Here is a 72,089-nt window from a genome sequence, read left to right on the forward strand (position 1 = left end):
CCACGCGAGTACTACAAAGAGACCATTAAATTTCGGTTACACGATAAATCACACAATTCTAACGGCTGTCAATTCAACCAAATACCTAAGGATAACAGTTACAACATAACATAACATAACATCTACAACGATGATGTAGATGATGATGTAGGGAAGGCGAACCAAAGACTACCTTTTATTGGCAGAACACCTAGACGATGCAACAGACCTAGAATATTGACGTGCGTTATGTGATCCTCTACCATATAGGACTGACGGAGGACATCAAAGAAGTGCAAAGAAGTGCAGTGCGTTTTGTGTTATCGCGATGTAGGGAAGAAAAGATTTGAAAACAAATAAGTCACCAGGTCCCAGTTCGATTTTACAAAGAGTATTCTACAGCACTGACCCCTTACCTAGCTTGCATTTATTGTGAATCTCTCCCCCAACATAAAGTCCCAAGCCATGGGAAAAGAAGCGCAGGTGACTCCAGTACACAACAAAGGTAAAAGAACGGACCCGCAACATTACAGACCAATATCCCTAACTTCTGTTTGCTGCAGAATCTTTGAACATATTCTCATTTTGAATATAATAAACTCTTTCGAGACTAAGAAGTTTATGTCCACGAATCAGCATGGTTTTAAAAAACATCGCTCGTGCACAACTCAGCTTGTCCTTTTCTCACGTGATACACTAAAACTGTGGATGAATGGCAACAGGTAGATTTCATATTTCTAGATTTCGGAAAACATTTGACACGATGCCCCATTACAGGCTGTTAACGAAGGTACGAGCATATGGAATAATTAGCGGACAGGGTTGGCAGCAACCTGCGGTCATTTGCTGATGATGCTGTGGTGTAGGGTAAGGTGTCAAAGTTGAGTGACTGTACGAAGATACAGGACGACCCGGCTGGTCCCGGTGGAGGTTCAACTCCTCCCTCGGGCATGGGTTTGTGTGTTTGTCGTTAGGATATTTTAGGTTAAGTAGTGTGTAAGCTTAGGGGCTGATGACTTTAGCACTTAAGTCCCATAAGATTTCACACACATTATAACGACTTAGAAAAAATATCCGGTTGGTGTGGTGAATGGCAGCTAGCTCTAAATGCGGAAAAATATAAGTTAATGCGGATGAGTAGGAAGAAAAAACCTGTAACGTTGGGATAAGGTATTACCAGTATCCTGCTTGACACAGTCAAGTCGCTTAAATATCTGGCCGTAACGTTGCAAAGCGATAAGAAGTGGAACGAGCATGTGAAAACTTTGACAGGGAAAAAAACGGTCAACTTCGGTTTATTGGCAGAATTTAAAGAAAGTGTAGTCCACCTGTAAAGGAGACTGCAAATAGGACGCTGGTGCGACCTATTCGTGAGTTCTAGTTGAGTGTTCGGGATCCGTACCAGGTGGGATTGAAGGGAGACCTCGAAGCAATTCAGAGGTGGGCTGCTAGAGTTGTTACCAGTGGGTTCGAACTACACACAAATGTTACGGAGATGCTTCGGGAACTAAAATGGGAATCCCAGGAGGGAAGGCGATGTTCTTTTCGGGAAACGCTATTGAGAAAATTTGCAGAACCGGCTTATGAAACTGACTGCCGCCAACACACGAAGATAAGATATGAGAAATTAGGATTCATACGGAGGCGTACAGACAGTTGTTTTTCCCCCGCTCTATTTTCGAGTGAAACAGGAAGGGAAATGACAAGTAGTGGTAAAATGTATCCTCCGCCACGCAAGGGACGGTGGCTTCCGGAATATCTATATACATGTGGATGTAGATGTAGATGTAGAAAATGTCACTGATATGGACGGCCAATAGTTAAAACAAAGGCGTTTTTCGTTGCAATGAAATTTTTTCACGAAATTTCAATCTCGAATTTTCTCCTTCGGATGCCAAAATATTTTGTTGATGCCCACATAAACGGGGAGAAATCATCGTCGTAGTAAGAGTAATCAGAGCTCGCACACAAATACTGAAGTGTTCGATTTCTCCGCATGATGTTTATGAGTGGAGCGGCAGAGAAATAGAATGAGACATGTTTCGGTGAAATTAGAATTATGTTAATACCTGCAGCTGTTGACGGGCGTTGATATATATCAACGGAGACAGGTGACAATGTGTGCCCCGACCAGGACTCGAACCCTGGGTCTCGTACTTGCATGGCAGACGCTCTATCCATCTGAGCCACCGATGGCACAGAGGATAGTGCTACTGCAGGGACTATCTTGCGCACGCCTCCAGTGAGACCCACATTCTCACCTTGTATGTCCACACACTACATTCGTAGTGTCCCACCCCAACACACGCATTACTCGTGGAAGACATTCTTCCAAGTCCTGTAAGAATTCGGGGAATATGTGTGCATCCGCACAGAAGAAGAAGGTCATGGCCGGTATTGCCAGAACTATATACTTACATGGATATGGTGTCTGTTCCTTCAGAAGTATATGTTTCGGTGAATCCTGTGCCAGGCACTAAAGTGGGAAATGCAAAGTAGTCATATAGATACAAACGTAGAAACGGACCGTGATCTTTCAAAGGAACCACTCTAGAGTTCGCCTGAAGCGATTTAGGAAAATCACAAAGAAATTAAGTCTGGGAGGTTGAACGGGTATTTTTCTTTTTCTTTGGCGTTTGGTTTTGAGTCTGAAGGCCATTTTGGGAACTGACTACAATTTTACAGCGTAAGGCTGCAAGAACCAAGAGAGAGTAATAAAAAAAGGAAGACCAAGAGCGAAGTGGTCACATTAAAAAGGATGTAAGACAGGAGTAGTGTCTTTCACTCCTATTGTTCGATACATCGAAGAACCAATGACACAAACAAAATTAGCTTCCAGTGTGGGACTTAAATTCAAGCTGAAAGGATATCAATGATAACATTCGTTAATGACATAGCTACCATCAGTGAAAGTGAAGAATAATTACAGGGCGTGATGACTGGAACGAACAGTCTTACGAGTACAGAATAAAGATTGAGAGTAAATCGAAGAAAGGCGAAAGCTGTGGCGAGTACCGAAAATGAGATTAGCGACCAACCTAACATCAAAACTGGGGACCACAAACCAGACAAAGTTAAGGATTTCCACCACCTTGGAAGCCAGATGATGCACAACGGACGAAACATGCAGGACATAACAAGCGGACTGGTTTTACGCCGCTCTGGGCGGAGAGAAATCGCAATCTTTAAAGAGCATTTTCTGAAAGAAATTTGTCGCCATTTGATTGTAAATTACAATTCATGTGTTTCACACAACCATGACATCGGCTTTACGGCAAGTTGAAATGTTACACAATATCCGACCTGTCCAAATGACATGTCGTCGTCAAATTTAACGAGTCAAAATTTACTTGATGCGATCAATTTACGCGCCTCACTCTATCTAAAGGAGAGCGTTAATCGGACGGTATGAGTTTTTCTTTGTAGTAGTGTAAGATGTAAAGACAAAATTTTTTCATTAAGTCGTTCTTGGAAGGAACTATCTTGAGAAATATATTGTTCGGCTATACTTTCTTGGAGCTTCGATTGCAGTGCATATCCGCGTAACATCAGTAGTTTGATGGCCGCATGAGGAAAGTTTCCACACACGTGATACCGAGTAGCGGTCGTAACGTGCACCTGGGTCAACTGTTTAGCAACGAAGCAGGTCTTGTAGTATCGTTGTGGTCCGCACGACCGATACATTTACAGTCTTGGGACGGAGGCGAGATGCTAGCCTCTAGCGCCGTGGTGGCGTCGCTGCAAATGGTACGGGCTTCCCCACTGCGGCGGCTGACGTCAGAGCTCCGGAGAGGCTGCGGGCAGAGTGTGTGGGACGGCGGGGTCGGCGCCGGCGCCGGTGCGGTACATGTCGCAGATGATGCGGTGGATGGGGATGTTGCCGATGGTGGAGCGGAAGAAAAGCTCCTCGATGGTGTCGGGCGCCACCTGGCGGACGGCGGGTAGCAGCAGCAGTAGCTTCCCCAGCCGGAAGGGCTGCTGAGGCCTGGCGAGGGCGGTGTAGCGGCCCAGCGCGCGCTGCTGCGCCTCCTGCTGCGCGCACACCGCCTCTGGAGCCTCCAGCCGCCGGCCCGGGGTCTCCAGCACTGCAACACACACGCGGACCACTGGTTACACTCTCTCGCAATCGACTACTGGTGGCTTATGTCTAAACTGACAAGGGCATAGCGGTGTCGTAGATCGGCATCGCAGAACGAATTGAAAGATGCAAGGTCTCTGACCCTAAAGTCTCTGAACCTAAGGCTGGTCACCGCGGTGGACTTTTATTGAGGAAGTATTGTGACGCTACAACTCAGTCCTTGCTATGAATTTTTTCGCTTACTTAACACATGAAACTGTTTGTATACGATGTATTGTCTAGTGTAAAAATGTATTGTAAATACTATGTTTAAATTATGTAATATTTAACACTGGCAAGTCAGGGCATATTTAGTTAACGTTGAAATCAGAGAGATTGTTATATCATGCCTCTGGGCGCGGGAGCGCGCCAGCGGGTAGTAGTAGCAGTGACGCCGTGCTCGCGGAGTAAGACGTACAGTCGAGTGCTGCTAGTCCTAACTGTGTTACATCTGACGGCTAGTGTGTGGATCTAAGTACGACGGGAAAGTAATGGTCGGCATATCTGGAAGCATGGCCGGGCAAGTTACTACGAATTAATGGGCATAGTGCTGAAGAAACGAGGACTTAAATGTGAAGCTCACTGTGGGCCCAAGTCGCAACAGTAAAAGCTCGATGCCACATTGTGTCACTGCCGTGGACTTCCGTCGATCCACCGACAACGAGGGAAGTAAGATCTACGTAATTTTCGTAGGATAAAATTGTCGAAGGCTTGCCAGTGACTGTGCTTTTCTCTGAAGTTGAACAATGAATAACAAGCACTATAATCGAAGTGTCGCAGTTACATTCCACCCGACAATAACACCAAGTAGGTTCCTTCCAATCCTTACCCTATTGAACCGAGTGTGTCACGCCATTATCAAGAGAAAATATGTTAATTATCAAATTATTTGCATAGACGGTGAAGAGTAAATTTCAGACTGGTTATCGTAGTTAATTGTTGCACTTAATAAGCTTACGCCAACCGTAGTAACTTTATAATAGACTGAAGTAATAAATTTGATTATTAAGATTTATTTCAATGCATATTCAGCTGAAGTTAATTGAAGGATATTTCATGAAACTATAAAGCTTATTCCACCTGAAAATCCCCCAATTAATGACTTATTATCATTCAAAACATAGTTAATCAATTATTGGCAATGTATTTCATTATCAGTAGATTAAACTGTGCAACGTACCTAATTTTAAAGACAGAATGACAGTCCATTATTCAAAATCTCTATAGATAATTATCTGTGTTGTCAGCATTGCACTTAGCTGACAAATTATGAACAAAATAAGTGTAGTTAGATTGTTATGACATTGATTTATATGACTACTGAGCCTGACACAGCACTTACGTAAAAGTTCCCGCTCCACCTGCTACGCTACAAACAGGTAAACTTTATTTTTGACACAATCATTCACGTATTTAACAGTGCTGTCGCTCATCTGTTGAGCTGGCGACCGATTTTTTAATTGCTTTTACAACTTAATCATTTCTTTCGGCAAAATTTCCACTAGCAAAATTTATTTCCAAATTATTCCCATTATTTCATTTACCGATCGTTATTGAATGAAATTACTCATTCAATAACGATCAAGTTATAACGTCTCCTGTTTCCCACGGAATAATCATTATTTACTTCGGATTCGAGTGCCTTATCCCGACGCGGGTCAAAATTCATCATTCACGGTCATTGTCAACTTGTAATTTCGCAAATACCGGGAAGCATGGGGGTGTTATATTATCATCCTTGGAAAGCACTGGAATCGGAGAAAGGACTGGGTGGTGACGTAGCTTTAAGTGGCAGGTATCTCTCTCGGATGGGACTTCTTTCGGGAATTGACTGAATGATGATTTAGTGTAATGTGCCAGGGATAACACCCTAAAGCGGTACACACTTCGTTCAGGAGATATCGTCCTTTGTGTTGTGTAGTGAATAGACGTAGCACTGGCGAGTACTGTCGACACCGTGAAGATGGTCCTTGCTCTCGGAGAATCGCTGCCCACACCAATGCGACGGAAATAGTAACACACGCCCACAGAAGTTGTCCGCGTCTCCGTTGGCGGCCTGTCGAGAATTTGTCCGACACACAGACACGAGATGTCGGTTCTGCCCCAGGCTACGTAACTTCTAGTCACGGCCTAGTCCACATCCAACAGCGAGAAGAGTACCGTGTGCGGCGACAACAGAGTTACAGACAACCAGTTAGACTCTTCAGGTTGATCTGCAAGTCCTTGCATATGTCAGTGAACTTTTATCTTTGAACAGTGCTACGAGATAGAGTGTCTATTGAACAGTGTTTCGACGTGTATTCCCTAGGACAGTCTTCTTCGCCAGAAGTGCTTTGACCCACTGTCACAACAAAGAAGTTGTATAAGAAAAGATAACTGTTGACTGTAAATACATTGCAATTCTTACATTTTGCGTGTGCAGTAATCATATCATTTATCACCTGCTGAGAAGTCAGTTCATTTGTGACAACCTGTCACAACACTTGGGCACTGAGAGCGAAGAATGACTGAGGTGATATGCAGTTCCACCCGTGTCACTCTCTCTGTTCACCCTAGTGGTTCATTCAGGAGATGTCGTCCTCGGGAAGCACGGGGCTCAACCAACTGATTGCCTGCTAACACAATTTAAGGTGGCAGATATCTCTGCTCGCAGCCGTTTACACTGGTGGGCGTTCATCAAGAGCATACTGTTGTAAATACTGGAAGAAGAGAACGGAGTGAATGGTGATGAAGTTTACCGTGCATGGTTTCTCATCCTTGATCAGTTCGCGCTGATGTGTCTTTCTTTGGCAGATATTGTCCTTGGACAGTACTTAACGGACCTAAATACGACATAGTTCAAGGTGCCAGCTATCTCAGTGGGCTTTCTGCAGCAGATATCCTCCACGGTAAGTGGACGGAATGAATTAATCGTCCATCGAAAGTTTATCGATTTTCATAGTAGTGACACGTCCTTCCTATATGGTGCTAGACTGGAAAACTTATAGTCTTCGGTTCCATATATTTCGTGTGCTACTTCTGTTTATTTTTGTTGGAGTGAAAATGCGTTTGCGTATACGACCAAAAATAATGGAGAATTTCAGCTAGAGGCTACAAAATTAACAGATGAAAAACCAATGTTAATCAAATATTTTTTATTGTATAGGAAACTAGATGCCAATGTGTTGAAACAACCATCGTAAAACATGGTGGAACAACAATTTATGGTGGGGGTGACAATGGTAGTTCGTATAAAGCACTGATGAAAGCTGCTCTTTTAGCTGAAATCTAGATCTGTAATGAAACACAGCTGATACTACGACCAATGCTGACCACCTTCCTGTCCTCGATTACATCACGGTCGGAGCATAATTATTCGGATGGAATTATTTGCACGGAATCAATCCTCATGAATTCTGGAGTCGTTAAGGTGATTGCTGATAACTGGAATGACATACCGCGCTCGGGGCTGTAGCGGGATGGAGGTGGGAAGGTTCTGACATAAAAATTCCAAAACGACGAATATTAATGTCGTGTCTATAATATCCGGTATTCCAGGGCCAACTGATGAAAGTTGTGATGCCAGCTGATCCAAACGTTTGAGTACAGGACCCCAACGGTTACAGTCTTACGCCCTTTATACTGTCATTCCATCCCCTACGAGTTAAACGTCTGCGTGATTGTCACCGAAAAATGATGAAAATTGTGAATTTTACAGTAATGTAGTGAGTTTTCGACTATTTTTATATTCAGCTTCCTTCACATTCCCGCCCCACTCCCACAGAATGCTAGGGAGTGTCCATTACCAATTGTATAATTTTCCAGACATTACATTTACATGCACATAGGAACTCCGCAAACAATCTTAGTGTGTGGGGTGGGATGTACTTTGTGTAGCACTCCCAGTTTCCGCTTTCTTGTTTCAGTCGCGAACTGTCCACTGAAAGAAAGATTGTTAGTGCCCTCTGTGCCAGCTCAAATATCTCTGATTTTACCTGTACGTGAGACGTATGTAGGAAGAGGCAATATATTGCTTGACTCTTCTAGGAGCGCTTACTCCCGGGATTTGAGTAGTAATCCACACTGTTATTGTTGATGTCTCTTGTAGCGTCAACAACTGGAACTGTATGACCATCTCCATGACACTTTCGTGCTTACTAAACGATTCTGTAAGAAAACACGCTGCTGTTTATTTCCGCTGCCATTCCCTTCTGGTATGGAATCCATTCAGGTATCTCTGGAAAGATGGTTTCGTAAGCTATTTCATGGGCGGATTAAAACGCCTGAGGGTTCATGCAAACATTATCAGTCTGGCATCTCCCTTACCTGGATCGATTTTGTGATCGTGTCATTTCAAATTGCTCCACAAGCATGCTCCCATAAACTGAATGGTTGTGTCTGCTTGCAGCTGTTGTTGCGCAGTACATTATATTTGCTTATGCTGAAGGATAACTGCCAGTCCCTGCACCAAGTGTCGATCTTTGGGTGTATCTCCTTCACTTCGCTGCGGTTTTCTACCGTTGCGATTTCTGTTTGCGTAGAACCATCATCTTCAGATGGCATCACGGAACATCCGACGTTGTCCTTTAGATCCTTTACATGTGTATGTATCTTGTGAAAAGTAACGGTTCTGCACTACTTCCTTCGGATACACTCGAAGTCTGAATATTTCTCTCTGCTAACAAGGGAATCTCCCCATCGCACCCCCCTCAGATTTAGTTATAAGTTGGCACAGTGGACAGGCCTTGAAAAACTAAATACAGATCAATCGAGAAAACAGGAAGAAGTTGTGTGGAACTATGAAAAAAAAGCAAAATATAGAAACTGAGTAGTCCATGCACTGGACAGGCAATACCAAGGCCAACCTGCGCTTAAGAGCGCGGTGGTCCCGTGTTTAGCGTGAGCAGCTGCCGAACGAGAAGTCCTTGGTTCAAGTCTTCCCTCGAGTGAAAAATTTAATTTTTTATTTTCAGACAATCATTATCTGTCCGTACGATGCGATCACTTTTTTTGGGATTGATTATCACGTCCGCAAGAAAACCTAAATCGGGAAAGGTAGAAGAATCTTTTTACCCATTTGCCAAGTGTACAAGTAAGGTGGGTCGACAACATATTCCTGTCACGTGACGCACATGCCGTCACCAGTGTCGAATAGAATACATCAGACGTGTTTTCCTGCGGAGGAATCGGTTGACCTATGACCTTGCGATGAAATGTTTTCGGTTCCCATTGGAGAGGCACGTCCTTTCGTCTACTAATCGCACGGTTTGTCGGTGCGGTCGCAAAAACCAGACACTAAACTAATTACAGTGAACAGAGACGTCAATGAACGAACGGACAGATCATAACTTTGCGAAAATAAAAAAGTAAACTTTAACTCGAGGGAAGGTTTGAACCCAGTACCTCTCGTGCCGCAGCTGCTCACGCTAACCACGAGACCACGGCACTCCTGAGCTCACATTAGCCTTGATGTTGCCTATCTTGTCCATGGACTACTCAGTTTGTATATTTTGCTTATTTTTTTCATAGTTCCACACAACTTCTTCCTGCTTTCTCGATTGATCTGTGTTCAGTTTTTTAAGGTCTATCCACTGTGCCAACTTATAACTAAATCTGAGGGGGGTGCGATGGGGAGGTTCCCTTGTAAGAATGACAGCAAATCAATATGTACTGTGCCAAGTTGAATCTGTAATTTATGTTACTTTATAATCTGCTTACTATATTTATTCTTTACAAAAATATGCAAATAAAGTAGCTATGTTTTTGCACAGTAGATAGATTTAATTCTCTTTCCTACCTGATTTAAAATCGTAGTGAATGAATAACCGGGCAACGCCAGCTATCCAGCTAGTTAGTAGCCAACAAAACTGACTGAGGTTGGAAACTTCCAGTACAAGGCGGAGGAATCAGCAATGATCAACGGCATGCGAATGCAAAAGACAGTAGAAATCACTGTAGCACAGACACCCGATGTGCGTCTACAGGACATGTGTCCTGCAACTGGAAAACTTTCGTGATCATGTCTCAATTGGCAAAAGATTCCGATTAGTCCAACATTCCGATCTCCATCAGCAGACATGGAAGAAAGATTGAAAAACCGAGCCGGCCGGTGTGGCCGTGCGGTTAAAGGCGCTTCAGTCTGGAACCGCGCGACCGCTACGGTCGCAGGTTCGAATCCTGCCTCGGGCATGGATGTGTGTGATGTCCTTAGGTTAGTTAGGTTTAATTAGTTCTGAGTTCTAGGCGACTGATGACCTCAGAAATTGAGTCGCATAGTGCTCAGAGCCATTTGAACTATTTGAAAAACCGATGAAAGGGTGACATTCAGTGAATCGAAGGGCAGAGTGTGGTAGCGAATCTAGGAAAGCAAGAAAGGGAAATGCAAAGGGTCAATCTGGACATAGTGTGGGTCACTGAAATGTAATGGAAGGAAGTTAAGGGCTTTTTGTTAGATCTACGCAGGGTAATATCAGCAGCAGGACAAAGTGATAAAACGGAAGTAGGGTTCGTTATGAATAGGACGGCAGGGTTGAGGACGACTTAATGTGAACAGTTTAGTGACTGGGTTGTTCTCGTCCGATTCGACAGCAAATGAACGCCAACAACGGTAGTTCAGGTATATATGCCGACGTCGGAAGCAGAACAAACAGGATGGAAAATATGACGACATTAAACGAGTAATTCAAGAGGTATAAAAGGAGATGGTAATCTAGTAATTGTTGAGGATTGGAACGCGGTCGCTAGTAGGGAAAGGAAAAGAAGAAAAAGATATGGGAGAATATGGGCTTGGTACTAGGGATGAGAAAGGAGGAAGAGTAACACTGAGTTCTGCAATAAATTTGAGCTGTTCAATACTTGCAGGCGAATGAGGAGGGGGAGGAAGAGGAGATATACTTGTACGAGTCCTGGAGACATAGGAAGGTTGCAGCTGATTACATCTTGGTCAGATACAGATTTCGAAATAAAATAGTGCGTACTCGATTGTAAGGCGTAACTATCATCTGATAAACGCTCAGATCACAGTTTAGTAATAATGAGTAAGCCATGGCCACGATGATGAAAGTTACTCGTGTATTTTAAAGAGAACAGGAGTTGACGCGACTGTGATCTGGCACTGTTCAAAAAACTTATTGCCGAGGAATGCTGAAGACCAAAGAATGAAAGGTGCTTAGTTAAAAAGAGGGTTATTGTGGAGTTCCGGATGACGCTCGCTTAAAAGAATGTCGGACTGACTCAGCCATAGAAGAGGACGATAAAGTAAGAGACGTCGAATTTCTAAGAGCTCAATGGCAGATCGAAAAGTTCCCGTTTGAGGGTGTTGCTGCACCGTACACGCAATATAGCGCAACTCCGATGGGAGTATATAAGCACCTACATGGAGGTAAGGGATCAGTGCGGCATTCGTTGGCTCTGAGCGCTATGCGACTTAACTTCTGAGGTCATCAAAAAAAATGGCTCTGAGCACTATGGGACTCAACTGCTGTGGTCATAAGTCCCCTAGAACTTAGAACTACTTAAACCTAACTAACCTAAGGACAGCACACAACACCCAGCCATCACGAGGCAGAGAAAATCCCTGACCCCGCCGGGAATCGAACCCGGGAACCCGGGCGTGGGAAGCGACAACGCTACCGCACGACCACGAGATGCGGGCTGAGGTCATCAGTTGCCTATAACTTAGAACTAATTAAACCTAACTTACCTAAGGACATCACACACATCCATGCCCGAGGCAGGTTTCGAACCTGCGACCGGAGCGGTCGCTCGGCTCCAGACTGTAGCGCCTAGAACCGCACGGCCACTCCGGCCGGCGCGGCATTCGTGCGGAAACGTGAACTAAGGGGAAGTTATCACCAAATGCGTCGAAGGAGGACGAACGTGCTCTGCTACAGGACAGACTCCAGTAAACCTTCAGCGGAGAATGAAGACTAGCATCTGCTGGTCAAGATTCGACAGAAGACGCCGGCAATGTGGGAGCGTAGCCTCATCCATTCAAGAAACCTGCTGTCTCCATCACTGGCGAACATTAATGCGCAACTCTGCCCACAATTGAGGCGAAACGTTCGAGAAAACTGCATAAGGGATGCTGCTGCTGTAGGATAGCGCACTTCCCATATCGCGAACGTCGTAACACAGAAGTTACGCAAACTTGAGTCCTGACCTCTCTCAATACGATTATCAAGCCTTCGGTCCTTAAAAAGGCTCTTGAAGGGTGGGCGATTCCTGTTAGACGAGGGTGTCTAGCAGGCAGTTACGGTCTTCTTCATGCAGAAGGGCATGCCAAGTATACCAAGCAGGTATCTCCAGCGTGAGGTGTTGGCGGGATGATTGCCTCAACGCTCACGGCTATTTTTGCCTGATTGGTTTACTGATTGTGGACTGCATGGCCTTTGGATTAAAACTTTTTGATCGTCCGTTACACAGTGTTGGCCGGAAATAATCTGCAAAGCTTGTATGGGTGCCTTAAGCCGTCGGCACACGGACCGTGCTGTCGAACGTTAACGTTGAGCGTGGGAGGTTCAATGTGCTGCTGAACGCTTGGGAACGATGCGACTCGTGCATACGGTACGTGGGCCCCAACGTGGTATACGCGATCGCAACGCACTCCAGCGACAGTTGAGGGATGTTTCTAGTTCGTAAATCACACTGTTTACTCAACGGGAGCGCGTAAAATTCCCACGTTAGCTCTATTAAAACGCACATTTCCTCCATCGTCTACGAAAAGGAAAGTACCATGTCCAATCAATAAGGACACAGGCTTATAGAAGTTCCATTACAAACAGTGCGGTACAAATTTGGAATACTTCTCCGCATGAGAATAATAAATAATGTTTATTATTTCATCATTCCCACATTTTAGTAAAACCCCAAGGTGAGTCTTACTTGATCACTGTTCCTACCCAGTAGCAGAATCTTTGCAATATGTGAATTACGAAGCGTAAAAGAAAAAGGATCAAAATATCTTTATACAAGTAGCACAAGCTGCCTAGTAGATTAAGCCAATCGAACAAAGTCACCCCTCAAAAAAAGGTGAACTTATATTTACATAACATCAAATATTATAGTATATAGTTATATTAAACTAATAATAAAGTATCAGAACCTAATATAAACGCGAATGTTAGGGGAAAAAAATTTGGAAGTGTCTAGACGCGAACCACCGCCCCGACAAACAACTCACTACAAGACGGTGATTCTACTCAGTTGTTGATCGTTGTGTTTGGTCGTTGCGGACGTCACATGACATCCGGTCAAGTTCGTTTGTTGATCCTTCCACTCAGTTTTTTTATTACAAAGCCCAACCGGCTCTCTGATCGAGCACGCTGAGCTACAGTGCCGGCTAAAATCTGTGTGAAATCTTGTGGGACTTAACTGCTAAGGTCAACAGTCCCTAAGCTTACACACTACTTAACCTAAATTATCCTAAGGACAAACACACACACCCATAAACGAGGGAGGACTCGAACCTCCTCCGGGACCAGCCGCACGGTCCATGACTGCAGCGCTCAGACCGCTCGGGCAATCCCGCGCGGCGTAAGCCAACAACGCATCCCTTGTTTCTAATCATAGTATGTTACCCCTTGCTGAAAACCTTAATCGTAGGTATGTTACTAATTTAAATTTAATTATAACAAATTGTACCAAGAACAATGCGTTTCAGGTGGATCTTCAGTGTATCTCTGCCTTCAAATAGCCTACTCCCATAATACGCAAGTTACAATAATTCTTTTGCCACGAATATTACGTTTCTCATTATTTTAGTGGAACGAATCACACAGTTAACAACGGGTTTTCCAGTGATTCTCAATTTTCTGGTCTTCATAAACGGCATATATACATATAGGCTTGAAATGAATGCCAATATGGCGCCTCACAATTCTGTACTGAAGAGAGACGGCGTGCGTGTGACGTAGGTGGCGTTGTGTCATCTCATTGGTCAACGCTCAGAAGCACGCTCAGAATATCTGACATGCCAGATATTGCTCTACACGTTCGGAAAGACTCCGAACGTGCTATTCCACGCTATGACGTCAGAAACTCGCCACGCTCAACGATCAACGTTCGGATGCACGGTCCGTGTGACGACGGCTTTAGGGTACGTTGTGCGTAGAAATAACTGTTAAAAAAATAATCGATACTTTGAGCCGTTTCCGAGTTAATTAGCATCGAAGTTAGACAATCAGGTCGTTGCGCGCGCAAATTCAATCGGCTCTCCAGATACAATAATCAGTGTCAGTTATTCTCTTAGCGTTGATCATAGCACACAAGACTGCTCAGCGTTTGGCTCGAGTTCGATGCTTAGTGCCATCCCATGACCAATTTTTGCACCGCTCTCTTGTTCGGTTTTAGGAAACCAAACGAAGAACAAGTTTGGCGACACCGTCTCTGGAGGCCAGACGAATTTTCGCGCGCAACGGCTCGGCGGGCTAACTTCAATCCTGATTAACTCAGAAATGGCGCAACGCATCAGATTTCTTTCTTAAGAATTACTATTAGCAAAATCAAGGCTGTTGTCATACTGTTTCTGACCACCCTGTGTATCCCTAGTCTAGAGTATCTGGGGGGGGGGGGGGGGAAGTTGTGGAGCTAGAACGGGAAGAATTAATGCAGCTTTCCTCGACATTTTCTAGGCGCAAATTTCACAGGGCGTAGTTTGCAGGACGCCGTTTTGGGCACATGGCTGTGTTAGTGTGTTGAGCAGGCAAAAATCGCGGAGGTGGTGTGAGGCGGGAGCTCGTAAGATGGTCGCCCGCATCGCGTCACGTCCCACTTGCGCCCTCCTGGAGTAGCTCCGGGCGTGGTGCTTGTCGGGCGGCGGTAAGGACCCTCGCTGGCGCAGAGGAGGCAGCTGGTGAGCTGGTGGGCTCTCAGAGCGAGGAAACAAGCCGCCTCGGGCTGTAGCGAGTAACGGTCCCCTGAGACAAGTGCCCGCCGCCAGCAAACACAATGGGCCCCACTCACGCTCTGCTACAGTGTGCACTGCCCGCCTAACGATATCTGCTTCGAACGACGCGCCACAGGTCTGCCTGCCGTGCAAGTGATTTAATCGATCGATACCCGTGAGTATGAGTGAGTCGAAACTGCATATCACATTAGAGTTGCTATAGCCCGACGACTTACCTTAGACAACAGACTGAAGAAGGTCAGACCTACATTTACTGCACTTGTAAATTTAGACAAAGCATTTGACAGTGCCGACTGGAATACAGTCTTTCAAAGTGGTTCAAATGGCTCTGAGGACTATGGGACTTAACTTTTGAGGTCATCAGTCCCCTAGAACGTAGTACTTAAACCTAACTAACCTAAGGACATCACGCGCATCTATGCCCGAGGCAGTATTCGAACCTGCGAACGTAGCGGTCCCGCGGTTCCAGACTGTAGGGCCTAGAACCGCTTGGCCACTCCGGCTGACTTACAGTCTTTGAAATTCTGAAGGTAGAAGAGATAAAACAAATAGCAAAAAGCTTCTAGTAGAAATAGTAAACAACCAATCACTTGCAAATTCGAAGGTTTTAATAAACCTTCTCCCCGTCTATTAATAATACAAATCACCGAAACATACACTACTGGCCATTAAAATTGCTACACCACGAAGATGACGTGCTACAGACGCGAAATTTAACCGACAGGGAGAAGATGCTGTGATATGCAAATGATTAGCTTTTCAGAGCATTCACACAAGGTTTGCGCCATTGGCGACACCTACAACGTGCTGACATGAGGAAAGTCTCCAACCGATTTCTCATACATAAACCTCAGTTGACAGGCGTTGCCTGGTGAAACGTTGTTGCGATGCCTCATGTAAGGAGGTGAAATGCGTACCATCACGTTTCCGACTTTGATAAAGGTCGGATTGTAGCCTATCGCGATTGCGGTTTCGCGACATTGCTGCTCGCATTGGTCGATATCCAATGACTGTCAGCAGAATATGGAATCGGTGGGTTCAGGAGGGTAATACGGAACGCCGTGTTGGATCTCAACGGCCTCGTATTACTAGCAGTCGAGATGACAGGCATCTTATCGACATGGCTGTAACGGATTGTGCAGCCACGTCTCGATCCCTGAGTCAACAGATGGGGACGTTTGCAAGACAACAACAATCTGCACGAACAGTTCGACGACGTTTGTAGCAGCATGCACTATCAGCTCGGAGACCATGGCTGCGGTTACCCTTGACGCTGCATCACAGACAGGAGCGCCTGCGATGGTGTACTCAACGACGAACCTGGGTGCACGAATGGCAAAACGTCATTTTTTCGGATCAATCCAGGTTCTTTATAGAGCATCATGATTGTCGCATCCGTGTTTGGCGACATCGCGGTGAACGCACATTGGAAGCGTGTATTCGTCATCGCCATACTGGCGTATCACCCGGCGTGATGGTATGGAGTGCCATTGGTTACGCGTCTCGGTGACCTCTTGTACGCATTGACGGCACTTTGAACAGTGGACGTTACATTTCAGATGTGCTACGACCCGTGGCTCTACCGTTCATTCGATCCCTGAAAAACCCTACATTTCAGCAGGATGATGCACGACCGCATGCTGCAGGTCCTGTGCTGGCCTTTCTGGATACAGAAAATGTTCGACTGCTGCTCTGGCCAGCACATTCTCCAGATGTCTCACCAATTGAAAACGTCTGGTCAGTGGTGGCCGAGCAACTGGCTCGTCACAATACGCCAGTCACTACTCTTGATGAACTGTGGTATCGTGTTGAAGGTACATGGGCAGTTGTACCTTTACACACCATCCAGGCTCTGTTTGACTCAATGCCCAGGCGTATCAAGGCCGTTATTACGGCCAGAGGTGGTTGTTCTGGGTACTGATTTCTCAGGATCTATGCACGGAAATTGCGTGAAAATGTAATCACATGTCAGTTCTAGTATAATATATTTGTCCAACGGATACCCGTTTATCATCTGCATTTCTTCTTGGTGTAGCAATTTTAATGACCAGTAGTGTAGCATCCTCACCCATGTGAACTTCATGAAACTATAGGGGCTGAAGCAGGAATATTCCGCGACATCTTACAACCAATTCTGCCTTTTTTTTAAACCGAAACTCGCCAAAAAAAGGTGTTTCATTATTTATCGAACGCTGCTGATGTATACCCATATATCGCCAACAGCGGCGGACCGATCAAAGTACCCTGAAGTGACGAGTCGTCGGTTGTAGGAATATTTTTGTATTCGTCTGTGTGTGTGTGTGTGTGTGTGTGTGTGTGTGTGTGTAAGCGTGTGCAGACCCCCTGTGACGTGGAGGCACGGAGCTGCTCCAGAGCAGACGGCCGGAGTTGGCGGCGAGGCGGCAGGTAGGGGCCTGGCTGGCCATTAGCGAGAGCGGCGATCGGGCAGATCTGTCGGCGGCGGCCTTGGGCGGGGCTTTGACCAGCGACGCGTCTGCTAATCCGACCCGCGGCACAAGGCGCGCCGACGCTGCTTTTCGCAAACAAGCAGCGCCGGCAGCGGGCCCTGGAATTCCCTCGACGGACCCACGTCTGGCTGGCTGGCTCTCAGCTCCTACTTGCGCCGACACTCGGCTAGCTTTGTGAACGCGTGTGTCAGGGTCCGCAGGAGGCAGGCCGGCCTCCTCGCGGTCAGGACAATGCCGAGTGTCAAAATAAACTGGCGCGCGATGACGGCTCCGCGCGGTCGCACAGCGGGTGTCCACTGAACCAACGCTAGAACCCAATCTGGCAAAGTATGATAATCTAATATACACTCATCATCATCATCATCATCATGTAAGACTGATTGTGCCTTTCAGCGTTCAGTCTCGAGCATAGTCCCTCTTATAAAATTCCTTCATGATCCCCTATTCAGTGCTAACATTGGTGCCTCTTCTGATGTTAAACCTATTACTTCAAAATCATTCTTAACCGAATCCAGGTACCTTCTCTTGGGTAACCTTGCTTCTCCCATGCGTGTAACATGACCCTACCATCTAGGCCTGTTCGCTCTGACTGCTACATCTATAGAGTTCATTCCCAGTTTTTCTTTGATTCCCTCATTGTGAATACCCTCCTGCTATTGTTCCCATCTACTAGTACCTGCAATCATCCTAGAACCCAATCATCCTAGAACCCAATCTGGCAAAGTATGATAATCTAATATACACTCATCATCATCATCATCATCATCACGTAAGACTGATTGTGCCTTTCAGCGTTCAGTCTCGAGCATAGTCCCTCTTATAAAATTCCTTCATGATCCCCTATTCAGTGCTAACATTGGTGCCTCTTCTGATGTTAAACCTATTACTTCAAAATCATTCTTAACCGAATCCAGGTACCTTCTCTTGGGTAACCTTGCTTCTCCCATGCGTGTAACATGACCCCACCATCTAGGCCTGTTCGCCCTGACTGCTACATCTATAGAGTTCATTCCCAGTTTTTCTTTGATTCCCTCATTGTGGATACCCTCCTGCTATTGTTCCCATCTACTAGTACCTGCAATCATCCTAGCTACTTTCATATCCGTAACCTCAACCTTATTGATAAGGTAACCTGAATCCACCCAGCTTTCGCTCCCATACAACAAAGTTGGTCGAAAGATTGAACGGTGCACAGATAACTTAGTCTTGGTACTGACTTCCTTCTTGCAGAAGAGAGTAGATCGTAGCTGAGCGCTCACTGCATTAGCTTTGCTACACCTCGCTTCCAGTTCTCTCACTATTTTGCCATCCTGTGAGAATATCCATCCTAAGTACTTGAAACCGTCCACCTGCTCTAACTTTGTTCCTCCTATTTGGCACTCAGTCCGTTTATATCTCTTTCCCACTGGCATTACATCTTAATACCATATACGCTGATACAAAAAAATCGCAACATTAAAAAAATTAATGTAGAGCAACGAAATTTTCTGAATACATTTGTATAGCTAAAATATATTTGATTAACATTGCAAGATCGCAGGTTAATGTAAGTGCGAGATAAGTCATTGTAAATGCAAAATTATGGTAAATTAATAACCGGTGTAGAAGGCAGAATGTTGAATGCTAGCAGGCAAACGTGCATCCACTGCGCTATAAGGTTTCGGATGTCAGTTTGAGGGATAGTGTTCCATGCCTGCAGCGCTTGGTGGTCAGTACAGGGACGGTTAACGTTGTTTGTCGATGACCCTCAGTTGTCATTTGATGATGTCGCATATGTGCTCGATTGTAGACAGATCTGGTGATCTAGCAGGCCAATGCAACATGCCGACACTCTCCAGAGCACGATGGGTTATAACAGTGGATTGTGAGCCGGCGCCGGCCGGAGTGGCCGAGCGGTTCTAGGCGCTACACTCTGGAACCTGGCGACCGCTACGGTCGCAGGTTGGAATCCTGCCTCGGGCATGGATGTGTGATGTCCTTAGGTTAGTTAGGTTTAAGTAGTGCTAAGTTCTAGGCGACTGATGACCTCAGAAGTTAAGTCCCATAGTGCTCAGAGCCATTTTGTGAGTCGGCGTTATCCTTTTGGAAAACACCCCCCAGTAGGCTGTTCATGAATGGCAGCACAACAGGTCCAATACACTGTCGTACAGTTTCGCAGTCAGGGTGCGTATGGTAACTATGAAAGTATTGCTATTGTCGGACGAAATCATACCCCAGACCGTAGCTCAAGGGGGAGGTCTAGCTTGTCTAGCACACAGACAGGTTGGTTGGAGGCCTTCAACTGGCTGCCTCCTAGCCAACACACGGCCGTCACTGGCAGAACCAGCTTTCAGCATAAAACACAACAGACCTTGCCCTCCAGTGAGCTCACGACTGACACCATTGAAGTCGAAATGGCGGTCGTTTGGGGTCAGTGGAATGCATGTTACAGGGCGTCTGTCTCGGAGCTGTTTTTGAATTAATTGACTTGTAACAGTTCGTTTTGTTACTGTGGTGCCAACTGCTGCTCAAATTACTGCTGCAGATGCTCTACGATGCGTCAGAGCCATACGCCGAACAATACGGTCTACCCTCTCGGTAGCGCCACGTGCTCGTCCGGGGACACGCGATCTTGTGACCACACATTCTATTGACCACCGCTGCCAGCAGTCATCTACAGTGACTCAGTCCTGCCAAGTCCTTCTCCAGTATCGGAGAAGGAACATCAAACATTTCGTAACCCTGTTAAACGACCTCGTTCAAACTCAGTGAGGTGTTGGTACGGCGTCTTTGTGGCCTTAAAGCCATTCTTAAAAACGTTCACAACCGTTACAGCGTGTATTTAAAGAACAGCTGATATGCATCCGCATAGTGGCACTAATAGCGCCACTCTTATTCGACTGGCACGAAATTGGAATAGACGTCATTTTTCAGATGTTGAAACATGTCAACCAACTTTCGTTTTTGTCGCACAACGCCTCCTTATTTTCCGATTTTTTTCCGTCTGCCCGTTCCTATATCATTCATCCGATTATGACGAAACTTTGTTCAGTTGCTGTGCGAAGGTTTCTGTGCGGTAAGAACCACCTACCACCTATATGGTGGCGTTAAAAAGAGGGTGACGTAGAACCGTAACTTGGGAATTTCAGGAGAAATTTTAATGAAATTTTGTATATTCATGACTCATTATTTTCCTGAAACCACTTTTCGAAGTAAGATACGCCTGCTACCGCGTTGGGTGCAGCTAAAGATGACAGACGGTGACTTCTAGAAACTTCAGAAAACTACCTGTTTCTATTTCTTTCTCGTAATTAGTTGAACTGAAGTACTTTGAAAGCATGAAGCGCAATCTGTCTCATTTGAGTTGTTCAATACATCAACCACATTGTGTTTCAGGGCCAAAGATCAATGCTACAGATACATATAACATCCTCTACCGAGTAGCGTGGTCTAAAACACTGGAGAGTCAGTTGCCAGAGACAGTCCTTCTTCTCGAGACAACAGTCAGTTACTGGCATAATTACGATTTGCCTCACAATTCGGACGGAAATAAAGGGCGAAATGCGCTAGATACGGATGAAATACGAGTACAAATTTATGTGAAATATGTGGCATGTGTGTACAATGTATGTGACATAACGTACGCAGGTGAAGCCTGGGGCAAAAAGGTAGTATGACATAATGGCCACCGAAATCTTGGAAGCAAAAGCTAATAATACTCTTTTTTCCATTCGTTTAATTTGCAGCTATACGAATGTTTGAGTACTTAGGTAACGAAGTTTACATCTACATGACTACTCTGCAATTCACGCATTAGTGCCTGGGAAGGGGTTCATAGAATCAGTTTCATATTATTTCTCGACCATTCCACTCTCCAATAGCAAATGGGATAAATGAACGTCTAAATCTTTCCAAGATAGCGCCAGTTTCTGTTATTTTGTTACGACGGTGGTTTCTCCAGGACTCAAGAAAATATTGTGCATTCGAAGAAGGAAACTGATGAGTGCAAAAAAATGGTTCAAATGGCTCTGAGCACTATGGGACTCAACTGCTGAGGTCATTAGTCCCCTAGAACTTAGAACTAGTTAAACCTAACTAACCTAAGGACGTCACAAACATCCATGCCCGAGGCAGGATTCGAACCTGCGACCGTAGCGGTCTTGCGGTTCCAGACTGCAGCGCCTTTAACCGCACGGCCACTTCGGCCGGCTGATGAGTGCACTGTCATGAAAAGATATCATCCGCAACGAAAAACGCCTTTGTTTTAAAGATTTCCATCCTAACTCGCTTATCGCATACATGACACCCTCTCCGTTATTTGGTGATAATACAAAAGGAGCCCACCTTCTTTGAAATTTTTCGATGTCCTCTGTCGATCCTATCCGTTAAGGATCACTCACGGCGAAGCCATAGTCCAGAAGAGGACGCACAAGCGTAGTGTACGCCGTCTCTTCCGTAGACAGTCTTTGGTTCATCTTCCCCACAGCATTTTCTATGTGACTATTCCAGTTTAAGTAGCCGCGCGGTCTGCGGAGTCTTGTCACGGTCCGCGCGGCTTCCCCCGTCGGAGATTCGAGTCCTCCCTCGGGCATGGTGTGTGTGTTGTCCTTAGCGTAAGTTAAAGTTAGATTAAGTAGTGTGTAAGCTTAGGGACCGATGACCTCAGCAGTTTGATCCCATAAGACATTACCACAAATTTCCAAAAATTCCACTTTAAGTTGTTCGTAATAGTAATACCGATTTTTTCGTAATCGTGTGCTGCACTGCATACTTTTTAGTCTTTCAAGGACAATCGCCACTTTTCATACCATACAGATATTTCGCCTAAACCAGTTTGAATTCGTTTTCATCTTCAGATAACTTTATTGGGCCCCAAACGACGGTATCATCTGCAGACAGTCTAAGAGAGCTGCTCAGATTGTCTCGTAAATAATTTTCATTAATTAAGAACAAAAGAGAACCTGTAACACTTCCCTGGAAAAACCTACATATTGCATCGGTTTCACTAGAAGGATTCCCGTCAGTTACTGCGAACTGCTACGTTTCTCACAGAGTATCACGAATTCATAGAAGAACTGAGTCGGTGTTCCATAGGAACGCAGATTCGTTAGAAGCACGTGTCAGGAAATGTGTCAAATGCCTCCTGGAAACCTAGAAATATGGAATCAATTAGAGATGTCCTGTGAATGAAGAGCGGGTTATGCTCGACAAGAACGATATTTTCTGAATCCGCGCTACTTATGTTTCAGTACATCATTTTCTTCGACGTGTTTGGTAATTTTGGACGTGTCTGTTTACTTTTCGCATTTAGATGGAGCAGTGGTAAATACTGCGAAACCGAATTCGAAAGCAATGAGGCTCAGTACCCACCTTGGTAATCTGATTTAAAAACTGAAATTAAAGCAGTCCATGTCGCTTTATATTTACATTTCCTCAATGGTTTCAAGTGTACAGTGTATAAAATAATTAACTGCTCCTGCTGTAAGACGACATCTCACCCACCAATACGGTTCAATGCGGATGGATCTATTAGTGCTTGTACTTCGGCTTGCAGGATCATATGAACTTAATTCTTGATTAATCTATCTCTAATAATTCCTCAGGTAAGGTGTACAGCATTCCCGTCGAAACGGTTGAATAACTGGAGTAGCGAATTATCCGGTTCTTTCAAGATTAGGACGTGATTTGGTTGTGTTTCAAAAAATTCGTAACTTGTTACAGACACGACGGTAGTATTGCATCAAAATACGAGGACCACACGTGGAACATTTTAATAGGTACCTGTGTGCAGTAAATCGTACCTTATAACTTGTTGACGCAGCAGTGTACTCCTTTTTAACCGCGGTCATGGGTAATATTTGATCCTAATTAGAAGGGGATGTGATTAAAAAGTTTACATTTCAAATACATTTGAACCAACTACGATAATATTTCATACTGACGTCTTTGGTTGAATACGCTTCTCGTATTTCTTCTTAACGGCTCGTTTGTTAGTGCATATTTAATGGAAGGCCTTTGCTTATGTTATCGTATACTTTTACCTGGATCAGTTTTCGCTGTTAATTACTGTAAACTCTGTATAACCATGTTAAAAGGTACCAGTGTAGGCACCATTAATGATAGTGACTTCCTACACAATTTACTGATACATAGTACACAGTGTCAAAAATGGTTCAAAAATGGCTCTGAGCACTATGGGACTCAATTTCTGAGGTCATTAGTCCGCTAGAACTTAGAACTAGTTAAACCTAACTAACCTAAGGACATCACACACATCCATGCCCGAGGCAGGATTCGAACCTGCGACCGTAGCGGTGTCGCGGTTCCAGACTGCAGCGCGTAGAACCGCACGGCCACTTCGGCGGCGTCAAAAATGGTTCAAATGGCTCTGAGCACTATGGGACTTAACTTCTGAGGTCATCAGTCCCCTAGAATTTAGAACTACTTAAACCTAACTAACCTAAGGACATCACACACATCCATGCCCGAGGCAGGATTCGAACCTTCGACCGTAGCGGTCGCGCGGTTCCAGACTGTAGCGCCTAGAACCGCCCGGCCACACCGGCAGGCAGTAGTTTAAGAGAAGATGTGCAACGTGCATAGATACAATGAATTAACGCTGTTTCTAGAATGTCTTTCTGCTCATCAAATGTTTTTTATTACATACATATGAAAACAAAAGTTGCTGAAATACTCTAAAATTAACCATTTGGTAACTGTTGTAGTATGCAAGCAATAATAATCGCTTGGTGAGCAGCAACACATTGTGGAAAGGTATAATATCATGTTAAATGAATATTGTGACTGGCAGCGTTAAAAAATAAACAACTTTCTGCTGCAGTCACGGCACCAACACGTAATCACAATGGCCACAGTCAATTTTAGGTACAGCTCCCGTAATCTGTCACTGCAGCTTATTAGACGGCAAGTCTCAAATTGAAACTTCCTGGCAGATTAAAACTGTGTGCCCGACCGAGACTCGAACTCGGGACCTTTGCCTTTCGCGGGCAAGTGCTCTACCAACTGAGCTACCGAAGCACGACTCACGCCCGGTACTCACAGCTTTACTTCTGCCAGTGCCTCTTCTCCTACCTTCCAAACTTTACAGACGCTCTCCTGCGAGTCTCGGTCGGGCACACCGTTTTAATCTTCCAGGAAGTTTCATATCAGCGCACACTCCGCTGCGGAGTGAAAATCTCATTCTGGAAAGTCTCAAATTACTAATTCCGATTTAAATTCTCTGTTCTTTTCCTAAGCCATTTGACCTGAAAGTTGGTTTGGTTCCTTCCGTAACACCACGGTTTCCTCCTAGGTTTTTGCGCTTTTGTTTTATGCCTAATGAACACAATGTTGACTGTATTCTGAAATCAAATTATCCCTTTCTCTACGTCCTCTTTAGTTGCTGCTCCAAATCAGAACTTTTCACGTCAAGACAATTGATTGTGCGATGTATCCGGCTCGGATCCCGCCGTCTGCCGGCCTTGTCGCTTCTGGAAACAAACATTCCACTGGGCTTCTTCCGCGGTAAATCATAACTACCGCTAGCCGAAACACGAACTCCCGAAACATCTGGCGCAGCTGCTGCAACCGCACAAGGATGAGATGAATGCGTTCAGAATGAACTGAAAAGTTGTGCCGAACAACAACCCGGTCAGTTCAGATGTTTCGCTATTTACAAGGCTACACTACCAAGGGTGCATTCGTCCCCCTTTTCGCAGATGAAGTAATCAAGTTGTTCCCATGCATGGAGCATGTCAGGTTACTTTTATGTGAAATGGTAATTTCTAGGAACAGCTGGAAGGAACTGCATAGCAAGTCTGTCAAATCCAGTGACTGCCAATTTTTTTAAGGAGTAATTCGAAAAGCGGACACTATATTCAGTACTCCGTTAAACGACAGTCGCTCAGGTACATGGATGACACCCTCGTCGTATGGAACCATGGTAAAGGTAAGCGCCTTCCTAAGACATCCGAACGGTCTCCATGCCAACATCAAATTTTCTAGAAAAAAAATCTGATAATGAGGGATGAGGAGGACCTGGGCCACAGCTTGTATTGAAAATTGACACAAGGGGAAATAATTGTACAATTCCTCAAATCATTACCAAGAAACACAAGAAAATGACTAAAGGTCTCAGATCGGTAAGGGACGAAATGAACCCACTCGCAATGTCGGGAATATACCGCATACCACGTACGCGTGGAAAGGTCTGTGGGCGAATGACCGAATGCTCCATCAGTACCAGGATCATAGATATAAAGATTTTTGCAGTCTGGGACAGAATTAAGACGTGACGGAGCATGCCCATTGTGAGGCAGACCACGTAGTAATATTCGCTCTTATGCAGGTTTTCGCTGTGGAGAGAGCTATCGCTCCCGTTTGTTCAGGGAAGGCACACAAATTCACTAACATGACAATAGTTTCAACGAGAAAGAAGAAAAGCTCATGGTAAACGGATCCTGAATTCCCGTATCGCAAGAAACGATCGTTGCAGGTAACAAGGGGAGAATCACAGCGGTAATGACAATGGAAAATCCCCGAGACTTTGGTGCTACAGGCAGATACACTCTCAGCCCGGGGACTCGACTGCAGTGCGTCACCAGCAATGGAGAGGGAATCTTCAACAATGCCAGCCAGCTGTGCTGGTGGAATGCCACAAAAATCAATAAACGTCCGCCGAACATCTTGGGACAATAGCCGGCAGGTAATATGTCAACAAATGGCTACGATGCCCTCAGCGCCTTTGTATAAAGTTGGCCGAAATCCCCGTTCTATCTGCGGAAAGGGCTCACCACAATCGTTCGTTCTGAGAAGCCGTGTAGATCTACAAGTGCGTTAACCTCTAGAACAAGACAGAGGAATGCCTGAGGCTGAACGGTAGCTGGATTCATTTCTTACGGAGAACAACGGCCACAGGTAGCGAGCTATTAGGCTAGCGGCTAACGGCAGTGGAAAACCCCTGTGTCAGAGTCGCTGCGAGTACATAATGACGACCGCCGGTTTGCACATCTTTTGTCCACAGGGAGCTACAGAGGAGAACGTTTAGACCACTGGCCATTAGTTAAACGGTCTTCTGCTCAGGTGTGGATCCAGGGTTCGCTTCAGTGCGGGGGTTACCCTTTGCTGCTTCCCTCCCCCCCCCCCCCCCCCCCCCAAGCCCTCCTTCCACCAAACACGCTAATATAACTTCCTGTTAGGCACTCTTATAGCTGCTCCAGATTCTCCGATTTTAATAAGAAGAAGAAGAACAACAACAAAATATATTAAATATTTAATATGACAATAATAATAATAATAATAATAATGTTTTCATGACTGGTTACTACATCGCTTTACCATAACGTCGAAGAAACTGTTTCAGGAAAACACATCATTTGACAGGCATTCTGCCGAAAATTTGAGAGAAGCGTGTCATGCTATTGATTTAAGAACTATAATAGTAAAAACACTCTCACAACATTGACATTAGTATGATTTACAACATATAAAATCGAAGTATCGTATAACCGTCATCGCCCACTAAGCACTAGGAGTGAACACAGCCGTGCAGACAGTAACTATGCGAGCCTGTAAATGATGGGAACGCTGTTTCCTTCAGTCGTTTCCTCCTGGGTTTGATAAAGTCAGCTTTCATTTTTCTTGTTGGAGGGTCATTCCCTTCTGTCTTCTCTCACACAACTTCCTCTGGTTTGCCGGTTACACCTGTGGACTCACGAACTGTGCCGTACTTGTTACTGATAACAGATACGCTAGGGAGACGTGGGGTTCACAGCGGTGATATGACCTGTACGTGCCCAGTTCCGAGCGTTATGATGTCAGTTGACTTTAGTGGTCATATAGAGTCTGAGGACAACGAGCCTCCCACGTAATGAAGCTCACATCACGTATAATTGCTGCCGTGAATTAATGATACTTAGAAATATTGTGACTGGTTGTTGTATAAAACATTCTTGGACTTCTTCCCGCGTCATTTCAGGGTAAAACCTAGGAACTTTCGACGACTACCTCCATCATGTTCGTCAGGAGCAACTGACGGTCCAAACTTTTGCTGTGGTGGCCTTATGTAGCCCATAGACGGTTTCTGATTGGTCGGTAATTACGTACAGCTGCATTTAGGAACAAGGATGGTGATGAAAAGTGAAGGAAGCTTAGAATACCCCATCGATATCGCGGACATTAGGAACTGAGCGTCATCTCAGTTTGGAAATGGTGATTAAGGACATCGGAAGGGCTGTTTCTGAAAGTAGAGAACGAATGATGTAGTTTGTAGAATCCTAAACGGCGCCTCTAATCTATTTTTTCTGGTTAGCGGCGTCTGAGTAGCAGTGCGAGCATGAGAAACGAGGTGAATGTCTCGCGTTGGAACTTCCTGGCACTGCTCTGATTAACGCCGAAACGTTGGCTACATCCCCAATGCAAAACGAGTGCAAGTCAGGAATTGACAACGTTGCAGAAGCTCGTGTGGTCTGTGAGCTAGGAGACAGATACACTATGCAGACAATAAGCTCCTGATGCCTCAAGGAACGGGTTTTGTTGCCATTGGCCTATGTAGCCGCCAGCGGTACGCATCTCCTGTTCGTCAGTATTTTGTAGCTGTCTCCTGTAAGGATCAAAGGTGAGAACTGAGTTGAAACGGGCCGTAGTTGGTCTCAGGTTCGAGCATTCCCTAACAGACACTGCACCGGAGCTACATTCAGAACACACGCTATATTTGTGAATAAGTAACGATACGGAAGCTCTGCACGCATTCATCGCCCTGGAAGATGTACATACATATTTGACAGGTTCCACGGAACTTTAAAGCGTACTCCACGGACATCCTCGACAACTATCGCATAGGATTTCCAACGTAATTCAGATTCAGAGGTCTGTGATAAGATGATTCATCGGGGGGCAATCACGTTTATTTCTTTATGGCCGAACTGCTGCCCAGAATTCGATGATCACAAAAAAAGTAATGTCGGTTAGAGTGGTACAAAGAAAGTCGCCGTTGATTCTTTCCCTGCAAAAACATCCCAACCGATTTTCTTTTCCATTACATGTATAATAACCTCAGTGCCGATGGAGCATAAATTTTAACCTTCCATCCTTTTGCCTAATACTCCCTGTTTGTGAACTTCAATTTTATATCATGTATATGCTATCAGAAGGTTATCACCGTGCACCAGACTCACAACCAATTAAGCTCCGGACACAAAAACCACTGACACGAACAGCTACGAGTTTGCTATCGCATAACGCTGCACCAGCACTGAAGAGTGAAAAGTAAGTAAGTGGAAGGTAGTTACGGATTATGCATCTTTCCTCGAGGAATAATTAGTAAACGACTTTTGATTACTTGCTTCGTGAAATCATCGTAGCGACCATTTATTTCTAGTTTAGAACTTCGGGTCTTTGTTTGAGACATGCTGCTCACGAGACGTGCGGATATGCGCAAAGTAATTCTAGTTGATATTAGGAAATGAACATTTACAGCAAACATTAAGGGAAGGTAACAGTTTGACAATATCGAAATAACATTCAAAAATTATACAAGTTTCTGAACTTGTCCTTATCCACTTTTCGGGCGCAACAAATAGGATAAGCAAAAACCTCCAATATTGAATATCAACTGGCGTTGGCATTTAATGTCTTTTTAATACGCTTAGAAAAATCATTACTACAATACCTAACAGTGAGCACACTGATTTTATTAGTCCACATTGACCAACATGGGTGCGAAAAAGATTCAGATTTATTTCAGGTACGTTATCAAGAGACATTCCGTCATATACTGCCCCTAGGCTAACTCTTGCTTTCAGTCTTGTATTTTATTTTTCTGTCTGAGTTGAACGCGTTTTCCACTTTCAAAGACCACATTGACGTTTTTGAGTGTTACATCTACTTCAGTATGCCACTTTCATTCGGTCACAAATGCTATACACGGATGAAAAGCTTCCACATGTGTTCTTACACTTCTTATGTATAGTATCCATTTCGAGTACCCCTTCTTCCTACTTGAACCGAAGTGTTGCTTGATTTGCAGGATGACAGTCTTTGCTTTCCATACTCACACAGATTGTAATAGGAAGCTTGAAAAAAACAGACACAGGATATGTTATCAAGTTTTGCGGTAGCTGATATAAAGTATGAAATTTTCTTAAGGACTCTCTTTGTACGATGTTCTTTAGCTCCGAACGTCATCTACACTGCTGGAAATTGAAATAAGAACACCGTGAATTCATTGTCCCAGGAAGGGGAAACTTTATTGACACATTCCTGGGGTCAGATACATCACATGATCACACTGACAGAACCACAGGCACATAGACACAGGCAACAGAGCATGCACAATGTCGGCACTAGTACAGTGTATATCCACCTTTCGCAGCAATGCAGGCTGCTATTCTCCCATGGAGACGATCGTAGAGATGCTGGATGTAGTCCTGTGGAACGGCTTGCCATGCCATTTCCACCTGGCGCCTCAGTTGGACCAGCGTTCGTGCTGGACGTGCAGACCGCGTGAGACGACGCTTCATCCAGTCCCAAACATGCTCAATGGGGGACAGATCCGGAGATCTTGCTGGCCAGGGTAGTTGACTTACACCTTCTAGAGCACGTTGGGTGGCACGGGATACATGCGGACGTGCATTGTCCTGTTGGAACAGCAAGTTCCCTTGCCGGTCTAGGAATGGTAGAACGATGGGTTCGATGACGGTTTGGATGTACCGTGCACTATTCAGTGTCCCCTCGACGATCACCAGTGGTGTACGGCCAGTGTAGGAGATCGCTCCCCACACCATGATGCCGGGTGTTGGCCCTGTGTGCCTCGGTCGTATGCAGTCCTGATTGTGGCGCTCACCTGCACGGCGCCAAACACGCATACGACCATCATTGGCACCAAGGCAGAAGCGACTCTCATCGCTGAAGACGACACGTCTCCATTCGTCCCTCCATTCACGCCTGTCGCGACACCACTGGAGGTGGGCTGCACGATGTTGGGGCGTGAGCGGAAGACGGCCTAACGGTGTGCGGGACCGTAGCCCAGCTTCATGGAGACGGTTGCGAATGGTCCTCGCCGATACCCCAGGAGCAACAGTGTCCCTAATTTGCTGGGAAGTGGCGGTGCGGTCCCCTACGGCACTGCGTAGGATCCTACGGTCTTGGCGTGCATCCGTGCGTCGCTGTGGTCCGGTCCCAGGTCGACGGGCACGTGCACCTTCCGCCGACCACTGGCGACAACATCGATGTACTGTGGAGACCTCACGCCCCACGTGTTGAGCAATTCGGCGGTACGTCCACCCGGCCTCCCGCATGTCCACTATACGCCCTCGCTCAAAGTCCGTCAACTGCACATACGGTTCACGTCCACGCTGTCGCAGCATGCTACCAGTGTTAAAGACTGCGATGGAGCTCCGTATGCCACGGCAAACTGGCTGACACTGACGGCGGCGGTGCACAAATGCTGCGCAGCTAGTGCCATTCGACGGCCAACACCGCGGTTCCTGGTGTGTCCGCTGTGCCGTGCGTGTGATCATTGCTTGTACAGCCCTCTCGCAGTGTCCAGAGCAAGTATGGTGGGTCTGACACACCGGTGTCAATGTGTTCTTTTTTCCATTTCCAGGAGTGTATTTTTTATAGCGTGAGATGTTGATGTCACATATTTAGTTAGAAACACTTTCGTAGAGAAGTGAACACTCTTCGACAGTAGTAAATAATGTGTCGGTATCTGATTTTAACGTATCCTTCCCTTTCATTAAACGCGATCTTTCGACTGTACAGTAAGTCACAACCGTTGAATGCAAACTATCGAAGCAGAAATCGCTAAGGAAATAATTCAGTATTTTTAGTGTGGACAATGTGCGACTCCCGTCACTGAAGACAGTCGACCTGAAGAGCGAACTGCAATACAAAATAGTTTGAATCAAAAATTGAAGAGCTCAGTTTCGTGATTTATTGTGAATGAATATGACGGGTGGATGTGTTCTTTGTTTCAGAAGCTACAAACGTAATTCCCACGTGTTTTGTTTTGTTTTTGGTGGTGGGAAATGTTAAGGAACAAAGGTCTCTCGTACTCTGAGAGGTCGTACAATGCCCTAACCGTGGCAGACACGCGATTCCTCGCCCCTCTCGGTGTAGCGCGGCGCTGCTACGAAGGTTCGGTCGTCTCATGAATTTCAAACCAGACTATTAGTTCGGCGAAGACCTTCGGCCTGGCCGGTAGTGGTTCTTTGAAATTGCCGGACCGCATCGTTGTGTGGCCGCGCATTAATTCTTCCCGGACCCTCGTTCTGGTTGTCGGAACACGCACGGAAAATTTACTTTTAATCAATTTGCGTCCTTACTCTTGGCAGTTACCGAGAAAATGGCGTTATAATCGGTACCGTTCCGAGGAAAACGGTAACCGCTGTGTATTTTTATAGTCACTGACTCAGAACGTGTCAGGTGTGGCACTTACGTGATTCTTTCCCTGCGTAGGTTAAGGGATCGGTATTCCACTTAAAAAACCGCAGTGCCTATGGAAAAATGTTGATTGTCAGATTCGCCGTATTTCGTGAAATGTCGCAAAAGTCGAAGAGCTAAAAATTATGTCTTACCGGATCTGTGTATTGAAAGGAGTCGGGGATTTCATTACCTGTTCCTGACGTCCATAATAAATAGTCTGTGTAAGTGTGTTCAGTTAATGGACTTACGGGTACTAAAAGCCGACAGCATTCCGACAGCCTGAGGGCGAACGGCAAAGCCAATGGTGGAAACACCCCACATCTGCACCGCCAAAGAAATACTTGTTACTTGCACAAGTTCCCGTAAGGTCACGATGACATCCTTCTACTACATAGGCGCTCTGGTTGTCGAGTTCTAGAGCATGGAACCGCAATCAGTGCACGGCGCTATGAAGACACTTTGCAGAAACTGCGACGCACCACAAAGTGAAAATGCCCGGCAATGCTGTCTGCAGCACGATCACGCCCACCCCACACTGCCAATCGAACAAAGGCTGCGCTTCAGCCATTGGGTTGGGAAACACTGCAGCATCCTCCGTACACCCGGGATCTTTCACCGTGTGATTTTCAAATCTTTTGTGAGCTGCAGACAGATATGCATGGAGGTCGGCCTCAGTCGGGCGAGGAAGTACAATTATGGATGCGGTTGTGAATCTGTTAGTGGCTGACCACTTTCTACGAAATAGGAATTGATCGTCTCTTGTCCTAGTAGGATAACTGTCTTAACGCCCCTTGTAGGCAGTCAAATGAAAACCGAACGCCCACCAAAACTTACGCCAAGGTCAAGTTAAAACACTAGACTCGAATTCGCAAAGTCAGTGATTCCATCCCCGCTTGGCAATCCAGATGTAGGTTTTTCGTTTTCTTCCAAAATATACACTACTGGGCATTAAAATTGCTACACCAAGACGAAATGCAGATCATAGACGGGTATTCATTGGACAAATATATTATACTAGAACTGACATGATTTTCACGCAGTTTGGGTGCATACATCCTGAGAAATCAGTACCCAGAACAACCACCTCTGGCCGTAATGACGGCCTTGATACGCCTGGGTATTGAGTCAAACAGAGCTTGGATGGCGTGTACGGTCCAGCTGCCCATGCAGCTTCAACACGATACCACAGTTCATCAAGAGTAGTGACTGGCGTATTGTGACGGGCCAGTTGCTCGGCCACCATTGACCGAACGTTTTCAATTGGAGAGAGATCTGGGGAATGTGCTGGCCAGGGCAGCAGTCGAACATTTTCTGTATCCAGAAAGGGCCGTACAGGACCTGCAACATGCGGTCGTGCATTATCCTGCTGAAATGTAGGGTTTCGCAGGGAGCGAATGAAGGGTAGAGTCACGGGTCGTAACGTATCTGAAATGTAACGTCCACTGTTCAAAGTGCCGTCAATGCGAACAAGAGGTCACCGAGACGTGTAACCAATGGCACCCCATAGCATCACGCCGGGTGATACGCCAGTATGGCGATGGCGAATACACGCTTCCAATGTACGTTCACCGCTATGTCGCCAAACACGGATGCGACTATCATGATGCTGTAAACAGAACCTGGACTCACCCGAAAAAAATGTCGTTTTGCCATTTGTGCACCCAGGTTCGTCGACGAGTACACCATCGCAGGCGCTCCTTTCGGTGATGTAGCGTCAAGGGTTACAGCAGCCATGGTCTCCGAGCTGATAGCCCATGCTGCTCCAAGCGTCGTCGAACTGTTCGTGCAGATGGTTGTTGTCTTGCAAACGTCCCCATCTGTTGACTCAGGAATCGAGACGTGGCTGCACGATCCGTTCCAGCCATGCGGATAAGATGCCTGTCATCTCGACTGCTAGTGATACGAGGCCGTTGGGATCCAGCATGGTGTTCCGTATTGGCCTCCTGAACCCACTGATTGCATTTTCTGCTACGAGTCATTGGATCTCGACCAACGCGAGCAGCAATGTCGCGACACGATAAACCGCAATCGCGATAGGCTACAATCCGACCTTTATCAAAGTCGGAAACGTGATGGTACGCATTTCTCCTCCTTACACGAGGCATCACAACAACGTTTCACCAGGCAACACCGGTCAACTGCTGTTTGTGTATGAGGAATCGGTTGGAAACTTTCCTCATGTTAGCACATTGTAGGTGTCGCCACCGGCGCCAACTTTGTGTGAATGCTCTGAAAACTTATCATTTGCATATCACATCATCTTCTTCCTGTCGGTTAAATATCGCGTCTGTAGCACGTCATCTTCGTGGTGTAGCAATTTTAATGGCCAGTGGGGTATTAAGGCAATCGTCGGTATTGTCCATTTCAGGAGGACGTGGCTAATTTCCTTCTCGATCCTTCCCCAATCCGTGCTTTGGCTCCATGAGCATCGGTGTGACGTTAAACCCAATCTTCCTTCTTTCCTTCTTTCTCAATCTATATATTATTGACCCTGTTCCCTAGGTTCTAACGCGACCTCGAAGGGATAATGCTGCACTCAGGGCGGAAGCCGGACTGGACACAGCAACAGTATTGACTAATTTATTACGAACGCGAGAGTGTCAAGTGGCTGACCTGTCTTGAAGAGGACGATGGCCCTGAGGCAGGCGTACTCGTGCGCGTCGACGGCCATGTGGGCGAACCTGAGGAGAGCCTCCTGGAAGAGCCTGAGCTGGTGCAGCAGCGCCAGGGACCTGCTGGAGCCCAGCAGCGCCGCGAGCTGCGACACGTCCAGAGACAGCATCAGCTGCGCCGCGCCCACCACGAACAGGTCTCGCCAGCTCTCCTCCAGCAGCAGCAGCTGTCGACACACCACAGAACGCGTCTCAGAACTACTGCCCGCCTCGCCGCCTTTTTGGTCGCCATCTAGTGAACCCTTCAGTCCAATGGGTCATGAGCCCAGGTTACATCCAAATATCTAGGTTCTCCAGAAGAGAGTGACGTCTATGGAGATAATGATGTGCGAGCAAAAGTCAAAGCGACCAGGATGAGATTCAGAGGCACCACTGGCGTTCTTCGTGGTGAGAAGATGCCTATCCACCTGAAATCGAAGACATACCACATAATGGTAAGGGCAGTTGCATTATATGGTACCGAGTGCTGGCCCATACCTGGAAGTGTTGAACACTCACTACATGCCATGGAATTGCATATGCTGAGAAGATCATTGGGCTTTTCCCTGCTCGACCATATCAACAATATAAGGATCTGACAATGAGAATGAAGACTTTGACAGTATGGACACTCCATATGGTTACCACCTACTTCATTCATCAGCTCAGCCTACCAATCTGTTGAAGGCCAGAGACAACACAGAAGATCACGATGGCTTGACTCACTGAAAGAGTTAGAGTGTAAGAAATGGTGTGCACTGACCGAAAAGCGCACCCTACGCCAGTGAGAATGTGCTATTAATAATAATAATAATAATAATAATAAGAAGAAGAAGAAGAAGAAGAAGAAAAAACTGCTACCATTCTTAGGAGTTACTGTTCTTCAGTCATAACCACTGGACCTGCCACAGTATTCACTCGTCTAAAGAACAGTGACACTTGAGGAAAATACCAGCACTGGACCTGAAACTATTCAGTCCTGTAATCGGCATTTTTCTGAGGAATCGCTATTATTGATATGGATAACCCAGAACCTATAACATTATTTAGCCATCTGGAGAATGATGGCGCCTGAGGAAATCCCCAGCACTTGATCTGAAACGTTTCAGATCTGGTATCATCGGTCCACAGATAGATAAATCCTAGGCCCATCAAACACTGAGCCATTTGAGTAGCATCACGAAAATGATCCCAACACTGAACCAGAAATACAAGTTTTCTTTAATTTACGTCTATGGTCACAAACTTTTTGTCAACTGATTACCGGTTTCGGTCTATAATGACCATCATCAGATCTGTTTTGTAATAACAAAGCCCTAAAATTTACAAAACAGATCTAATGATGGTCATTATAGACCCAAACCGGTAATCGGTTAACAAAAAGTTTGTGACCATAGACGTAAATTAAAGGAAACTTATTGTATATCCGGGTCCCTGTTTTATTCGTGACAATGTCGCAGCTTGTAGAACCAGAAATTATTCACTCATGAGGTCGGTATTTTGTTGACTGGACTATCACAGTATCCATCCACGTGAAGAAATGTGATTGCTGAGGAATATCACAAAACTGGACCTGAATGTGCCACTTGCTCAAGTCATGTCTTCTTCTGATAAGCGTAGCACCAGTTTCAGCCATCTGAAGATTGGTGATTCCTGAGGAAGCTCTCTACTACGAACCTCCTATAGTTTGTATTATCCTCAGGCGTCGCTGTTCTCCAGAGCGTTAAGCACTGTGTTCAGCCACCTGAAGAACAGTGGCTTCCGAGGAAGGTCACAGAACATTTCACTTTCAAGTCAGTAACTTGTTCAGGAGCCACTGCTCTTCAGACGCAGTATCGCTGGACTAATCAGTTTTCAGCCGTCCAAAGAATAGTGACTCTTGTGGAAGCACTGGACCTGAAACGTTGAGTGTCTCAAGATGCCGGGCAGCTAAGTGTATTATTAAGGTTTACCGGCAATATAAGCCTCCAGAACTTCTTAAATACCTTAAAAACCTTTCATTTTCATGATTTTATTATACTCACAATACTATTGATACGTACAGGTATAATGGAGAACCCATAAAAACCGTGTGAATAATACAGGACTTTCAAATCTGAAGTGTTATTGACGCAGTCTTCAGTCCAAATATGGGTGGGCCGAGCAGTATACTGACTGGGAAACCACCAGCTGCATCTCTTACCTGGTCATTCATGGGCAGCGCAGTGAAGGCGGTGACGCTCTTGGCCCACTGAACGTTCATGAAGAGCAGACGCGCCGCGGACTCGCAGACAGCCTCCACAGAGCGCAGGGGGAACGTCGGCGGCAGCAGCTGAGCAACACACAAGGAAAAAGGGGGCGTCTCACTGGTCTGGCGCTCACGAGACTAACGAGATCAGTTCTAGCGGTAGACGAAGGTGGTGAACGGATATGTAGCTTCAGCATCTACCTCAGAATATAGGCTAACCTCTCAAAAATATGGACTGGAACCGGAATATTGGCATTGTTTATATTAACAGACGGCTAAAATATTGGAAGTTTGTGGCAAGTTCCTATGGGACCAAACTGCTGAGGCCATTGGTCCCTAGGTTTACACACTACTTAATCTAAGTTAAACTAACTTACGCTAAGGACAACACAAACACCTATGTCCGAGGGAGGACTCGAACCTCCAATGGAGGGGGGGGGGGGGGGGGGGGGACTCGCGTGAACCGTGGCAAGGCGCTTGAGACCGCGCGGCTACAAAGCGCAGCCAAACGGCTATAACGAGATACTTTCCAGTGGCAGATTATCTACCCAACGGCTTCCAGATGCAACAGAAATCTGATTTTAAATAATTCATATAATTATCGACTGAATTTGAAAATTTAAAATACTGTCATAATATACTCACTAAGAGCTATAACCTTACACTGATAATTCATCAGAATAATCTGGTCTATAAAGACAGGTTTTTAACATTGTTACCAAAATTCTGCAAAAGTACCTCACCCACTTATTTCAAATTTTGACACCATACTCTTATCAGCTCAGCAGCACGTGGTCTTGCGGTAGTGTTCTCGCTTCCCGTGCACGGGGTCCCGCGTTCAATTCCCGACGGGGTCAGGGATTTTTCCCTGCCTCGTGATGAATGGGTGTTGTGTCGCCTTCATCATCATTCATCCCCATTACGGTCGGAGAAAGGCAACGGTAAACCACCTCCGCTAGGACCTCGCCTAATCAGCGGTGCGGGTCTCCCGGAGTATGGGGTCTCATCATCATCACCCGTATCATCATTACAAAGGACATAGGCTACCTATTTTTTTAATATGTAAAATACGAGGGACCTTCAATAAGTAATGCAACACCTCTTCTCCGCAGCCAATTTCAGCTTTAAAAAAAAAAAAACGCAGAAAGTGTTGTAATACTTTCATGAAGTTCTAATATGTGGCGTAGGTCTCTCAGTGATTTTCTTCTGGAACAAAACCAGAGTAGCACAGATATTCATAGGCGCTTGCAGAATGTCTACGGAGGTCTGGCAGTGAACAAAAGCACGGTGAGTCCGTTATCTTCGCACGAGGTCGCGCGAACCTGTCCCATCTCCCGCGTACCGGTCGGCCGCACACAACAGTTACTCTTGGAGTGCTGGAACGCGCGGACGCACTCATTCGCGGTGATCGGCGGATCTCAATCAAACACCTCGCTGCTCAACTGGACGTCTCTGTTGGTAGTGCCGACAAACGCGTCCACCTGTTCGGATACTCAAATGCTTGTGCCCGCTGGGTTCCTGGAAGCCTAACAGAAGAGCAGCGAAGAACCGTCTGTGTGGAGTTGCTCTGCGGGAACTAGTACGCTAATAAAGCAACAGGGCAAATCTCCTAAAAAAAATTGCAATATACGGCGTCTGAGATGTATAAGCGCAGATATTTGATCATCGGTTTCTTAATATGTACGCATTTCAGTGTATTAGTTTAATGGCTAAATGTAATCCAGTCAGATTTAACCTGAAGATGTGATTCGTTATCGCGAAACTGTTTGTAACTGAATTCGGCAATAAACGAGGATTATCGACTACAAGCGGACTCTACAATCTTTTGGGAGATTTTAACACAACATTTTTAAGTTTTTTGAAGTAATCCATGAATGTAGATGATGCTGACGATAATGCCGATAATGATGGCAATAATAAAGGCGGTTAAGTATTTCTCTTAGACAGATTGACCCGGTGAGCGGCCAAATCGGCAGGTTTAGGAAGCCGTAGGCCGGCGAGGCGCGAGAACGCGGCCGGATTAGCGTGGTCTCGCGAGCCGACGGGGGTGTGCTGTGTACCATATGGTGCGGACTGCGAGACACGGAGTGGTTGGCTACAACCAGCACCGGGCACGACTCCAGCTACGTGCAGTTGGTGTGGACAGGGAATCGCTCGTGTAAAAAGAGCTTCACGAAGGCGGTGTCTACGGTATGCTGGACTGTGTAAATGGGTGGAAGGGGGAAGTGGGTGAGAAAGAGTAAGATACGTTAGCAATCAAAGAAGCTGGCAGTTACTTTACAAGGGCACCGTGCGGCAGCCAGTCAGCACCTCACCTTCATGGGCGCGACGTGGGAGGAATGGAGGGCAGCGGCGGTGGCGGCGGCTGCGGCCGCAGCGGCGGCGGCGGCCATGTCTGCGTGGGCGGCTGCCGGCACGGCGGGTGGCGGGGGCGGCGGGGGCGAGCACTGCCCCTGGGCCGGCTCCTTGAGGTAGAGCGCCAGCTGGCGCCGCAGCGTCGAGTTGCGCGGCCCGCGCTCGTGCTGCACCGCTGCGGGCAGACAGACACACATTCATACTCAGCTTTCTGTCAGCTCAGCATCGTCTCAGGCTGGTACGTGCGCAAAAATGGAAACTTCTCCGACCGACCAGTTAATGTCTCCGGCCGAGACCTGCTCGTGTAGCTTAAGGGGGGTAGGACGTCAAACGGGCCGACTAGGAGCAGGAGAGGCACCACAGAACATTTTATTTTCTACTGTCTATACGTTTGCAAATAAATTCATAAAACTTTGTCATCATGACCAGGAAGGATTCAGGATTCACACTCATAGCAGTGGAAGTGCGAAAACATAACCAAATAATTTTTATGTCCGAAAGTAGGTAAATTCCGGGCTATTTCATTACTTTAAGGTCATGTAACTATTTCGAACATTTGGCTGGAATGAAAATTTTCGAATATTATCTAATGTGTAGCAAATCAACAGTTTTCTTTTGGAGCCACTGCAAATAGTGAAATGCTAGTAAGTAAGTTTGAATATGATTAGTAACAAGTAATATACTGTCAGTGTCAACGATTCTTTTGCAAATTGCTTTCCTTAATGCAACACTCAAACGGTGCTCCGAATTCTCACGATTACTTGTCCCTTTATCTTCGGTTTCCGTAAAATAAATGACGATGGTATTAAACGGAACACTTAAACGACTGAATACAGTCATCTGAAATTGTCCCGGCTTAAGTGGAGTGATATTGCATCTTGTAGCAGATTGGGGAGGGTACTGCCAAGGGGGAGGTTACCATGAGAAAAAGATTGAATAATCTACGAAAGGATAAGGTTCTACGAGTCGGGGCGTGGAATGTCAGAAGCTTGAACGTGGTAGGGAAACTAGAAAATCTGAAAAGGGAAATGCAAAGGCTCAATGTAGATATAGTAGGGGTCAGTGAAGTGAAGTGGAAGGAAGACAAGGATTTCTGGTCAGATGAGTATCGGGTAATAGCAACAGCAGCAGAAAATGGTACAACAGGTGTAGGATTCGTTACGAATAGGAAGGTAGGGCAGAGGGTGTGTTACTGTGAACAGTTCAGTGACCGGGTTGTTCTAATCAGAATCGACAGCAGACCAACACCGACAACGATAGTTCAGGTATACATGCCGACGTCGCAAGCTGAAGATGAACAGATAGAGAAAGTGTATGAGGATATTGAAAGAGTAATGCAGTATGTAAAGGGGGACGAAAATCTAATAGTCATGGGCGACTGGAATGCAGTTGTAGGGGAAGGAGTAGAAGAAAACGTTACAGGAGAATATGGGCTGGGGACAAGGAATGAAAGAGAAGAAAGACTAATTGAGTTCTGTAACAAGTTTCAGCTAGTAATAGCGAATACCCTGTTCAAGAATCACAAGAGGAGGAGGTATACTTGGAAAAGGCCGGGAGATACGGGAAGATTTCAATTAGATTACATCATGGTCAGACAGAGATGCCGAAATCAGATACTGGATTGTAAGGCGTACCCAGGAGCAGATATAGACTCAGATCACAATATAGTAGTCATGAAGAGTAGGCTGAAGTTCAAGACATTAGTCAGGAAGAATCAGTACGCAAAGAAGTGGGATACGGAAGTACTAAGGAATGACGAGATACGTTTGAAGTTCTCTAACGCTATAGATACAGCAATAAGGAACAGCGCAGTAGGCAGTACAGTTGAAGAGGAATGGACATCTCTAAAAAGGGCCATCACAGAAGTTGGGAAAATAAATGGAAATGTCGTGCGGCTAGGGCCTCCCGTCGGGTAGACCGTTCGCCTGGTGCAGGTCTTTCGATTTGACGCCACTTCGGCGACCTGCGTGTCGATGGGGATGAAATGATGATGATTAGGACAACCCAACACCCAGTCCCTGAGCGGAGAAAATTTCCGACCCAGCCGGGAATCGAACCCGGGCCCTTCGGATTGACAGTCTGTCACGCTGACCACTCAGCTACCGGGGCGGACAGAAGTTGGGAAGGAAAACATAGGTACAAAGAAGGTAGCTGCGAAGAAACCATGGGTAACAGAAGAAATACTTCAGTTGATTAATGAAAGGAGGAAGTACAAACATGTTCCGTGAAAATCAGGAATACAGAAATACAAGTCGCTTAGGAATGAAATAAACAGGAAGTGCAGGGAAGCTAAGACGAAATGGCTGGAGGAAAAATGTGAAGACATCGAAAAAGATATGATTGTCGGAAGGACAGAATCAGCATACAGGAAAGTCAAAACAACCTTTGGTGACATTAAAAGCAACGGTGGTAACATTAAGAGTGCAACGGGAATTCCACTGTTAAATGCAGAGGAGAGAGCAGATAGGTGGAAAGAATACATTGAAAGCCTCTATGAGGGTGAAGATTTGTCTGATGTGATAGAAGAAGAAACAGGAGTCGATTTAGAAGAGATAGGGGATCCAGTATTAGAATCGGGATTTAAAAGAGCTTTGGAGGACTTACGGTCAAATATCGAGAATGCGCTAGGTGACGATCAGTTTGGCTTTAGGAAAAGTAAAGGGACGAGAGAGGCAATTCTGACTTTACGGCTAATAATGGAAGCAAGGCTAAAGAAAAATCAAGGCACTTTCATAGGATTTGTCGACCTGGAAAAAGCGTTCGACAATATAGAATGGTGCAAGCTGTTCGAGATTCTGAAAAAAGTAGGGGTAAGCTATAGGGAGAGACGGGTCATATACAATATGTACAACAACCAAGAGGGAATAATAAGAGTGGACGATCAAGAACGAAGTGCTCGTATTAAGAAGGGTGTAAGACAAGGCTGTAGCCTTTCGCCCCTACTCTTCAATCTGTACATCGAGGAAGCAATGATGGAAATAAAAGAAAGGTTCAGGAGTGGAATTAAAATACAAGGCGAAAGGATATCAATGATACGATTCGCTGATGACATTGCTATCCTGAGTGAAAGTGAAGAAGAATTAAATGATCTGCTGAACGGAATGAACAGTCTAATGAGTACACAGTATGGTTTGAGAGTAAATCGGAGAAAGACGAAGGTAATGAGAAGTAGCAGAAATGAGAACAGCGAGAAACTTAACATCAGAATTGAGGGTCACGAAGTCAATGAAGTTGAGGAATTCTGCTACCTAGGCAGTAAAATAACCAATGACGGACGGAGCAAGGAATACATCAAAAGCAGACTCGCTATGGCAAAAAAGGCATTTCTAGCCAAGAGAAGTCTACTAATATCAAATACCGGCCTTAATTTGAGGAAGAAATTTCTGAGGATGTACGTCTGGAGTACAGCATTGTATGGTAGTGAAACATGGACTGTGGGAAAACCGGAACAGAAGAGAATCGAAGCATCTGAGATGTGGTGCTATAGACGAATGTTGAAAATTAGGTGGACTGATAAGGTAAGGAATGAGGAGGTTCTACGCGGAATCGGAGAGGAAAGGAATATGTGGAAAACACTGTGAAGAAGAAGGGACAGGATGATAGGACATCTGCTAAGACATGAGGGAATGACTTCCATGGTACTACAGGGAGCTGTAGAGGGCAAAAACTGTAGAGGAAGACAGAGATTGGAATACGTCAAGCAAATAATTGAGGACGTAGGTTGCAAGTGCTACTCTGAGATGAAGAGGTTAGCACAGGAAAGGAATTCGTGGCGGGCCGCATCAAACCAGTCAGTAGACTGATGACAAAAAAAAAAAAAAAAAAAAAAAAATCAGTTTGCGTCTGGTTTTTCCCGAAACTGTCACAGAAAAACCATCAGTAACATCGCAATGATAGCGACATACTAACTTGGAAGAGATGCTGCTTAAGGCAACGTGTATAAGCGTGCGTGAGCGGCCTTCGCAGCGAATGGAGAACAGGGTTGTCTACCAGGGGGGAGTGGATCGTCCTTTTGTCCGAATTGCCTCCGCCAGCCAGCAGCCGCCGAGGTATTGTCTGGTTACCCCGTGAGCCACAGGGTGCACGCAAAGTACTACCCAGCTGCCACCGGAATCTCGTTAAGTATCTCTCACCACTGTCTACGTGATGTCCCACACTTTGGTGCCACGTGCTGTCGGCTGTCATCCTTTTCGAGGAATACGTGCACATTCAGTGGCCTATGCAGCAGTATGAAAGTGTCGTGTGTGACTGAGGATACGTCAGCAGACATCAGCACCGCATGGCGTCTGCAGCAGTCAGTTAACGCTGTACGAGTGATAACTTTTAGCCCAAGCGCGCAGGGACTACAGAGTCAGTCGAACACTTTTTCCACACTTTTTTTGTTTTTTGGAATATCAGTTTGTTAACGCGATGGTGCGGCCGTCTTTTGCCAGTCTGGTCTGCTGTTTTAGGCCACTCATCTATACAGGTTCTGTCTAGACGCCCACAGGATATTCACTATGGAGATGGTATCCTGAACAGCAAATCTTCGATTAAGAGAAATATTGAATTTTAAACAAACTGCCACGATGAACTTCAGTGTCAACGAATTATAAATTAATATTTATGGTTTGTTGTTTTAACTACTTTCTTCTTCTTCTTCTTCTTCTTCTTCTTCAAGTACCTCTTCCTCCAAAACATTGACGGTCAGTAGCATTGTCTCCTGTTTGTTCATGATTTTCTGAAGAATGATTCCGTGCTCAGTTCAAACCACTGGCTAAATATTTTTAGGCAAGGCAACATTCTACGTGCTAGATCACGTCCGCCGTCAGTCTTTCCTTGAAGTATCAGGAAGTATTTTTCGTTGCGCATTCTGTGGCCAAATTATTCTAGTTTTATAATGTTGGTGGTACTGACAATTTCTAAATCTTTGTTCGTACTCCACAATACATTTGTGACTATCTGTCCATGGTATCCTTTGTTTTAAGGTCTACCTAAAGTAGTTCAAGCAGCAGTGTAAATGGTGGACATAAGTTTCAGTTCCATATTGAGCTTTGAAAAGGCGAAAAGTGTTTCACTATCTAGAATGTAAATGAGTAGCACATCTGGCACATTTACTGTCTCATCCGAATGAAGTTGTAATCCGCATTACTTACAATTAATAATTACACAATGATTTGAAAGAAATTTAGCTTTTCTTTCCAAATTTTTAAATAGTGTCAGCTATGGTTATTGTTCCCGAAAGATATTACAACTTAATTATATTGTTGTAGTACCGTTCCTTCTAAGAGTAGCTATGCAGATGCTCCCTACAGTCTGAATAAAGTGAAGCAATACAGTTTTACACGGAAGTAACATTTCAGGAAAGCAATTGTCTACGGGTTACCGATATAGTCTTATCAGCGTACTGTACTAGAGATAAAAGTATACCTATCGAATGTTCTTCCGAGGGAATGTGATCTGTCATGTGATATCCCATTCCAAAGAAAAATTTCTTCTAAGTTCGCGGAGTCACGAAGACAGAAATATATAGGTTTCAAATTTCATATGACAAAAATTAGAAGTAATCTGGAATGTACAAAAAAAGAAAGTTTTGGTAGGACGATGTCACTCAACAGACAAAGGGAGTTGGCTATCAGTGTCATCGGACCGCTATGATGAACTGTTCATGCTTGTTTATAACGTTTTGTAACGAAGAGGAGCTAATGCATCCTCACGACAGTTCTCCTCCGGATCGGAAAAGATGTTGTCTAGGCGAATACTTTCGGCTGTTTCGTACTACGCCACCCTTGTTAGAAAAATCCTGAAATATATCCTGTATTTTTCTTAAAGAGTAAATTCTATTAAGTAATTACAATTCGAACAAATATAAGGAAACATAATTGGATCTAATATGCTGTGGTGAACAGGTGAAAGTCGGACTCATACGTTTAGCCGTAACAACGTAAGGAAGTGAGTCACCCCCAGACGCTTCAATCCATGACTCAGAGCTCCGGACTGATAATTCCTCTCTTTTCGTTTCCAGATGCCGTAAAAGTCAGATCAGGAAATGAGTGGCTGAAAGTAACATTCGAGTTTCGTTGTTTGGGCAGCAAAGTAACTGACAATGAAAGAAGTAAGTAGGATATAAAATGAGTACCGTTAACAGCAAGAAAGGCTTTTATGTGTCCATAAGAAATCGTAGAAGCAGTTGAAATGTAGTGTCACGACACAATGCAGGAGATTAGATGCGTAGATCGTATGACTTAGTAACCAATACGGCGAAAAAATTTGGCACGGCGGAGGGGTGAAGTAATTTTACGTATCTTGAGAGATCCAATAACAGTTGTTTCAGTAAACTGACCGCGAAGAGGGGTTGGGGGGTTGGGAGGAGGGTGGTTAAATACAGGCTCGAATATAACATCAGGAACAAGTGGGCGTGGGTGACACTGACAGTAGTTATGGAGATATGGGGAACCTTACGCAAGACAGATGACTAAGACAACAGTAAGTACAGCTTGCATGTTGAGGTGCGTGTTGCGGAAACTCACCGTCCTTGTTCATGCCGGCCTGGAGACACTTGTGGAGGCGGCAGGCGCGGCACTGGTTGCGGCGCGTCTTATCCACGACGCAGGAACCTTCCGCCTTCGCCTTGCAGACGTACTGCCGCGCGCGCCGGATAGACCGCTTGAAGAAACCGGCGCACCTACACACGCACACACAAATACATAAATATATACTTAAAATACTGCGGTGGCCCAGCTTGCGTCCTAAGCTCATGTCTTGCCGCCTCTGGTGATAGCGACCGCTTTTAATAACAAGCTCGGTTTGTTACACTAACTCCCCTCCTTTTGAACCCGAATACCAGTGGCAACCAAACATAAAGTTACACTATCCACTTTCTGTACGCCAACAGTCTGGCCATCACAGCTCAAGGGAAGAGTTTTTAGGAAGTAGAACAAAATCTGTAACGTGCTCTAAGCACCATGTCAGAATACTACCGGGGAAACTCCCGTCAATCAGATCCCTCAAACACACAAGCCAGTACCTTCGACATTGCTCAAAACAGCTCGAATGCTGAATGTAACCTGGAATGGCGTCACCATGGAACTCACAGTAAAACTTACATACCTGGGAGCCACGCTGGATAAGTCACTCACGAAGAAATATCGCCGTGAGAAGATCCACCATAAACTCACAGCAGGGAATAATTACTGAGAAAATTATCTATAGCAAATGGGGAGCTAGTTCAAAAAAATCTGAGAGCCATAGCCCAGACACTGTGCTTCTCGGTGGCAGACCGCTTAATCATACTTTCCAGGAACGTCATAATTTATTTACAGATTTCTGTGGAAGGCTCAAAGAACTCACAGAGCGTCCACACGACTACCCTCTAGTACAGAAGATACTCACCTGTGACAACTCTGGGAGGCCTGAACCGCATCGGAACGGGCGCAACACCAGTTAAGGCAAACCTGATATTATGAGTATGTAAACATAGTCCGAGTAGACTGTGATTTGTTTATTATGTGTGCAATTAGCCAGTTTCAGCAGTGGGTAATTTTCGAGCACATATTTTAAGCGCCACACTTCATTTCAAGCTTAAAATACGTTCTTGACAACAAACCACAGTTGAAACTGTCTAATTGCACAGATAATAAACTGATTACAGCCTACTTGTAGCATGTTACCACTCTTAAAACACACTTTTAAAAACATGATAAAATCGTGCCTTGCAGATGACCGCGACGACAGACGTGATTGTGATGAATTTCAGATATGGAGCATCTCTCTACATGTCACAACTGTCCCAGTAATGTGTGGCTGCGAAGCAAGGAAATGTTTGACGTAGCCCAGGTTTGCAATGAAAAACTATGATCTCCTCACAAGAAAATGTAATGCAGAGTATCTCTAGAGAATGTGATTAGGTTATTATAAGGCTGAAGTATAAAAAAAAAAAAAAGAATAAGTGTACCACGGATGAGTCATCCACCGTTTCGGATTTCTTCATGACTACATACATTATGTAAAGTAAAACTGCCCTCACACCGAATGCTGGTTGGAATACCAAAGCACTCTACTAGGTATCGCTCTATTGGGGTGATACAGCCTTTCCTTTCTCCGACATTTAAGTGGAGTTAAAAACCAGCTGATAGAGGAGTAGTCGAAGTTTTAGCTATCACTTGAAAAAGACAGTTACGTAATTATATATTCAAATTTCCCATTGTTGATGAAACTTGGGAACGCAGTCGTATTAAGATTAGGAATCAATTTACATCTGACTGGAAAAATGATCGTAGCTGTCATCACCGGCCAACAGTAGCGTGGACGGTAAAACTTGTGGCCACAGCACCACTCGGGAAGCGACCATCTTAGTGGTCGGCAGCAGATTACGTTTGCAGAAAGGCGATTTATGTTACTGTGCCATCCTAAAGACTCTAGGGTCTTTAACTCAGAGCGTACGAACGGACTGAAAAAGGCTGTTGGTCTTCTTGTGCTTTGTTGAAGAATTTCAGGCTGAAAGTGTACCAGTCAGCCGGCTAATGGTTCGCTTAAGTGCTAGATCAGTAGACGAATATTAAGGAATCTGTGTGAATACTGTACAAATTATTCTTCAAGAAGCAGCCATTTGTGAAAAGGAGAATGCAATGAAGGACTTGCCCAGAAAGAAGCTGAGAATCTGTTTCAGCGGTAACGCAAGACCCTTTTTTAAAATAGACAAGTAAGGGAAATTTATTAGGAACACGGGCAGCGAAAGTTGTGAGAATTTATGTGAGACGATAGCTAAAGGTTTTAGGGAGGAAGGTGTGATGACTCAAATACCAAGCTTCAGACTGCAAAAGCAAAGTCATGGGCTCTATGACCTGTGTGTTTTATGTGTTTGTAATGTGTGAAGCTTATCTGTGATTGGAATTCTGTGTTAAACTATCTGTGACCCCGTAACTGGCGTAGTGATCCGATTATAGTCTTTATCTTTACTAGAAGCGTACTCAGTTAAACACTGTAGTGTTCAAAATAACGTTTCGTTTTCGCAGCTGCTGTTCTTAGCTTCCTTTGCTTTCAAAAATATCGTTAAGATCGAGAAATAAAGACTGAAGGAATACACGTTTTTCCTGTATCTGAAGGTGGCTCTTGATGGCGATATGAACAGCAAAACAGATAGTTCAAAAATGGCTCTGAGCACTATGGGACTTAACTTCTGAGGTCATCAGTCCCCTAGAACTTAGAACTACTTAAACCTAACCAACCTAAGGACATCACACACATCCATGCCCGAAGCAGGATTCGAACCTGCGACCGTAGCGGGCGCGCGGTTCCAGACTGTAGCGCCTAGAACCGCTCGGCCACATCGGCCAGCTAGCAAAACAGATAGTAATCAATTAGTTGGGATCACTGTTTTCTATCACTTAAACCTTAGTTTTTAGCATTAGATTTTTTGGATATTTTATACGAATATAATTTTGCACTATCTTCTTCCTGGCAACAGTGAGGCAGTGAGAGAATGGAAACGTAATGCACGAGTAACTCACCCATCACACGCGAAGATCCCGTAGTGTTTTCCCGACGAGTGGTCCTGGCACACCTTGCAAGGAATGTCGTACAGAATGCGGCCTGCAACATAAACAGAGTTAACTGTTACTGATGACTGAATGTCACAGGCGAAAGATGAGAAGAAACGAAGAAGGGGTGAATATACTAACGTATATATGATGTTTTCAGCGAAGCTTGTTGACAGATTTCTGTAAAACATATCTCCATACAACTTACACTATCTGGAAAGCAGTTTGAAACCAAATATATTTCCAATGCTACAGTATCATTTGCGTTCTAGAATTTTTTTACTCTTCTGAACACACATCAAACAGAAGTTGTCTCCATAGCTGATACTAGTGGTAAGGCGCCTTTCGCAGGGGATGCTACGGGCATAAGCAGATGATCGCATCCCAGCTCATGAGCCGCTGCCGGGGAGGAGACGTGTAGGGGAAAAAAGTCACATCTCCTTATCGCAGTGCGAGAAGCACACTAGAATCAGAATGGTATTCACGACATCCGCAATGCGTATTACTTTTATCACAAACGTAAGGCATTTATGTTTATAGCAACATTAAAAAATCAGCCAAACTTTAAAGACGTCTGTTTAGTCAGTCTAATTCCACTTCTAGTGAAAAAAAGTAATCGATAAAATCATTTGGCACTTCCTTCACTGATTGTCCAATTGCGTATGTTTGCGGTTCCAATGGTACATCTGTTTCGACTCATCTGTTTTTGCAACATTCTCCTTTTCGACACATTTATTGTCGTACCGGTACAGAGGACAGAAATGCTGCACAAATTTCAGAACAACTTAGAGCAACGAGCAATTTCGGCAACTAATTGCAGCAAGATGCAAGAAACTATATCCATAAACTTCTGGAAGTCACATCTAGGAGTTTATGCAATTTGTGGATGTCGACTTGGTGGGGATGTTTCCACATCAAAGAAATTGCAGAAGTAGCTTCCATAGGCGACTTGCGGAAATTTGTTAGCTAGTATTATTTAACAACAAAGAATAGATAACATTTTTAAAGACAAATTTTGTAAAACTAAAGAAATGTATATAAATGTAAATGTAAATGTAACATATAATATTATAGAGCTAAGAAATTTTGGACCAAAAGCTGGCCACATGTAGTGCATTTGGGGCAGTCTTCAAGAGCTCCTCAACAGTACAGTTACTTGGACATGGCTCACACTGCATAAGGTGGGCAATAGTCTCTTCTTGTCCTCAACCGCACAGAATTGGTACATCTCATAATCTACATGTGTTCCTGTTACTTTTGGTTCTTGCTACTCCGGAACGTAACCTGTTCAAAGATCTCCGTAAGTCCGACTTCTCTGTGTCTCTCGAGGGAAACTGTTCCATTGGTATAGACCAATCTCAGAGATGGACGTTCTTTTCTACTCAGGTTTGCTGCGGTGTATTAACGAGATTTTCTGATTTGTAATATAATCCTGACGTGGACAATTCTGCAATGTGTGGCCACTGAAGAAGCCATCACAAGCCGAGATCGCCAAAAATAGCTAAAAAAAGCATTTTATTGGATGACTGGTTTCGACAGAGCTATGCTGTCATCGTAAGATCCGATGATGACACCATAAATGGTCGAAAACGGTCATCCAATAAAACGCTTTTGTAGCGATTTTTAGCCATCTCGGCTTGTGAAGGCTTCTTCAGTTACCATTTCTGATGTGTGCCAGAAACTACTCGTCGAGTTAAGTGGGCGGCGAGCTGGTTGATATATAAGACGGACTTGGCCCGTAGATGTAAAAGATGTAGTTTTTTTCCTTCTTCGCTGCCATTTCGTATCTGATGCTAGGGGGAACGATACCTGATAGGCGGTATAACTCATCAGTCAGTGTCGGTCTCAAACAGCCTGCGATGATGTAGTATGATCCCATGAGTGGTATGTGCAGTATATAAACATGGCTGGAGTTACACGTCACGAGACATGCGTACTCCGCAGCTGAGTACTGTGGTTGTTCGCCCCACGTAGTACCCGCTATCTCGCAGAAAAAAATGGTTCAAACGGCTCTAAGCACTATGGGACTTAACATCTGAGGTCATCAGTCCCCTAGACTTAGAACTACTTAAACCTAACTGACCTAAGGACATCACACACAGCCATGCCCGAGGAAGGATTCGAACCTGCGCCGGCCGCGGTGGCCGTGCGGTTCTAGGCACTTCAGTCCGGAACCGCATGACTGCTACGGTCGCAGGTTCGAATCCTGCCTCGGGCATGGATGTGTGTGATGTCCTTAGGTTAGTTAGGTTTAAGTAGTTCTCAGTTCTAGGGGACTGATGACCTCTGATGTTAAGTCCCATAGTGCTCAGAGCCATTTGAACCACTTTTTTCGAATCTGCGACCGAAGCACCAGCACGGTTGCAGACTGAAACGCCTAGAACCGCTCGGTCACATCGGCTAATTCGCACACAATGTTGTTCCTAGCAGCTACTTTACACTTTGTGATCGTATAATATTTTCTGTAACTCAGAACTCTGTCAAATATGACACTCAATGCTTTAGCGGTATTCCCTTGCGCGCTAGTTGTTTCTTTGATACCTGTCACTCAGATAAAAAACACCTGTTTGTGCCTTCGAGGGGTTAGGTTTGAGCTGGTTTTCCTTGTAGTAGGCAGCCAGCGCTTCTGGTTGTTTATTTTAAACGATGTCAAAGTTATTTGCGTGGGATATAATAGTACAGTCATCTACGGATATATAACTTATGACCTTTTGGGACTCGCTGGTCACTCGTATATACTGAAAAGCACTGGAGCCAGCACACTATCTTCCGCGTTTTCCAATAGTTTCTCCAACCTTAAAAACAGACAAAGCATCTCTCGTTTCGGGGGAGACCGGCAATCGTTTGCGTCATACAATGATCTTTACTACACTACTGGCCATTAAAATTGCTACACCACAAAGATGACGTGCTACAGAAGCGAAATTTAACAGACAGGAAGAAGATGCGGTGATATGCAAACGATTAGCTTATCAGAGCATTCACACAAGGTTGGCGCCGGTGGCGACACCTACGACGTGCTGACATGAGGAAAGTTTCCAACCGATTTCTCACACACAAACAGCAGTTGACCAGCGTTGCCTGGTGAAACGTTGTTGTGATGCCTCGTGTAAGGAGGAGAAATACGTACCATCACGTTTCCGACTTTGATAAAGGTCGGATTGTAGCCTGTCGCAATTGCGGTTTATCGTATCGCGACATTGCTGCTCGCGTTGGTCGAGATCCAATGACTGTTAGCAGAATATGGAATCGGTGGGTTCAGGCGTGTAATACGGAACGCCGTGCTGGATCCCAACGGCCTCGTATCACTAGCAGTCGAGATGACAGGCATCTTAACCGCATGGCTGTAACGGTTCGTGCAGCCACGTCTCGGTCCCTGAGTCAACAGATGGAGACGTTTGCAAGACAACAACCATCTGCACGAACAGTTCGACGACGTTTGCAGCAGCATGGACTGTCAGCTTGGAGACCATAGCTGCGGGTACCCTTGACGCTGCATCACAGACAGGAGCGCCTCCGATGGTGTACTCAACGACGAACCTGGGTACACGAATGGCAAAACGTCATTTTTTCGGATGAATGCAGGTTCTGTTTATAGCATCATGATGGTGGCATCCGTGTTTGGCGACATCGCGGTGAACGCACATTGGAAGCGTGTATTCGTCATCGCTATACTGGCTTATCACCCGGCCTGATGGTATGGGGTGCCATTGGTTACACGTCTCGGTCACCTCGTGTTCGCATTGGCGGCACTTTGAACAGTGGACGTTACATTTCAGGTGTGTTACGACCCGTGACTCTACCCTTCATTCGATCCCTGCGAAACCCTACATTTCAGCAGGATAATGCACGACCGCATGTTGCAGGTCCTGTACGGGCCTTTCTGGATACAGAAAATGTTCGACTGCTGCCCTGGCCAGCACATTCTCTAGATCTCTCACCAATTGAAAACGTCTGGTCAATGGTGGCCGAGCAACTGGCTCGTCACAATACGCCAGTCACTATTCTTGATGAACTGTGGTATCGTGTTGGAGCTGCATTGGCAGCTGTACCTGAACACGCCATCCAAGCTCTGTTTGACTCAATGTCCAGGCGTATCAAGGCCGTTATTACCGCCAGAGGTGGTTGTTCAGGGTACTGGTTTCTCAGGATCTATGCACCCAAATTGTGTGAAAATGTAAGCACATGTCAGTTCTAGTATAATATATTTGTCCAATGAATACCCGTCTATCATCTGCATTTCTTCCTGGTGTAGCAACTTTAATGGCCAGTAGTTAAAGTCACATACTCTCCATTATTGCAGTCTGTGGTTGGCTGTGCTGTAAACGTATGATTATTCTATGAACACAACCCCAATGATTCTTCTTGCCTGGAATCCATCCTCAATTTTTCAGTTTGAGAATCTGCGATGTGCACTATTTGTCTGCTCTGAAGTACGCTTTTGTGGAAATCAGGAGAGGTTTGCTATTGGACTCACGGCTTTGGGCCTTTGGGTAGCAGAGCGTCTGGCGAGGGCGTTGCAGGTGGCTGGGAGGGTCTTGAGGCTCCCCTGCCAGCCGAAGGGCGAGCAGCAACAAGTGGGCGCGGCCGGCCCGCGCTCCGTGTCTGGGTGGGCGTAACCGCCGCGACGAAATGGCGAGCGGCGCGCTGCCGCGAGGCGGTCCATTATGGCACTTCCTGCTGCCTGCCTGCTTGCGCTCAATGGGCTGCGAGAGGCGCGCGGCTACCGACAGCAAAGTCCTCGCTTCCGGGACGCAAGAGGGAAGCGGAAGGTGCCATTGTGGGCCGGAAGCTGCAGGTCCACCCAGGGAGCGCAGCGCCGTTTAAAGACTACTCGCTCGTCGCTCGGGGTCCGCGGCTCCACTTACGTAGCCGCCGGTGGGACACGCAGCGGTCTGTGACAGCGCTCTCTTTCCGGTGCCAGCGGAAGCCGATCGGGATGCGGTAGCGGAAGACGTGCTACGAAAACGTATCACGTTACACTGTACTGCGATAACATTTTGCGCGGCGTAAACAACGCCCTGAGTGGCAGAGATGTTTCCTGGCGGAAGGAAATCTTGTACCGAATCGTAGGCATGGTCTCTGCTCTGGGTCAACCGACTTTCACTTATCTCTTCCGCAAAACAAAGATTTATAACTATGCTGATACCATTACAGATGTACGGAAGCCAGAGTTAGACAATTAAAAAGAAATATGACAGTAAAGTATAAGCAGTGGAGACGATACTCTGGAGGAAAGAGAAGAGATGGAACTAAAATTAGAAAATTTGGGAATGAGCAAAATGTACACGCTGTTCGTTAATGAGGATGTAACTGAACACAGAGAAACAACATCGCAATTGAAAGAGAGACTATTCAGTGAAATTCTTGACAGTAAAATGTACACTTTCACGTCCGGAAATGTCATTTCCATTATGATTATCCGGGCTGTTATGCCGTGGTCGGTTGATGAATTTTGTCTCAATTCCCAACGTTTCGTCCCCGTCTGCGGGAGACATCTTCAAGGGGGTCTGTAGCTCGATGGTCGGTCCAACACACCCGCTGGCTCGCTACTAACTAGACAGAAATTCTTGACGACATCTGGAAGGTAGGAGAGACGTATGTCCACGACGGATATTATGTGCCTTTCTTTTTGGAGTCATCAGTTTCCTAATTGGTTCGATGCGGCCCCCACGAATTCCTCTCCTGTGCCCGCCTGTTCATCTCAAGTACCACTTACACCACACGACCTGAATTATGTGTTGGACGTACTCCACTCAGTCTTCCTCTACAGTTTCTGATCTCAGCAGCTGCCGCTAATACCAAGGTAGTTATTTACTCGTGTATGAACACGTGGCTTATCATCCTGCTGCCGGCCGGTATGGGCGGGCGGTTCTAGGCGCTTCAGTCTGGAACCCTGCGACGCTACGGTCGCAGGTTCGAATCCTGCCTTGGGCATGGATGTGTGTGACGTCCTTAGGTTAGTTAGGTTTAAGCAGTTCTAAGTTCTAGGGGACTGATGACCTCAGAAGTTAAGTCCCATAGTGCTCAGAGCCATTTGAACCGTTTTTTTATCATTCTGCTCCACCTTCTCGTCCGTGTTTTCCATACGTTCCTTTCTTCGCTGATACTGCGGAGATCCTCCTCTTTACTTGTCAGCCCACTTAGCTCCACATTTCAAACGTTCTCTTCTACTCCAGTTTTCCCCACAGTCTGTGATTTACTAAAATACAATGCTGTGCTCCGAACTTACATTCTCAGAAATTTCTTCCTGAGATTAAGGCCGATATTTGGTACTATCAAACTTCTCTTTGCTAGTAATGCCCTCTTTGGCTGTGCTAGTCTGCTTTTGATGTCCTTACTTCGTCCATCGTGGTTTATTTTACTAAAAAGGTAGGAGCACATAACTTCGTCTCCTTCGAGCTGGCCAATTTTTATGTTAAGTTTCTCGCTATTCTCAATTCCGCTACTTCTCATTACTTTGATCTTTCTTCGATTCACTTTCATGACAATTTATTTCATACATCACGTCCAGTAATTTTTTTCATTTTCACTGAGTATAGCAATGTCACCAGCGAATCTTATTGTTGACATCTTTTCACCCTGAATTTTAATCCTACTCTTGAACCTTTCTTTTATTTCCGTCATTGATTCTTCGCTGTAGCACTGGGAGCGGAATACTACATCCCTGTCTTACACCCTTTTTAATCCGAGTATTTCGTGCCCTCTAGGTTCTTTCCTTGCCTTTCCTTTACTCTCCCTGTAACTTATTCCTATTTTTCTGTGAATTTCGAACATGTTGCACCATGTTGACAAATCCTATGAACATGTCTTGACTTTTCTTAAGTCTCGCTTTCACTATCGCAACGACACTACAGTATCTCTTGGTACCCTTACCTTCCCTAACGCCAAACTGATCGTCATTTAATAGAGCCTTGTATGACCGACATAAACTTTGTAAAAACGGATCAGATACTTAATCCCTCTTTGTACGACGACAAGCCGTCCAGAATTAGTGACGACCCAGTTTAGAGTTACAAGTCTGCCACTTTCTTAAATTCCGGCTTGCCTTGCTGCAATAACTTACACTGAATGAACGAATTAGTTTTTAAGATGTCAGTGTTTTTAATATTTATACATCTTACACCACGAGTATTCACGACACTGGGCTGAAGTATTTGTTTCTGTCATCGCTCTATCACTAGTTCACAGTTGTACTATTAATATTTAATTTTTGCCGGCCGTTGTGGCCGAGCGGTTCTAGGCGCTTCAGTCTGGAACCGCGCTGCTGCTGCTGTCGCATGTTCGAATCCTGCCTCGGGCATGGAAGTGTGTGACGTCCTTAGGTTAGTTAGGTTTAAGTAGTTCTAAGTCTAGGGGTCTGATGACCTCAGATGTTAAGTCCCATAGTGCTCAGTGCGATTTGAACCATTTGAATATTTGATTTAGTGACAAAATTCAACTTTGGCAGACTGACTACATCCTCTCGTGATGTGGAGCCCTGACCAGGTCAACGAGCAAGCTGTCTCATAGCTACAACAGTAGAGCGACGGGCCTCTAGGGAGCGGGTAAACACACGAACCTTACCTGATTGGACAGACATTCTGTGTAGCACTCAAATAAGACATATTCATCCAATTCAGGAATTTAGCAGACTCTCATAAAATGTTGCCCCAAGAGCAATAACCTCGACTACAAGGACAATCTGCTAGAATTATTTCAGTGTTTGGTGCAACTTATGTTTGTACAATATGAAATTAAAGAAATCTGAAATTAAAGAAATTGTGAAATTAAAGAAATTCCCCAACTTTCGAGTGTAGCAGATCTTAATCAGCGTAACTCCATGTCTTTGTATCGCGAAGCACAGTTCTAAATATATTACACTTTCTAAAATCTACACGTGTAAAAATTAATAAACATCAGAACTAAAGCTTTTAGTAGTTCTGATCACTGTATTATTCTACACAAATGTAGGCCTACTAACTGACCAAAGAACCGGTAGTGAAGTTATTGCTTTGGCAGAAAATTATAGAGGAGAAAATGAACAAGTGATAAAATTCTGTTTATAAATGTATACTGCAATATTCAACTTTTGGAAGTAGACACACTGTGTTTCAACACATCTTTCCTGCTTGTACAGCCTTCAGCATATAGCCGTCTCTCTCACACATACCTGCTTGGAACAGCGTAGTGATGGGGGAAGCGCGATTGCGCTATGGGAGCACGAATCTTGGCTAAGTCTGGTTTAAAGTGAGTCATTCCACTGTACCGTCGATTTTGTAGCGGACCTTTCAGTTAAATGTATCATACTAAATCTGGTTAGAGTCCAGCCAGGAAAACTTCGAAAAATAAAGCAAGTACGTCGGTACCTTTTCATCAGTACGTACTAAATAGTGGCTAAGTTGAGTCACATGTGAAACTGAGTGAAAGGCAGTGACGCAATGGGCAGGAGAGCTGTGGCCGTGTGGCTCCACCACGCCCGTTCCCGCCCCCGCCACGCTTCGCCGCCCACGCGCTTGTGGTCCAGCTACAGGGGCATCCCCTGAGCTGGGAGCTCACGGACGCCGGGGTGGCCGGCCACACATGTCGGCGCCGCACATCCTGTGGGAACCCACCGGCGCCCGTGGGAATGCCGCGCATCTGTCGCGTGGCACGGCGTCGGTACGCCCGCACACCACATCCGCCCGCCGCCGAGATAACACCGCCACTGCTGCTGCTGTTTGTTACTGCTGGCCCACCTCCGCCTCGTTAATCAGTCCGCCGCGCTACCCCTGCTATTGTTCTCTAATGAACGCCCTGAGCTGCCGCCTACGCAGCGTCACGCTGATGCGTGTCGATTGCGTGATATTGGTTAAAGTGGGGTAAGCGACAGAAAACTTTTTTCCGGTGGACCGGGTATCTCGACACGTCATAGCTGATTGTCTGTGGATGACAATGCTTGTTGTTGTCCTTCCTCTCTCTCTGAGAGTACAGTGTTCAGTTGAGCGCATTAAATAGAGGGGTTATTTTCATGATGGCACTGAGCACTATGCGACTTAACAGCTGAGGTCATCATTCCCCTAAACTTAGAACTACTTAAACCTAACTAATCTAAGGACATCACACACATCCATGCCCGAGGCAGGATTTGAACCTGCGATCGTAGCAGCCACGTGGTTCCGTACTGAAGCGCCTACAACAGCTCGGTCACCGTGGCCGGCTCATGACGGGACGCTCTGCTATTATTATGTCACTTTCATTTCTACCTCTTTGATACCTCGATGAATATTTGACTGATAGAACGCTGCAATGGACGGCGAACGTTCTGCAGAAGTGAAAGTAACATCGGGTTAGTCCCAAGGAATATTAATAGGACCTGTAATGTTCTCAAGTGCGTGATGCGGAATTGACCACTAACTGTAACGACAGACGGACCCACCAGTATATTGTCAGTAGAGAAGCGGATCCGTTAGGACAGCTCAGTCACTTCCAACATGGACTAGTCATTGGATGTCACCTGAGTAACAAATCCAGCTGAGACATTAAGAAACCTCTGAAGCTGGCCAATTCGACTGTTCGTGATGTGACTGTGAAGTCGAGGCGTGAAGGAACAGCTACAGCTGAACCAAGACCAGACAGAACTTATCCTCTGACGGACAGGGACCGTCCAGCATTGCAGCGGGTCGTTGCTACACGTATAAATCCCGAGTGCTGCCAGCAGTCTAGCTAGCGCAATGCCTCAGGGGAGGGAGATATAAAAATGATCGAACAGTTGCTTATAAGCCACGTATTTCTGTAGTCAGTGCTAAGCGACGACCCTGGACGTTGGACAACTGGAAACAGGTGATGTGGAGTGGCGAATCATGATATACCACGTCGCAATCCGATGGATGCGTTTAGGGTTGGCGAATGTCTCGAGACAGTTGCGTGCCATCATGTATAGTGTTTACATGTAGATCGATACTCCGGTGGAGTGTCAACAGTGAAGTACGGAGGAGATCGTCTTTTTCTTTCGGGAGGGGGAGCGTGTTCTTCGTGGTTAGGGTGTGGTCCTGTTATTGTGGCTAAGAAAACACTAAATACGAAAACCTATGAATACATTTTACGGGTCGGCCGTTGTGGCCGAGCGGTTCTAGGCGCTGCAGTCTGGAACCACGCTACTGCTACGGTCGCAGATTCGAATCCTGCCTCGGGCATGGACGTGTGTGATGCCCTTAGGTTAGTCAGGTTTAAGTAGTTCTAAGTCTAGGGGACTGATGACCTCAGATGTTAAGTCCCATAGTGCTCAGAGCCATCTGAACCGCGCGATCCGTGACAAGACGCCCCAGACTGAACGGCTGCCCCGCGCGGCTCAAGAATGAAGATTTATGATGCTAACAACGTTTGTTTTATTTAAAAAGCTGTAAGAGTTTTTACATAAAAAATCCGAGGCATTACTTTTCAGTACGCCTTCGTAGATTGGTTTGGAGTCGAAAGATATCACAGCTACATAAGTTGTTATTCGATTAAAATGCAATTGGATGAAGTATACTTCGCCCGCATCTTTACAGTTCCAAAGACGGACAACCACCATTCCGTTTCTACTCTTTTGTCACCGCTATCCAACACGCATCTTCCTCATACCCGAAGACAAACGACTCTGCTAAGAGACTGGTAGAAATGTCGCAGTAAGCCTCAGCTGGCGTTGCATCAGGACTGCAGTCGCCAGATAAAACCAGATTTAAATCCAGGTACCCTTCATGGAAACCTGGTGACAAACTCATCAAATGATGTTATCGAGACTGATTAGACCTGGAATGAAGAACGGACGTCTGCAAATCCCGATTACCTAAATTTAATTCAAGCGAACATCGGCCAGGTTTTAATTGACCAAGAAACGAATGGGTACCATTAAACAGAACTAGGACAAATCGTGGAAGACGTAGATCATGGCCTCATCAGTGGCGAAAAACTGAAAACTTGTTCTGGTACTGTGACAAATGTGCCACAGACCATCCAGAACGTGGCCACGGAGTGTCCAGGGAGGATATTGGGGAAGTTTGCGAGGTGTAGAAAGAGCCACCAGTGCCGTAGCGAATTAGCTGAAAACACTGGGGCTTGCATTTTAACTTACCGATATTTTAGCTACAATGTAATCTGTATATACTGTGTGAACATTTTTATAAAATATTCATATTTACAATACACTCTTTTGTACAGTTGGCGCCAGTATGATAGAAAAATTTTGCATATACCTCTAAATACCACAAGAGCTATACAGCATTGGTGGCCTCTTCTGTACAACTATTGTTCTATATCCTACTACGCTCCGCACATGAAAACAATACAGAATCGGCGGTAAGCATTGCTTTCTGTCGGATGACATAAAAAATTTCCGCTTGCCGTGACCAGGATTCGAACCTGGGTTCTTGCGGCCACAACGCAATGTCCTAACCACTAGACTATCACGGCTGGTGTCAGGAATCGCGGCAGAAAGCCAAGAAGTGTTCCGCCCGGTCAGCGCTGCTGAGTCACGACGCGCTATCGCTGCCGTAATCGCCGCGGCACGGCCTTTCGCCGTGGTAACGCCCGGAGTCCGGTGTCGCGTGGAGTAGCGGGCGGCGGCATAACAAGAGCACGCGGCGCGTTTTCAGGAAAACCCCGTCCCCGCCGCAGCACAAAGGATAATGGGTTCGAGGGGTAAACATCTATACCCAGACTGTGGCAGTATAAAGGGAAGGGTGGGAGGCGGACAGCATTTCAGACAAGGCAGGCCGTGGAACATGGTTTGTGTCTTTGATGCCAATGTTCGTCCCGTCTTCAGTTCACGGAAACGCTCTGTTGTTGCGGTGTCAATGTCTCGTCGCCAATAAATTGACCAATGTGAACAAGATGACGGAAGGACTCGGTATCTGCCGCACAAGAAAGACTCCCCAGCGTTCGTACTGTGGCATCATAAAACAAAAATGGATAAGCGCAACCGGTTTTGGATTATAGCTACAATCTGTCATACCAGCCCAACTATATTGCTTCCTAACGGCATCGTCACTTGTAACACGAAACTGGCACACAGATTTTTCCGAAAAAATAGAAAAATTAAATGGAGCAATTTCTGTTTTATACACACTAGAAAAGGAAACATTGCCCGTTGCAGACTGTGAAAGCTATCGTTTATTTGTTGTACTATTGGCCAGTTTCGACTGTGAAGTCATTTTCAAGCACAGCTGCCCAATAATGCAACAAATAAATCAATTTTACAGCCTACAACGAACAAATTTTTTACGAAATACGTCGAAGCTGTGGGACCGCTCGTTATATAAACTGGTTACAACATAGCACTGTTAAGAACTTCTATTGAGCAAATAATATCTCAAATTTATTGCGTCTAAGGAATTTCTCTACACATCTGCGGGCTTTCGTTACTTCGCGAGTCTCTTTGCTCATGAAATAGCACTGCCTTTTTGTGATGCCTAGCCGGCCGCTGTGACCGAGCGGTTCAGCCCGGAACCACGCTGCTGCTACGGTTGCAGGTTCGAATCCTGCCTCGGGCATGGATGTGTGTGATGTCCTTAGGTTAGTTAGGTATAAGTTGTTCAAAGTTCTAGGGGACTGATGACCTCAGATGTTAACTCCCATAGTGCTTAGAGCCATTTGAACCATTTGTGATGCCTATGTGAACATTCACCTGGCCTAAATAGAACCAGTCTGCTAAGGGAATCACTGACCCAACGAGTGCACCTCTGTGGTGCACAAGCTGCTCTATCACGATGTGTTTCTCAAGTGTTTTCGAGCTTGCTGAGTACCATACTAGGGCGCCATTCTACTTTCACCCGTTGTAAAAACAGCTCAAAAAGTATCCGGAGCAAAAATGGCTCAAATGGCTCTGAGCACTCTGGGACTTAACATCTATGGTCATCAGTCCCCTAGAACTTAGAACTACTTAAACCTAACTAACCTAAGGACATCACACAACACCCAGTCATCACTAGGCAGAGAAAATCCCTGACCCCGCCGGGAATCGAACCCGGGCGTAGGAAGCAAGAACGGTACCGCACGACCACGAGCTGCGGACTATCCGGAGCACTTTTTCAGACATTTCTATAAGTCGCAACATTACCGAGCGAGAAATAGTTCAACTTATAAAGATTCGGGCCAGTAGTAGTAATGAAATTTCTGCGGTAGAGCAGTAGGCAGATGTAACACTTCGTCAGGTTTTCTGCACGTCTCCCCTGTATACTAGAGCTCGCATGCAGATTTTCACCTTGATATTTTGCCGATTATAAATGATAATTCGTGAAAGAAAATTTCTGAAACTTATCCAGTAGTGATCTGTATGACATTGGTACCAGCTATTTTCGTAAAAACGTTGAAACAAGTGCCTGTTGAAAATTGCCGCTTGTAGCCTCCTGTCTTGAAATTATTTCCTAAGCCCACAACTTAACATTAGTGGCTGCGTATGGCGATTTTCTTGATACGATACTGAAAAAAATGGAGTGACTGTAAGAAGTAGACTATTTACAAAACACGCGCGTTACGCACCCTGTTGTTCAAGAAGGTGGATACCGCATGAAAATATCAGCGGACATTGAACGTTTACAAAGAAGGGTCGCACGAAGAGTCACAGTTCGTTTGATCCACGGTCAAAATGGTTCAAATGGCTCTGAGCACTATGGGACTTAACTTCTGAGGTCATCAGTCCCCTAGAACTTAGAACTACTTAAACCTAACTAACCTAAGGACATCACACACATCCATTCCCGAGGCAGGATTCGAACCTGCGACCGTAGCGGTCGCGCGGTTCCAGACTGTAGCGCCTAGAACCGCTCGGTCACTTCGGCCGGCGATCCACGGTCAACGGCAGAGCATCACGAAAACGCAGAAAAACGTCAACTGGCAGACGTGTGAAGACAGACGCTAACCATCTCGCGCTCCATACTCAAATGTAACGGGAGAAACCCTAGCACGTTGTGCAATGGGAAGAACCTTCTGCCATAAAAGTTAATGTAGTTTGCAGTGTATGGATGTAGATGTAGGTGTACGGCGTTCAAGAAATCGCGCAAACGAGGAGCAGCCCTTTAAAAAATAGCGCCGATTTAGCGACCTTAAAGCAGGCAACCGCAGCTAAAGTTTCAGGACGCACGGCGCTGCTCCAAACACAAAGCAACTTCATATCCTCGCCTGACGAGGATCGTAGCGAGCAGCAACTCTGCCGATTACGTACTAGCATCGAGGCTGCAGCATAAACGAGCCCTAAGTTATCGAAACCCAGTACCACTTTATTCTACGGCTGTTAAACAAGTTGTAGAGTGCCAGTCGGGGGGTTGGGTGGGGTGGGAGTGGCTATCGCCGCGGAAGCGCCAGACGGGCGCGGGTCACGGACCAGCGGATGGATACACGGGGAGTCTGCGAACATCGCACCAGCCGCGGCCATATGGCGCGCTCCGGTCCACCCGCATATGCCGCCGCGGGCCCAGAATTCCCACGCACAGCATATGGTACAGCTATAGGGCCTTACAGGTGCGGCGGAAGCTCACACCGGCGGATCATTCGCGGTGCCTTACCGTCTGGCGTTCTCCGAGCATCCGGCCCTCTGGCGAAGGGCTCGCTGCAGCGCATTCTTTATAAGCTATCATGCGCGACGGGCTACAATTAGCGCGACTCTAACCGGTTGGACGATTATTCGTGAACGCGGCACCAAAGGTACACGTATTTTATTCTAATATTTTTTTAAAAGTTTTTATTTCAGTCTACTGCCGCATTCGTCTTCACAATTATTACCGGAACGTCCTCAGACCTTGATCTAACATTGTTAATATGGAACACAAATATTATAAATACAGGGTGATTCACCTACCCCTGGCTATGGGTTTTACGAAACACACGACGCCTTCGCATACCTCACACGTAATTTTCATATTCTCTCACTCGCTACGCTTAAATTATTAGTCCTACAGAAGAAAATGAATGGGAACTTTTTGTGAGAATTAAACCTTGTACTGGGATACGTTTTCGCTATAGGACGTAATTTTCGAATTAGTTAAGGATAACGAATGGACAGTGTCTTGAAAGGAGGATATAAGATGAAAGTCAACAAAAGCAAAACGACGAGAATGTAGTGTAGTCGAGTTAACTCGGGTGATGCTGAGGGAATTAGATTAGGAAATGAGACACTTAAAGTAGTAAAGGAGTTTTGCTATTTGGGGAGCAAAATAACTGATGATGGTCGAAGTAGAGAGGATATAAAATGCAAACTGGCAATGGCAAGGAAAGCGTTTCTGAAGGAGAAATTTGTTAACATCGAGTATAGATTTAAGTGGCAGGAAGTCGTTTCTGAAAGTATTTGTATGGAGTGTAGCCATGTATGGAAGTGAAATATGGACGATAAATAGTTTGGACAAGAAGAGAATAGAAGCTTTTGAAATGTGGTGCTACAGAAGAATGATGAAGATTAGATGGGTAGGTCACATAACTAATGAGGAGGTATTGAATAGAATTGGGGAGAAGAGGAGTTTGTGGCACAACTTGACAGGAAGAAAGGACCGGTTGGTAGGACATGTTCTGAGGCATCAAGGGATCATAAATTCAGTATTGGAGGGCAGTGTGGAGGGTAAAAATCGTAGAGGGAGACCAAGAGATGAATACACCAAGCAAATTCAGAAGCAGCTTGCACAGGATAGAGTAACATGGAGAGCTGCATCAAACCCGTCTTTGGACTGAAGAACACAACAGCAACAACAACGTACAAAAGTGAGCTTCAAATGCTTTCATCTTGAATAACTCGAAAACCGTGGCCTCCAGCAAAACGTATCGCAATACAAAATTTAAGTCCATTAAATTTCTTACGAGAAGGTCCTGTTCGTTTTTTCCTGCAGGAGTAATAGCTTTCGCGTAGCGAGCGAGAGAATATGAAAATATCGCACGTGGTTTTTGAAGGCGTTGCTGGTTCCATAAACCCCAAGCGTAGTGGCAACCGGATCGTCCTGTATAGTATACGATACGCACTGTAGGTGCACAGCAGCCCGTCTGTCTTATACACTGTGCGCAGCTTGAACAAATCCTTACTGTACATAAATTACAATGTCAGTAATTACAAAGGTCCCTAAACACGTACTAATTTATCGGCTGACCGACCAACCTAGACTCGTCCCTCCCGACTGCATTCAGTAATTACAGCGTCGCGTTGTCGAGTCACCAAGTTAATGTTCTACGAGATCCCGCTTGGTTTTACACAGAAAAAAAGATGGGGATTTGGCTTGGCTGTTTTAGAGGTAACAGAAAGAAAATGCCGAAAGAAAGCTCTGGGCAAAGAAAAGGTAATGCAAGGATATGGTTCAAATGGCTCTGAGCACTATGGGACTTAACTACTTAAACCTAACTAACCTAACATAACGTAACATAGAAGAGGTCCTGTAAGTTTAAGAAACTCATTTAAAATTCGAAGAAGAAAGGCTAGACATGGTGGTGATGCACATCATCCAATAGATACCATAGATACTTAAAAAATGAAGCATTTAGTGACCGTTGGAACCATAAATAAGTCACCCACTTTGCTCTCCATAAACAAACCTATAACCATAGGCTGGACTTTCTTAAGGCTTGTAAGAATGAAGCAAGTGTATTTTATCAGTTACCGTCCATTTAATTTCAGTTTTTCGGTTTTTAGATTTCATTTTCGGCAAGTATTGGAAATAAACTCTGAAAACAGATCTACAGAAGAGCAGAGGATTTTTATTCTGTCTATGTGCCACATGGATCTATTACGGATTCGTAAAACAATAAAAAAAGTGCTTCATTTCTTGCATCTACTCGTATATTGCTCTACCCCTCGCACCACGTGCCACAAACATCCGTAGTCTTTATATTTCTCCAGAGTCCGTCCCTGGTAGCTGAGTGGTCAGCGGCCGGCCGGAGTGAGTGAGCGGTTCTGGGTGCTACAGTCTGGAACCGCGTGACCGCTACGGTCGCAGGTTCGAATCCTGCCTCGGGCATGGATGTGTGTGCTGTCCTTAGGTTAGTTAGGTTTAAGTAGTTCTATGTTATAGGGGACTGATGACCTCAGCAGTTAAGTCCCATACTCAGAGCCATTTGAACCATTTTTTTAGTGGTCAGCGTGACGGGTTCGATTCTCGGATGGGTCGGAGATTTTCTCCGCTCAGGGACTGGGTGTTGTGTTGTCCTAATCATCATCATTTCATCTCCGTCCAAACGCAAGTCATCGACGCGGCGTCAAGTCGAAAGACTTTCACTAGGCGAACGGTCTATGCGACGGGAGGTCCTAGCCACACGGCATTTCCATTTCTCCAGAAACTATGTCCTTAAAGATTCGCCCGTCTCGCACTCTGTCATGTGTATTTAGAACTGCATTTAATCCTGTGAGCAGTGAGAAAAGACGAACATCTGTCAGGCGGTTGGCGTTTGTTTATACTTAGTTCACGGAGTCACCGAATTAATGTTCTACGAGATCGTGCATGGTTTTCCACAGAACCAAACATTAGGATTTGCCTTGGCTGTTTTAGAGGTAATACGTTCTTGGCCTCGTGGGTGGGGTGGGGTCGGTTGTTGAATTGTCCTAGCCGCCCGACGTACCGACAAGGAAAGATCGCCGTTCGGTCGGTCAAAAGGACTGAACTCGTCCAGTTTGTCGGTCGGTCGGTCGGTCGGTACGTTTGTAGAGCCCTTAAAGTGGAGAGGGTAAGTTTGATAGAACGTGTCGCACTCTACACGTAGAACAGCAAAATGATAAAGTCATTGTGTTGAAACAAAACAGTTACGAAGTTAAATTAAAATTCTGGCCAGTGTCTGCACCTGATATCTAATGGAAGGGATTCCCGCAGTTCGCATCTCTTCAGTCGTGCACATCGGGTGGTTCTTTTTGAGAGTATTCCAAGAGAGGGTGTTATTTTCCGTTGCTCGGGAACACACCAGGTACGGTGTGCAGTTCGCTTCCGCTTCTGGGGTGGTCTCGTCGGCTGGCGCAAACGTTGTAGTGGCCAACACTTTCGGCGCGTATGCCGCGGTATGTGCCTCTGGAAGTGTCTTTGGAATGTTCGAACAAGCTATGCATCTATTAATTGTTTTGTTTTTTGAGCAGTTTGTCTGTTTCAAGTGATGTGCGAAAATTACAAGTGCCTCCAGTACATTAAGGAAACGACTCAGTGGGCCTGTATGCGTTACTTCCAAGTGGTGTGTCTTGCGTTTCGTATGATGTGTGCATGTGCGTTTGCATCGAACGCTGTTTTGATACTTATACCCGTGAGTTCCTTGAGTGAAGTATGGAAACTGCGTCTAGTCTGCCCTATGTAGAACTTATCATACCTTGCGCATTTTTCTTTATACAAACTTACTCCTGATCTAAATTTCCTTGCATAGTCGTCGACCTTACCTCGTAGGCGTATTTATTCCCTCTTTGCTCGACGACTGGCAAATTGTATGTAGGCACTGCTGTTCTGGCTGACAAAATTTATACAAAGGCTCTAAAATAATTTAGGTGATAGGGCCTACTCTTTCGTATATTCACCAACAAGACCTAAATGTAACTTGAAACGACAGCGACTTAGTAAATAAATGTCAGATTTGATTTAAACTGCAGCGATGTTAGAAGGTTCGATTTTCTGCTTCTTTTCCAATGAACTGATAGACAGTTAGATAACCGACTTTTCTGAAAAGCTAACAAAATTTATTAACGCAGTTGTTGTAAGAAGGCTGGCTTTTAAATTCTTACAAAGAAAAGAAACTTTTTCGGCAAAGTAGACTTACGGTGTCCGCGACTCTTCCATTCAGTTCCACTGTTGCCAATTCGTCAACTTTTCTCGTAGCCTGTCGGATGATAGTATACGTTAGCCAATGAGAATAGCTGAATATGATTTCTTTTGGTGGAAGGTACGAAGTTATTACTTTTCTTTACAATATGGAAGCTGTTTCCAAAGTTTCTTTTTTGTTCCTCTTTCTTCCTTCTGTTTATATCAGTTTATTGATATCCACAATCATGTTTTTTCCGAATATGTAACGATCGATATCCGAGTTTGTGCCTAGGGTGGGACCTAATACCACAGCTGAAATTATTGCGTGTGAGGCAAAATAGCAGCCAACTCCTTTTACGATAGGCAGTAATTTACGGAGCAATGTGATGGTATACTAAAGTTCATCTTATGAGTTGACATTTCATCACCGATCACGTGAACCATTACTATCTGCAGCACCCAACGGAGAAGACGCGGGTACTGCAAGTGCTTTTGTACCGTAAAAGTTGGTTTTGACAGTTTTCTACCGCGTGATAACCTAGGAGCGACGACATCTAAATACAGGAGTATAATATGTGCACAGCTTCAAGTAGTGCTAGAACAGGCAGTCTGAAACTGTAATTTCCCCTCGTTATCAGACAACATACGTAGTTCTTGTACGTGATATAATCGTCGTATTAAATTTTTCTTCAACACTGTACTATTTATTTGGGTTCAACCCCAAAAGCATTTATGCGTGCGGCATAATAAAAATCTGTTAACGGCCAATCAACATTCCCGCATTTGTTTAAATGATAAGTTTGTTTTACCTCCCGCCAACAGTAGGCTTCACCGTGAAACTATCTTTCAAACAAATCACTTCAAGAAATATTTTTTTCTGACTCATCGAGTTTGGTGTAGTGGTTATGACACTGAGTTAAAAATGGGGAGGAGTGGACTTTACGTCTGCTCCGAGTCTGATTTAGGTTTTCAGTGGTTTCCTCGAATGTGAATAAATATTTTCATGAAGTGTCAAGATACACTGGTCGACTCCTTGATGTAATCTTGTCCAGTCTGAACTGATGCTGCGTCTCAAATGAGCACAGTTTTGACGGGGCCTAGATAGGGTAACCCCGTATTCGAGGTTTTCCTTCCTCTAGGGTTGTCCCTAATTATTACCTACTTATCCTGGTGTAAAAATCATTGCGACTTTATTTCTTCTGATAATATGCCGAGAATGTATCTCCCAGATTTTTATCTCTGTTGCCCATAAATACGACTATTATTTTCAAAATAGTTTTCTACAGTCAGAACGCCTTTTTAGATTTAACGATAGTAACCATTAACAGTGTCTGCTCAGAGCAGCTCAGTGGCTGGTCTGCCACTAGACACGAGTGATTCTAGACAGTTTGATCTCACCGCAGTTTTGGCGTTGCAAGATTCCGTTACCTGTGAAGCTGAGCGTAATATTCTATCTGTTTCATTTGACTGACTTGAGTAAGCTAAGGCCGTCCATGCGTCTAAGATGGCTGAACATCTGGCTTTAAAACGAAAGCAATGGTAACGTCTCGACAACTCCAACATCGGTGTGGTTCTATATTAGTAGTCTCCTTCGTATCTTCCGAAAGAATGCAGCAAAAATACAAGTGCACGAAGTAACGTAAACTGTGCTGAGTTTGGTAACATTTCAAATATGCCAGCTTAACCTATATGAAAAATTCTTTGAGACTGTGATAATCTAAGGATTTTGCTGCACAGCTAAAGGAAAGGAAATTTGCTGCCCATTTCCGAGAGCCTTAATACCTATTTTTTCGTAATTTTAGCCCAAGAAAGCTGCTGACTCTTTTTCCTGTACCTTTGGTTCGTGTCACGTAGAGAGAACGAGACGCTTTAACCTTAAATGCGTTCAGACCATCGTCTTGCGAGATCTGTACATACTATGGAAATTCAAAAGCTTAGTCACTGGACCAGTAGAGAAACTAGAGGAGGAAAACTGTTTTTTATCAGCATAGAGAAATTACTAAAGTTGCACCAGCTCTGTCGGCTAAGACAGCGGAAAATGAGTCAGTCGCGGTTTTGTTCGCGGTGACGTCAGCCAGGAGCTGATGTAATTTATGAAAACTATGGGACGCCTGTGGGGAATTGAACCCCGGCCATTCCCAAGACGAGACTAGCTCTTAAATTCCGTACCATATTGTCCAGCAGACAGAAACAGAACTCTAATTAAATATTATGCTGTATCGTTCGCCAGAGAAACTTTTCGTTTCCGCCCACACCACCTCAATGCAGCTCACTTACTCTACGTATTTCGTTCACAGAGATTCGCCTTTTTATTGGTTTTTGCAGGTGTATATGTTCGGCCAGTTGAAGAAAGTGTGGTGTACAGATAGAGAGGAGTGCCATGTTACAGCTTTTGCGGACGAAATTTTTTCCTTGAGGGACGTCCGCAGTCGATTAAAACTTTTTAAATATCTTGCTATCAGCTTAAATGGTAAAATTGGTTTTTAAAACACACAACTGAAATTTCCGCTATCATCTTCAAATGGAACACTGAGAAGATTACTTGCTTTAGCACACAGAAAAACTTTAAAATACTAGCCGTGTGATAATGACATATAGGCCTACATTTCTAATATTTTTAAATTTTGACATGTGCTACAGCACAAAAATGGATGGAGATCGAAATAGCAACTGCGGATATTAAAAATAAATAATTTTCATGCTAAGGTTGACAATATCTTTTAAAAAGTTTTACAAAATAAACCACGACAAAGAGGTGTCACAAGTCACTTTTATTGATGTAGACATCACAATTTTTTCAAGAGTTCGAACGTCAACTCTCAATGTTATGCACGAAACCAATATAAAAATAAATTTCTGAGATAGACATAGATAAAATTCATGGATTTATGTGCCAGCGAACACATAATTTTGATAGGCGAAGAACCACGACTTCTTTGATTAAAGATTAGTAAGTTCCGTTAGTCGTAATGGCCGCGGTTAGGCCTAAGGCAAAATGTTGGGATTGAAAGTTAATATTTGGAAGCTGACATGCCTGTCAAGCAAAGATACTAATATACCTTAATGAGTAATTTATCTAACAATGTTATACTGAGCATTGGGAAATGTGGAACGCTCAGTGAACCTGATAATACCAGCGGAGTAGGAGTGAAGAATAACTCCTTGTTCTTCTGACCGACGCCATAATTCGAATGAAACGTTCCCATGCCCTAGGTGAACTTCACAAACATGGAACACACCCACGTCATCTTCAAGAGCTCTAAAAAGTATTCATCAAGACAACCTTCTCTCTTTAGTATATTATGTAGCTATGTAGAGCAATAATAGGAATTTCTTTATTGGCGGCAAGAAGTTAATTTTTATCTACGTATGGATTCAATTTCACTGTTATGGTTAGATGGTCTGAAAACATAGAAGCTGTTCGCACAATTTCTTATCCATGGTTACTGAATTCATTAACGATCAGTGTAGTCTACTTGTACAGATATTAGATAAAATTTAGCTCCGAGTGCATCATGCAGAAAAGTAGCAGCTGATGTCAGAGAACCAGTACCTCAAGTTTACAACGCAAAGGTTTAAAAAATGGTTCAAATGGCTCTGAGCACTATGGGACTTAACATCTGTGGTCATCAGTCATCAGTCAGATGGAGAAAATCATCGAATTATTATTATTACTATTATTATTATTATTATTATTATTATTATTATTATTATTATTATTATTATTATCATCTGCTACTATTTGCTTAAAGGGATATTACGCAATTTTGCACGCAAACCTTGCCAATTAGGTGCATAAACTCATGGGTGAATAAAATACTCGTTCGAGACACACGTTTACAGCCCGAGTGTGTGTTTTATTTTAATTAACAATTACGGGATTAGTCCCAGAGACAGACTCATCTCTGAATTCCTGTGTCGATTCTGATAACGTGTTTTGACTGTAGGACTAGTCTCATACACAACTTAATCCCGACTGAATTCTCCTTTGGTCTCTGAGAACGTGTGTGGAAACTGATGATCGTCAATAAGGTAAAAATGTGAAGATAAACAACGAATAGAATAGTAATTGTATCAGTCTCAATTCGATATCTGCTCCGCAGCTAGTCGCTGGAAGTTGTGCCTGTTTTTCGAACCAAAAGGCGTCAAATTGAATCTTGCAAAAATGTTGTGAAATCTTTGTATCAGGCCGATTACAAAAGCTCTCTCGAACGCTATGAATAGCAATGGGTGACAACATAAGGTTTTCTGAAGATTGTAGAAACTTTTATGAGTGTTTAACTGCCCAACAGTGTCACAATCAGAAATTATCATACCCCAAATGTGAGAATAATTGGAAAATAAATCTGAATCGTGGTTTCAGAGTGTTTAGAAGATACACGCGAAGTTTACATCTGCATGAGTCTCCAAAAACCGTGTTTTTAGAAGTCGGCTATTGATCCAAAGCACAGCTACAATGAGTCTTATTTGAGGCACAACAGTCGTTTCTGGACCCCGTATAGCTTTGATTGTTTGACGTTGGAGAAATTAAGCAGGTTATTGAGGCCGTGGAATGTGAGGTGAGCGAAAAGGATGTAGCGAAAAGTTTCAGGGTTCTGTCAACAGTGATCAACGTAGTAGAAAATTCTGAAGCGTAAAGAGAAGGTTGCTGAAAATGTAGGGTATTCAGGGAACAAGCGTACCTGGGAGGTGAGGTTCGGTGTCTTGCAGAATGCTTACTGAAATGTCAAATGTCAAAAATAAACACTTCTGACCAAAGTAACCGGACACCGACACGTAATGCGGAATTGACAACGATACGCGGACCCG

At 45.0% G+C, this 72,089-nt stretch overlaps 1 protein-coding gene and 1 non-coding gene across 2 annotated transcripts; both read right to left on the minus strand.

Annotated features, from left to right (window-relative positions):
• Positions 1-3,756: 3,756 nt before the first annotated feature.
• On the minus strand, positions 3,757-53,269 carry LOC124594557 (nuclear receptor subfamily 2 group E member 1-like). Its single transcript, XM_047132929.1, has 8 exons — positions 53,081-53,269; positions 52,892-52,922; positions 48,574-48,655; positions 45,595-45,749; positions 39,179-39,260; positions 36,686-36,848; positions 34,466-34,691; positions 3,757-4,064 (listed from the first exon to the last, which is right to left on the minus strand). Exons 1-8 carry the CDS (start codon positions 53,267-53,269, stop codon positions 3,757-3,759), a joined length of 1,236 nt encoding a protein of 411 aa, XP_046988885.1.
• Positions 53,270-59,940: 6,671 nt separating this feature from the next.
• On the minus strand, positions 59,941-60,012 carry Trnah-gug. Its single transcript has one exon. It is a non-coding gene; the product is annotated as a tRNA-His (tRNA).
• Between the last annotated feature and the right edge of the window lie 12,077 nt (positions 60,013-72,089).

The sequence above is a fragment of the Schistocerca americana genome, chromosome 2, assembly GCF_021461395.2.
Source record: "Schistocerca americana isolate TAMUIC-IGC-003095 chromosome 2, iqSchAmer2.1, whole genome shotgun sequence".
NCBI classification, from domain to species: Eukaryota; Metazoa; Arthropoda; class Insecta; order Orthoptera; family Acrididae; genus Schistocerca; species Schistocerca americana.

What these genes read in the sequence shown, in the direction of transcription:
- LOC124594557 (XM_047132929.1), bottom strand. Translation starts at nt 53,269, where the DNA reads ATGGACCGCCTCGCGGCAGCGCGCCGCTCGCCATTTCGTCGCGGCGGT. An exon ending in CTACCCAAAGGCCCAAAGCC is followed by an intron (nt 52,923 to 53,080) that starts GTGAGTCCAATA and finishes ATACGTTTACAG; the next exon opens with CACAGCCAACCACAGACTGC. An exon ending in CATCGTCCTCTTCAAGACAG is followed by an intron (nt 4,065 to 34,465) that starts GTCAGCCACTTG and finishes TGTGTGTTGCAG; the next exon opens with TGCTGGAGACCCCGGGCCGG.